Source organism: Rattus rattus, chromosome 14, assembly GCF_011064425.1.
Source record: "Rattus rattus isolate New Zealand chromosome 14, Rrattus_CSIRO_v1, whole genome shotgun sequence".
NCBI lineage: Eukaryota > Metazoa > Chordata > Mammalia > Rodentia > Muridae > Rattus > Rattus rattus.
The window spans coordinates 54919472-54991560 of NC_046167.1; positions in this window are offsets into that span (position 1 = coordinate 54919472).

A 72089-nucleotide genomic window follows, 5' to 3' on the forward strand; every position below is an offset into this window, starting at 1 on the left:
CTGGAGGGGAAACCGTCAAAGGAATTACATTTGAAATGTAAATTAAAAAATATCCCATAAAAATGTCAAAAAAATGAGAAGTAAGTGTAAATGATTGCTTTTAATAAGCTTTATTTTATACAGTTTTGGATTCCCAGAAAAAACTGAAGAGAAAGTAGAGCATATACATACTCCCTATCTCTTTTCCTGTAGCTTCCCCTGTTATCACATTACATATTACAACTGCCCAGCTTTTATTGGCACACGGTAATCAAGTTCTTAGCGTATATTTGGATTCACTTCTGGTGTTTATCTAAGGGTTTCGAAGAATAAAGAAATTTATAGTACCATAATTTTATTATCTGGAAAAAAATCCTCCACGTCCCCCATTTATATTCCTCTATCCCAAATCTCCTCCCTACCTACCATCTCTATGGCCTTGACTTTGGCCGACTAACGCACAATGGAATGTCATATGACTGGAATCAGAGACTCCACAACCTCTTAGTCCTTTTGTCGCTTGATAGTTCATTTACTTGTAGTGCTGAATAATACCTCCTGGTCTGGAATACATCATAGTTTTTATTTATTTATTTTTTACATCATAGTTTTTAAATTCGCATACTAAAGGGTATCTTAGTTGCTTCCAGGTTTGGGTAATTATACATGAAGTTGCTATAAACATCCATGTGTGGTGTTCTCAATGGATATGAGCTTTCAACTCCTTTGAGTAACTGCTCAAAGGAGTAACTGCTCGATTGCTGGACTGTATGGTAAGAATATATTTAGTTTTATGAGCAGACAAAGGAGTCTGATTGTTTTCCAAAGTGAAAGTACCATTTCATATTCCCACCAGCAGTTCTTGTTACCCTACATGTTTGTCAGCATTTGATGCTAGGTTTTGGATTTTGGCCACCTAGCAGGGCTAGTATCTTTTTGTTGTAGTTTATAATAGTCTAAATATCTCTTTCAATCATCTTCTTTGGTGAGGTCTCTGTTCAGAACATCGGCCAATTTACTAACTAGTTTATTTTCTTGTGAGTTTTCAGAGTTCTTTCTGTAATTTGGAGAACATTTGTGCACTAAATTCATCTCTTTTAAATATCTTTACCCAGCCTGTGTCTTCTCTTCTTGTTCTCCTAAGAGGGTGAAGGACACAGTCTTCTTGTATCTCACATTATCCCTCAGAGAAGTTATTCCTGTTAGTTCTTTACCTGAGTCCGAGTAATCTCTACCCTCCTCAAGATGAGAACTTTAAGTTTTGCCTTTGACTTAAATAAGAAGTGAGTTTTCTCCTTCCTTCCCTCTTTCTCTCCCTTCCTTCTCTTTCTTTCCCTCCCTCCTTCCCCTTCTTCCCTCTCTTCCTTCCCACTCTTCCTTCTTTCTTTTCCTTCCTTCCCACTCTTCCTTTCTTCCTTCCCTTTCTTCCTTCTCTCCCTTCTCTCTCTCTTTTCCCTCCTTCTTTCCTTTGTCCTCCTTCGCTTTCCTGTCCACTCCTTTTTTTTTACTTTAAGTGGTGTGTAGTGTGTTACTTGAGGACATTCCCATACATATACGTAATGTACTTTGCGCATACCCCATGCTGCCTCCACCTTCACACTCCTCTTAGTCTGTTTTGCTTCTTTATACAGATCTGTTTCCATTTCCATGCCACATATAAATAAATGCATGGTTTTACCCTTCATTATAAAATCCAAGAACTGCAAATGAAAGAACACACGCAGATCGAGGGCTGGTGGGAATATAAAGTAGCCCATTCACCCCATTGAAGAAAGTGTCAAAGAGTCTTCCAAAAACAAAAATAGTTCTTCGAATATATCCCAGCTGAACCAGCACGTGGGCATTTACCAGAGGACTCCAGGTGAGCGCATCACAGAGATAATTGCACTACTCACAATAGCTAAACTATAAAACCAATCGACGTGTCTAAGTTCAGAAGAATGGATAAAGCAGTGTGATATCAGCATGTGATGGGATTGTTCAGTCAAGAAAAGGAAGTGTCTTTCATGTCTGAGTCACAAAGGTCAGGATTTCAAAGGAAGCAACTGAAGATAAATAACAGTGATGTCAGAGCCCAAATCAAAACGGTTTTATGTGTCCATACAAGCTCTGGCTTCTTTATTGGAAGCAGCCATTCCCACAAGTTCTAGCCTCACAGATGTCCTGCTCCAGCCAGGCCTCATGTTTCCTGGTCCCCTTATGATGTCAGACTCTGAATTCTGGTTTTCCCTCTTACTTCCTTAACCTCCACCTCCAAGTCAACAAGAAATGACAGGGATCTTAAGATTGTCTCTGTTCTAAAACAAATGCCAGCTTGCTGCAAGCAAGTTGAAAACAAAATAGAAGCCTCTCTCCTGAGCCTCCCCAGGAGAGAAAAGACTATTCTGTCCTTTCAGAGTCTTTTGGAAAAATAAAAGATGGATGAATGGTGCTGCCATCTTAAGTGGCACAGGAAGGGACTAAGGCAATGTTGAATGGGCAAATTTCCATAGATTTGGGTGAAGGTTTTTGTGATTTAATTGTTCTGCTTGAGGTGAACTACCAGAAGTGATTGTATCCTTGTAACCATTTATAAATATGAACTTAATACTGGGTCAAATGTTATTGTATATTTCTGTAATAGCCCATGCTACTCCTTCCGATATTAAAACAACAAAATGGAATTTCCTGAGGGGAAGTACTATTGATAACTTCACAATGCATATTAATAACCCCACGTTACTCGATAAATGTAATAAATCATCCATAACAAGACCTTGTAGGATAATAATTACCTTTATGTTTTTAGCTCTTAACTTACTTTTTTATTGGATAGTTTATGTATTTACATTTCAAATGTTATACCCTTTCCAGGTTCCCCCTTTCCCATCCCCCTCCCCCTGATTCACTAAGGATGCTCCCCCTCCCACCCATCCACTCCCACCTCAACAACCCTGGTATTCCCCTACACTGGGGAAAAGAAACTTCACAGGACCAAGAGCTTCTCCTCCTATTGATGCCAGACAATGTCATTCTCTACTACCTATGTGGTTGGAGCCATGGGTCCCCTCATGCATACTCTTTGGTTGGTGGTTTAGTCCCTAGGAGCTGTAGGGAGGTCTGGTTAGTTGATATTGTTGCTCTTCTTATGTGGTTGCAAACCCCTTTCAGCTCCTTTAGTCCTTTCTCTAATCCTCCATTGGGATTCCTGTGCTCAGTGTGATGGTTAGCTGCGAGCATCTTACTCTGTATCAGTAAGGCTCTGGCAGATTACCCTCTAAATAACCAATCCCTTCTCATTCCCTCCTCACTCCCTTCATTCTTTCTATTGTTCTTTTTGCCTAGAACATTGACTAGTCGCATCCTCAGATGAAGAGTTTCTTTCAAATAAGAGAAGTACATTTTAAAGTAGCCCCTGCAGAAATTTAAAGCATGAAGAAAAAAAAGGCAAAAATCAAAAGGCAGAGAGACCTGAGGCAGTCAGTGGGAACAAGCCTGAGTCAAGCAAGTCTGAGGTGCTTGTCGCTATCAGCTGTGAATAATTCTGCTGCTAAGGCTGCTGATTTGTGGTGTCTTGTTTTCTATGGAGTAATTATTTAGTCAAGACCTCATTTTGTGAAGATATAGGATAATAATTTTTTCTCAAATATTGTCCTCTGAACATAGGTGTTTTTATCTTCCTTGCAAACACTCTTCATCAAAGGTCTATGGTGAGGCCAGTGCCTGACTTCCCACCCATTTCAGTTCCAAGGGTGAGGTATCGCTATAGGAGCAACCCTAATATGTCATGACTTGAAGCAGTAAAGTTAGCTTCCTGCTTATAGTCCATCCACACTGTGTGCCACAAAGGTGACTGATGGTCACAGACCCTGAGGACTAGGCTGACAGAAGTTGCATTTTAACTTACTTGCATGATATTGAAGCTAACTAGGGAATGCCATGCCATCTACCATCTACTGGTCAAAGCAAAAGGGAGGAGAACTTATATTATTTCAGGCACTTATAAACACCTCCTAGCCACAAAAAAAAATATGTTAAGAATCATACGATCATGACACCTTACAGATCAGGGACCTGAAGCTCAGAAAGACTAGCTCACTGCTTCATGAGCACATGCTAGGGAGAGCATCCTCTGACTCTCATGCTCATAACTATACTGGCTGAATCTCTCACCTTTCTGAAAGATACAAGGGATGGCATCACTTAAGGTGAGAGGCATTAATGCTCCATTTAAGAGCCATTGCTTTGGCTTAAAGCACCACAGTTGGTGAGGAATTAGCAGCTCTTCTTTCTCGCTACTCAACCTTTATTTTTGACCCTGAAAGAGACAAGGGATGGCATTACCTAGCCCTTTGGGTATCATAGTGATCCAATGGAATATCAAACTCTTTGATTTTAGTGTGAAAACCTTGGATTTTCTTGGACTTTACAGAGCATAGGGGTCATGCGGTTATTTGGCTTAAATGGTGACGTAAGTGGGATTCTGGGTTATGTAACTGAGTAGGCAGCTGTCTCATCTAATTTCAGAGAGCTGAAAAGACTCCATGAGTACACCCCCACTCTTCTCCATGCATGAAGCTCCCCTAGCAGCTACTATTTTTAATAGCGCTCATTAATTAGCTTATATGTCAGGAACTGTGCTAAGTACTTTCCTTTTACACTCACTTAAGGTGAGAGGCATTAATACTCCATTTAAGAGCCATTGCTTTGACTTAAAGCACCACAGTTGGTGAGAAATTAGCAGCTCTTCTTTCTTGCTACCCAACCTATCTTTTTGACCCTTGTGTTTTACTGCTCGTCCTAAACCACGGACCAGACAATGTTCTACACTGCACAACTGTGTGCAAGAGCTTCATCCATGTATCCCAGGAGAGGACTAAGCCTCTGCAAAATAAGAATAAAGTGGTCTATGAATAGACTACTTTTAGTAGGGTGTATTGGGGGTGAGGTTCGATTTAGGCTTATTCAGAGGAAGCCTAGGGTGGGAATGGTATGGGATGAGGGTAGGAAAAGGGATAATCTTTGCTTTAATTCCTGAAGAAAATACTGTCATTGTATACTGGGAGGGACATATAGCAGGAATTTATTGTCTCATAGCATGGGGGCTAGAACTTCAAGGTCAAATTCTCAACCATTGGTTGTATCTAAGTGTTAAGAGGGAAAACTTATTCCAGTTTGCTTCTCGCCCCCTGTGTCTGATAGCCCTGGGCATTCTCTGGCACTTAGGCAGTGATCTCTGTCTCTTAACATTTTATGCCTCTATGTATGGCTGTGTTTAAATTCCTCCCTTTTACAAAGACCTTAGCGGTAATGGATTGGTGACATATACTTGTATGATCACACCACTCTTAGCAGTGGACCTGGCTGCTGTTACTGCTTCTTCTAAGTCTACCCGGAGTGGAGGTGACCCAGTCCCAGGAGAAAGGGGCAGCTGATGAACTCTAAGGAACAGGGGCAGATTCAGACCAGTGGAAGGCAGCCATGGAACTGGAGGTTGGTCTCTGGCTCTCCATATTTGGAAGCAAAACAAGTCACTGCCAATCACACAACCCTGACGGTCTGGTAAGTGTGCACCTTTTAAGCAAAAGGACTTTCTCACTGCCCCCCAACCCCCATCCTGCTCCTGTTTCTGTCCTAGTTAGGGCTACAATTGCTGTGATTAAACAACATGACCAAAAACAACTTAAGGGAGAAAGGGTTTATTTGGCTTAAACTTCTATATTGCTGTTCATCAGCAGGAAAAGGAAGTCAGGAAAGAAACTCAAACAGGGAAGGAACCTGTAGGCAGGAACTGATACAGGGGCCATGGAAGGATGCTGTTTCCTGGGATGCTCTCGTGGCTTATTCAACCTGCTTTCTTATCAAGCCCAGGACTGCCAGTCAAGGGATGACACCACCCACAATGGGTCTTAATCACTAATTAAGAAAATACTCTGTAGGCTTTCCTATAGCTCAACATTATTGAGACATTCTCTTAATTGAGGTTTCCTTCTCTCGCATGACTTTAGTCTGTGTCAAGTTAACATAAAACTAGCCAGATCATCCACTCCTCTCTTTCTCTTTCCTTTGCTCTCAAGGTCACTCCGAAGGACAAAGCTATAACTGGTGAACTCAGGATGCACTGTCTGCAATGCAGAACTCAAGGTACACTGTCTGCAATGCAGAACTCGAGATACACTGTCTGCAATGCAGAACTCGAGATACACTGTCTGCAATGCAGAACTCAAGATACACTGTCTGCAATGCAGAACTCGAGATACACTGTCTGCAATGCAGAACTCAAGATACACTGTCTATAATGCAGAACTCAAGATACACTGTCTGCAATGCAGAACTCAAGGTACACTGTCTGCAATGCAGAACTCGAGATACACTGTCTGCAATGCAGAATTCGAGATACACTGTCTACAATGCAGAACTCAAGATACACTGTCTGCAATGCAGAACTCAAGATACACTGTCTGCAATGCAGAACTCAAGATACACTGTCTGCAATGCAGAACTCAAGATACACTGTCTGCAATGCAGCAGACACTCAAGGTACACTGTCTGCAATGCAGAACTCAAGATACACTGTCTGCAATGCAGAACTCAAGATACACTGTCTGCAATGCAGAACTCGAGATACACTGTCTGCAATGCAGAACTCAAGATACACTGTCTGCAATGCAGAACTCAAGGTACCCTGTCTGCAATGCAGAACTCAAGATACACTGTCTGCAATGCAGAACTCAAGGTACACTGTCTGCAATGCAGAACTCGAGATACACTGTCTGCAATGCAGAACTCAAGGTACACTGTCTGCAGTGCAGAACTCAAGGTACACCGTCTGCAGTGCAGAACTCAAGATACACCGTCTGCAATGCAGAACTCGAGATACACTGTCTGCAATGCAGAACTCAAGGTATACTGTCTGCAATGCAGAACTCAAGGTACACTGTCTGCAATGCAGAACTCAAGGTATACTTCTGCAATGCAGAACTCAAGATCCACTGTCTGCATTGCAGAAGAGAACTCAGGATGCATTGTCTCAGTGCAGAAGAGAACTCAGGATGCACTGTCTGCACTGCAGCAGAGAACTCAGGATGCATTGTCTCAGTGCAGAAGAGAAGACATTTCTAGTCTAGAACACTTTCTTTTGCCTTTTAAAAGCCCTCCTGAGTCTTTTATAAGATCCCTTCCCTACCTTAGGGATAGTATGTCACCCCTCCAACAATTGTTTTCACATTTTATTTTATATAATTCACTGTTGGAAAATTGAAAAATAGGCAATAGATTAGTATTCATGGAGGAACTTTTTTTATTACTGAATACATTTTTCTGCTCAAACCCATCACTCTTACTGCTGTTGGAGTTACTCTGTAACTATAGTTAGCAGTAAACTAAAGAAAACTTTAAAAAATTCCTATGCTAGCTTGCATACTTTCATTTACTTCCCAACATTTGTCTTACATATTTTAAAAGAAGAAACTTACAAAAAATGGCTTAAAAACAAGTGTAGTCTTTCTTCTTGGGCTCAAAGGATTTTGCAGAATATTGATGTGTATCCAAGCCATTGCAGTAATTTTCTGTAACAGGCTCCTTTTGTAAAAGTGTGATGTGTGCCCCTAAACTGAGACTAATCCTCCATTGTTCCAGCTTATTTTACGGGTTTGTGGTTGGTGAGCAGGGTCCTATGGCAGACTTAAACACTGGGCCTCTGGGCCCATCCTGAAAGGTAGTGAGCTGGGTGTGAGTGGACTCAGGCATGGTGGGTGTTAAGAGACTTAAAGGCACTTTGCAACGCTTGATTCTTAACAACTATAAATTTAGCCGAGTTGTTGGTCTATGGAATGAGGATAGACAAGCATTCCTACTTCATGTATAAATAGACTTCCTAGTCACAGCTTTGTGGAGATGAGAAGAGTAAAGCCATCAGGACCATTCTGATCATCTAATTTGGTGTCAGAAGCCAGCTTAACCAGAGGGAGTTCTCATCATAGGGATGAAGTGTCCCTGAATGCAGACTATAGAACTGGCTGCTTGGATTAATGACAAATGAGAGGCACAAGGCAGACCTCAGAGGAGTTATGACTCTGAGGGAGCCTTTTAAGCCTAAAAGCTTTGCCAGGAACACCAGGAGCTGAAAGAAAAGACCTCAAGTTACCACAGCATAGGAGGGCACAAGGGTGCCCCACACCAGACAGTCAAGGGGGGCGGGTCTCTGACAAAACATAGTTTCTGAAAAATAACATCTAACTGTTTAGACCAACAAAGCTTTTGCCCTTTGTGATGTCTACCTAGATTTCTTTTCTCATCTCCCTATTGGATCAGCTCTCTTAATAAAGACCCCATCATCTACTTATTAAATAAACTAAATTCACCACATGAATTGAAGTGTGGTATAAATTTTGTGAACATTAAATAAAATTAATCTTGGCATGGACAGATCATGGATATAATGATAATGAAGGTAGAGAGATATAGACAAATAATCCATAGATGTGCAGATAGATATAAACAGATGACTGATATAAACATGACCAATAGACACATTGTTTGATTGATATAGATGGATAATATAAATGGATGATAGATATATGATATAAATAGAGCATATGTAGGTATACAAAAACACACATAGATGGATAGATGATAGATATAGATAGAAAAACAGGTAGCTAGATAATTAGATGACAGATGATTGATAATAGACAAAAATATAGAAGATGCTCTGCAAAAATGGAAGTGAATCCTGTGACATCCCTCTCGCCACCCCAGTTTACCCTCTCAGCACTTCTGAAAGGATGATTTTAAAATACTTGTATTAGAGCTTCATAGCTATGTGGCTCCTGTTTGGGGTTCTCGCCTACTCCCTCTCCTAGCTGTGCAGCTGCAGGCTTGTCTCTCAGCTTCCTTAAGAGTTATCATGAGGTTTAAACTAGAAAATGAACGTATGTACAGAACAAAGAGATAGGCGTGCTCACAGAGGTGATCCCTAAATGAGGTGGGATGGCAGCATTACTCTGAGAATCATGGGAAGTGTGGTCAGCACTTCCACAGTCGCTAAGCGGGGGGACTTGACTACCTCCTGATAGAGCCAATTAGCTCACACTACAGGCAAACAACTTACTAGCCTTTAAGGGTCATGGTATTTCGTTCTCAAAGAATAGTTTTTATTTTAAAAAACAAACACAAGCATCACCACCACCCAAAACCACTTGAGTTCTACTCTATTGAATTGCAATTAGCAGATGTTCCTGTGTAAACCAAACGAATGGCAAGGTTGGAAAGTGATTTCTTTGCCACATTGCTTCCTGTTCCATTGCCTCGAAGTGGTGGGTGGAAGGATCATCTTGATCCACCTCTAACACTGAATTCTCACCGTGGCGGAACTGTTTTCACACCTCCATTCACAAAATTTCCCAGTAGATACTCAGACTGCCAGCAAACCACTGGGGCTCTCTAGGGAAGTACTTTCCTTGGGCGTCTCAGCTGCATTTTAAATTAGTACTCAAGAGAGTCCCCCACCACCTGGATCATAAATGGCCTGCCCCTCCCACCAACAGACCGGCCAATTTATTAAAATCTATCGCTCATCTGTACAGAATGGTTTATAATAGCAAGGTTTTCAGTGAAAAAGGTTGCATTAGAGAAAGTAAAATTTTGTTAATTGTTATTACTCAGATTGTATTGAAAGTCATTGACCATGCACAATTCTTTCAAACCATTGCTAGGTAGTATCCACAATGGACCTCGGGGTAAATCCTTAGATTTCAGGGACTTTTTCAGTTTAAGTATAATTTATTAAGACAGTTTGGCAACCAGTTTCCTTCCTTGACTCTTATGTACTTTCCTGGATCTACCATAAGTGCAGCAGTGTGAAATCTAGAACACATGAGGAACACTGGAGATCTCTTGTCCACTGATGCTCCAGGGACATTGAGAATGTGGAAGGCTGGCAGACCAACAGGAATGCTTGAGGATACATGGACCAGTGTGAGGGATGAGGGATGACAGGAAGTATGAGGCTTAAAGATTGACTTTGCTAGAGGCTTTAAAAACTTGTTTCATAGTATATCTGTCATCATTAACTCCTAGAAATCAAGGGACGGTGACAGTAGCAGGGTTGGCTGCCTGGGGAAAGAAGGAGTCATATTATAATTTTGAAAGAAAGTGTGATCCCCACTCTGAAGCCAAGGTTTAGGATGCAGACCTTGTGCCTGGTGATCCCGTCCCTGCTTTTGCTGTTTTCTAAAATCTTGAATTAAGCAGCATCCATCCAGGGGTCCTAGAAAAGCACTTAGAGGAAATGTGGCTTCCTTGATAACTTTGGATTTTGGGTTCCTGGATTTCAGTAGTTCTCAACCTTCCTGATGCTGTGCTCCTTTAATACATTTCTTCCTGTTGTGGTGACTGCCCCAACCATAAAATTATTTTAATTTACACCATAACTAATTTTACTACTGTTATGAATTGTAATGTAAATATCTGTGTATTCCCATGGACTTAGGTGACCCCTGTAAGGGGATAATTTAATCCCAATGATGTCATGCCATGTCAGAAGGGTCCAACTGATTTGGATGATGTCACTATTCATAACTGATGAAGGAGACTTTGAAAGCCTCCACGATAAGCAGATATTTGTGAAGTCACTGAATGGCTACTGGACAGTCTAAAAACCAAAGAAGAGAGAATGACAGGCCAAGGTAAATTTAAATAGCTCCTAACCACAGATTCTTGGCCTATCTGCTGACTCCCTTTTTCCAGTAGAAGTTCCCTCTTCCTACAAGTTGTGACCACTTCCTTTAGAATATTAAATTTCAAAGGATAAGGACCTGGCCTGACAGTGTGCCCAGAAGATGCCTCCACTACTTTGAGCACCAAACCAAATTCTCAGCACTAAGGGGTTTGTTTTACCCATGACAGCAACCCCAGGGTTAAATAATATAGAACAATGTTCAACAAGTATTTACCAACAAATTCACGGGTATTATGATAGAGTACCTAGTGTATTTGAGACTTACAACGAAGATTAAGCTGAACCTGGAGACAATTCACACTCCTGCAGGACGTGCCCTCCAGGTCACAACTCTAGAGAAGGCGGTTGATTAATGAAGGGGCAGAGATGCTGGGGCTCTGATGAACAGATCAACGTGAAGCTGGGTTGAGGCTCCTATGCTGTCATTATTTGAAGCTCTACTTCAACTCCACTAGAAACGCTTTTCACATCACTCGTCAAATTAGTTAGACATGGCCACCAGCTGCTTTTAAATCAATTTCCCTTTCCACTCTCTCTTATGTAATAAGGAGTGAGGAAGACAGAACACAAACACCCCATTTCTCTCTGCTCTTCAAACAGAAACAACATCCATCACAATACAATAACAAGCCCTAGGTCAGTTCGTGCTGCTCTCTCTGAAATATAGAGTATAGAACAAAAGCAGAATGGGCGGTGTCAGAGGCAAGGGCGCCACAAATTCTCCTATGGTTTAGACATGCAATGTCCCCAAAGGCTGAGAAGAGGGAGTGTTTGGATACTATTTCAATGACACTTACATTTGTCCCTGGTACCTGTCCAAAGTCTGGTCCAGTTCATGATAAGGAATAAGTTATGGCCAGGAGCATATTCAGACATGGTCACAATATATCTACTTGCTTTCTTTTATCTGTAATTTGAAAAAAATCAGATTGAAAAATTACTGAAGCCAGAGGGAATTTTAGCACCAGTCTGTTTTGGAATCTAAATTGCTATTTATCTAATCCATAAAGCTTTCTTTCCATAGGGAAAAATGTCAATTTTCAAGCAGCTGGAGTGTGTACCTAACCTGATTCTGGTTAGGAATTAATAAATGACTTCCTTTACATATAAATATGTAACAGTGTCCTAACTTATTTTTATGAAGATATATATGTGTGTGTGTGTGCTTACTTATATATACACATACATAAAAGTATATGTATATACACACATATCAACACATGTATATCCATACATATACATATTTATTTACACACACACACACACACACGCACACACACACAGGTGCGCAAAGGTTTTGCCAGCAGAGGAGTTGCTGTAGAGTTGAGAGAAAGTAATTAGAGAACAGTTTTTAACAACAACAACAACAAGAATGGAACAAAATTAGAGATTATGAATCAGTAATGTAAATTTTCTAGTAAGTGAGAATAAGATTAGGTTTTGTCTTCCTCTGCAGACATTTTTGTTGAATTAGGAAATGGCTGGCTGAATGCTCAAGGAGGCTATTGTAGGCAGTGTTACACTAGAATAGCCCAGAACTCTCTATTCCCAGTCTTTGTCTAAACCATAGGAGAATTTGGGGTGGCCTTACCTCTGACACCGCCTATTCTGCTTCTGTTCTATACTATGTATTTAAGCAAAGCAGCACGAACTGATCTAGTGCTTGTTATTTTTTTGTGATGGATGTTTCTGTTTGAGGAGCACAGAGAAATTCTCTGTGTGTGTATATATATATGTATATGCGTATATAAATACATATACACATGTATATATACACACACATATACATACGCACATGCACATACATAGATACACACACATATATACATATATATACATACATATACATATATATATATATATACATATATATTCATTTCCCAAAAACATTTCCCAGAAGAGATACATGTATATTCCAGTGGACATGCAACAAAATAATAAATAATGATTTTGTTGTTTCCTAAATGGTCAAAAAATGTTCAACTCTTCAAATAAAAAATGCATTACTTCTTCATAACAGAACTAACATTTATTTTGCCTTTGAAGAAGGCCTTAAGAAAACTCTTGTTCCATGGAGTCTGGCAGGATTCCAGGATTTGTTCATAAATTCCTCACAAGTTGGCTATAGTTGCATGTGTATGCCTTGTTCATCACTATATCCCCAACCCCTAGGATGCTAGCACGTGGGTTGAGTACCAACAATCACATGACTGACTTCCTATATCTTTGGCCATGCTCTTCTCCTGGATAACCCCTAGACCACCTAGTCAATGCAAATGTCTGAAAAGTCATTCAAGGCTTAATCTCACCCCTACTTAGGAGGCATTTATGTTCTTAACTAATTAATTAATATTGGATTCATAAGCTCTAATTTAGATCCACTTCTTGACAAAAACTGTTCTCTAATTACCCTCTTTCAAGTCTACTATAAGCTCTCTGTTGACAAAACCATTGTGAACCTATCAGCCCTAACAGTGCCAAGTGCTTAGCAGGTCCATCACACACAGGGACAATTTAGAATATAAATGACATAAAACCTTAAACGAGAACACACCAGCAGAGGAATCTGGTGATATCTGGGGCCATAACCTCCTGAAATCCCCTCTCATCCGATTCCTAAATTATTTTTTTTTCTCACACAGTCTATGTTCTGATGTTTCTATAATTAAAAGGTAATCAGTATCAATGCCCTCTGCTTTGGTGTAATATTGACGTGATTAACAAGTATTATGAGTTAGAGTTGAAAAACCTCCGAGGTTCATGTGTAGAAAGCCTAGGTTCTAGAGCAGAATTCAGAGGTGACTACATCATGCATGCTCCACATATGTTCACCTATGCAGTAACTCACCAGCAGATAATTAAATGGACCATTGGGAGGTGGTGCCTGACTGGAAGGTGTAGGTCTTTGAGGCATGCCTCTGATAGGACAGAAGTTGTCCCTAGACTTAACCTCCTTCCATCCTCCTTACTCTATATCTTTTTGTGGTCAGAGGTGAGTCACTGTATCTCCTCGACTGCAGTGTTCAGCTTGATGGTGTCACAATTGAAACCTGAAATCGAGAGCCAAAATAAACCTTTTGTTTTCAATTGGTGGATTTCAAGCATTTTGCCACTGTGACAAAAAATGACTAACACAGTGGGAGACTTCATCTGTCTGATGTGTCTACCAGGGTGCTACAGATTGTAGAAAAGGACTGTGTTGAGTTTATTAAACACAAGAATCCAACTTTGTGTGTTTAAGGGGACAGCCAAACTCAAAAAATAAATTGCCATCTATGGGAAAGTACTGTTTTCTGGGTATAATTGCAAGCGTTTGATTATCTGCAAGAAAATAGAATGATCCTAATCGTCCTTGAAATCTGTCTTAGGTCCCTACTGAGAAATCGAAGCAAGATGGGTAGGCTTATTTTAGGTAACCATCCAGGGGAGTTGATTCAGCCTGTGGTGTCCCCAAGGCAGCCTGGAAGAGGTTTGTGTTGAGTCAGAGAGTAGTTCCAAGTGTCAGGAGTGAAAACAAGGAAAGATAGAAAAAAGAACAATGTTGAATTAGACACACCATCCTCTGTCCCACATGACCTTCTGAGAAACCAGCAATTGCCCAGGGAAGAGAAAAGAGATGTCAGTTGCCAACCATTCCTTTTTTAAAATTTCTTTTTCTTGGATACTTTATGCATTTACATTTCAAATGTTATCCCCCTTTCCCCCTCTCCCATATCGACTCTCCCCGTCCCCTACTTTTAAGAGGATGCTCCATTCCCATCCACCCACTTCAACCTCAACAGCCCGTCATTCCCCTACATTGGGGAAATGAGCCTTCACAGGATATCTCCCCATACCTCCAGAGGGGTTCTCTGGGCATGCAGCAAGGAGGAGAGGGTCCAAGTTGCTATCAGGTGGAGCTCACACGCAATCCATTTAGAAGTGGTTTCACATCAGAATAAAAGCACAGGGAGGTTGAGGCAAACTGAAGCCATGCACAAAGACACCCATACTTGGGAACATTCTCCTTGCTTCTAATACACCCAGTAGCTGAGAACGTCCCTGGTGGTGCAGAGAGACCTGGCTTTTGACATCCAAGAGTCACAGTATGTTATGAAAGGCTTCTAGTCCGAGATGACTCACACACAGACCCCAATATTTTATAAATTCAGTTTTCTATACCAAGTCTTTCTTACCTTGGCTTAGGAATAAGCCCAGCTTAGAAACAGGGTGACTCAGCATTGCTCACTAAATACCTGGCTTCTGTGAGACACTGACAGAGGCTGCTATAACATCTCCTTGGAAACCATGCCTGTTTGAGTAACAGAGCATCAGAGACTAGTACTAACACGGGTAACATAGGACACAAATCAAAGTGCTCACTTTAGGTGGCACTAAACCTAAGGTGCTTATTAGAAGTTTGGTTTTTATTGATTTTTCTCTGCAATATTCATCCTGCTGCCTACATGATTACATCCTTCATCTACTCAAAATGGCTTTTTAAAAAGCCATGTTGTGTCTTGACACCAGGGAACCTCATGATGATTTTATAGTCAATAAGATCAAACAAAAAGCAAATCCATCTTCCTGACCAGTACCTATAGAAAATTAACACTGCCCTATAATATTGAGAGTTCTAGTACTCTTTTAAAATTTGATTTTAATTGAAATAAAATTATGTCACTTTCCTCTAATCTCTTTCCTACCTCCAGCCCCTCCCACCTAGCCTCAATAGAACTCTTCCCACATGTACTTATCAAGTTAATTGCTTCTTTTTCTTTATTGTTGCTACATATATATGCATATACATGTGTGTTAGTATGTATTTACATAAATACACATGTACAGTTTGCTGAGTCTGTTTTTGTTGGTGGTGTATGGTCTAAAGGCTGACTACTCTGTTTTGGACAGTCAGTAATAGAAAAAAAGGCTTCTTCCAGTAAGCATTAGTTGCCTGTAATTCTTTGTCTAGCAGTAGGACCCTGTGGTGTGTTTTCTGTTGTTGTTGTTTGGTTGTTTGTTTTACACTTTGATGTAAAATGTCAGCTGATGGCCACAGTTCTCCTTGCTTATGCAGCTCCTAAAAAATGAGTGTCTACAGCAGCCATCCTGGTATCCTGGCTCTTAACGATCTTCTCTGATGCTGTCTGATCCACAGACACAGGAGCAGTGATGTAGATGTATCTGCTGCCTCTGTCAACTGCTGTTCTCTGCATTGTGTCCAGTTGTGGTTTTCTGTGATGGTCTCCATATGCTAAAAAAGGAAAGCTTATTTGATGAGGGGTGGTAGCTACACTTATCTGTGGATATAAGGACACAATTTAGATTGTAGTAAAAAATTATGCTGCTTTGGCAAAGTGGTAGTAGTAGATTCTTTCTAAGGATGATGAAATCACTAGTCCTGGGAAGGTGGTTAGTTCTCCAGGACCAGACATGATTTCCCTACTGTTGAGTGGACCTTAAGTCAGCTATTGGTTGCCACTGACATGTGAGAGGCACCTATTGCATGATTATGCATAGCCTGCCATGCTGGGAATTGAAATGGTTCATAGGTGCTGCAGCTGGGTAGGGATGTTTAATTGCTTCCTTCCCCTGGCTGCTTGCATAGCACTTTGTGGAACCATGGACATTAGGGTAAAGAAAGGAGGTTTTCAGTTCTAATCCAGGAATAAACCAAGTCTTACATCCTAAGTGTACCATTAACAGTAGTGGCCAATCCTCAACCACTGAAGGGAAAGCAAGGGCTATACCAATTGTCTAAATTGTTAGGAAAAGTATTTGAACTACACAGAATAGCAACTATTCAAAAGGAGATTTCTTCTTTCCTTGTATCTGGTACTCCGGTACTGGGGGATTTGTTATGGTTGTCTATGGTTCTTATGGGGACATTGTTAGCCCAACCGGCTTAACTTTTAACTTCCTATATATATGTATATACGCACATATTTTAGATGTTATATAATAATTTATATTTCTAATATTTGGCAAAATATATATAATGTATATACCTTATACATGTACATATATATGTATATAATATGTATATATACATACATGTGTGTATGCATGTATATAGTAGATTAGATATATATGCATATATATCTATATAGGTATAAATATGTACATGTACATATAGATCTAGGTATATAAATTATAAGTAAAATTTTAGGTATGTATAAGATAATATGGTTTCTTGAAATTTTATCAAACAAATTTGCTGTTAACTGTCCCTCATCCCTCCTTCTCCTTCTGTATATAAGTCTAACCTATGGCCCAGAAATACCACTCTTTGGCATATGCCCAAAGGACTTACAGATACTTGCCCAGCAATGTTGACTGCCACCCTATGCACAATACCCAGGAAACAGAAGCCACCTAACTGTTCTTCAACAGATACATGCATAATTCAATGTGATGCCTATGCATGATGGTTCCTAAGGAGTTGTAAAGTGAAATCATGGACTTTTCCGGTGAATGAATAGACCTAGGAAAAACTATACTGGGTGAGGTAACCCAGACCCTGCAAGGCAAACACCATAGGTCCTCTCCCACCTATGGTTCCTTGCTCCAGATCCTCAGAAGTGAGTACACAGCATGGAGTTAGTACATACGAGCTCTTATATTCTTAACCACTAAACAGAAGCCAGCTATGCTCTGAGTACAGAATATTCAAATCTTATGGACAGCAACACCTTCAGCCGCTTACATGCCCCAAATTTAAGGCAATCATACTTTGACAAAAAATAATGATGGTTGTTACTCAAAGCCATTTCTAGTCAAAAGAAGGATAATTGCTTTCTCAATAACCATCCTGTGAAAACACTCATTTCCAGAAGAGTTTTCAAGCTTCCCAGATGCCCAGCCCCATACTCTTCATTCAGGGCAGAAACTTCCTGGTCCCCGCCATAAGAGCTGATTGATTCTTTGTTAAACTCTGATTCTCCAACTCCCTCTTTGATTTTCTATGTTGCCCAATTTTCCAAGACATGTTGTTTTAACATGATTTCTCTTGGTGGCATCCTTGGGAATAAACAAGTCCTATTTACTTAATAATTCATCTTTAATTCTTTAAGCGAAGTCCAAAGAAAATATTCATTGCATGGTCAGCAGCTTGCTAGGAGTTCACTTGACTCTTAAAACAGTGGGTTGACTGTTTTAAGATGGATCAGAGGTTAAGAACAGGTTCAACTCTTGAAGAGGATAGGATTCAAATGCAGGATTCCCAGCACCTAGGTCATGTGGCCCTCAACCACCCATGACTCTAACTCCAGGAGATCTACTGCCCTCTTCTGAGGTCTGTGGTCATCTGCACTCATGCACACATACACACATATGCACATACTTAAAAATAAAAGAATAAATCTTAAAAATATAAATGGCATATAACATTAAAAAATCATTGACATGAAACTTATTTTGATTTTTAAATAATATGTGTGGGGAATGTGCTATGTGTGGAGGGTACGGTTTTGTATGTTGGTGTGGTGTATGTATGTGTGCATGTGTGCGTGTGTATGCATGTGTGCACACGCATGTGTGTGTGTGTGTGTGTGTTACATGTGGGTGGTATAGTTTTTGTTTTGTATGGGGTGTACTTTGTGGGGGGATGTAGAGGTGGAGTGGTTTTTGTGTATGGGTGTGGTGTGTATGTTTGATTGGTATGTGGGGGATATGGGAAACATGAGTGTGGTGTGTTGAAAAAAATTGCTTCTTTGCAGAAATGCTGTAATGTGTACTGCTGCATAGTCTTCAGGCACTGGGCTAAATACTGTGAGAAGCAAACTTAGTTCTCAAAATAACTACCAGTTTAACAATGGACACACCCAGGCTGACAATCTTAAGTGACTTCACTAATAGCTTTTGTTTTCTTTTGCTAGTTTTGCTGATTGTTTGACTCTAGGTCTCTCACATTCCAAAGTGTTCATATTCTTTACACACACACACACACACACACACACACACACACACACACACACAAACACAAACAGAGAGAGAGAGAGAGAGAGAGACAGAGACAGAGAGACAGAGACAGAGACAGAGAGACACAGAGAGAGAGACACACACACACACACAGAGAAATTTAAATAGAGACAAGAGGGAAAAGCAGCTGCTTTCCGAATAGCCAGTTTTTACATCTCTCTACAGTTTTGGTTTAACTAAATGAAAAACACATTTCTCCTGGAATCTTTACCCTTTAATTGTAAGAATCGACATAATGCATGAGGAATGCGGATTTCTAAGCTGTTTACCTTAACATCAAAATATCACATGCTAGAAACTGCTTGGGATCTGAGATGCCTCTGTCTTTAAAAATCTCAGTTTATCCCCCAACTCCAAATTACTTTCCACTAAAGAGTGATATCAACATGTCAAACGTAAATTTGATTAAAAACATTCACCTGATTAGCAAGAAACAGTTGTAAAATTTGTGATCTGTTACCCTTCACATGTATGCATCTGGAACACCAGTCTCCAATGAGCTAGGCTGGGGTTGGCTCCTTCCTTGGCCTTCTTCCCAAATATCCCTGCTCCTTCCCATTGGTAATAATGTTATGGAATCAAATCCATTTCTGAAAAGCATTTCAAAAGAACTTAACATCTTTCAAATTTAAAAGCATAATTGTTTACTTCATATTAAAAGGTACCCAGAGTTCTGAGGATTCCCTGGCTGTCAGTAAAGACGCCCTGGCTACCCCCGCACCTTTTCTAAGGAGGTGCTGAGACACAGTGAGTACACACTGCAGACGTGCACACACAGGACAGGACGATGGTTTTGAGAAGCCAGAAGTTTACTATCCATGATTTCCTGGTGGAGATGGGAGAGGTAAGTCTTCCTGGAGGAGGTGACACTTCTAACCTAAGAATTAAAGGGCAAATGGCATTGTAATAGGTAAGGAAAGCAAGGGATAGGAGAGATTTGGAAGAAAGCATTTTAAGAGGAGAGGATATTAATAAAGACCAAGAAAGAAGAGAGAGTGAAATGGGTTCTAGGACCAAGGTACAGAAATTTAACACAGAGGGCAAAGGTCTTCTTCATTCTCAAACATGGATGCAAGGAACATGAACACCAGGTTACAAAGCATCCAGCACTACCTGTGTCTGTCTGTCTGTCTGTCTGTCTGTCTGACTGAAATTCACTATTATTTGACAGACTCCCTCACACTGGTACAGGTGTCCCAGAACACTTTCTGCAAGGTTTAGAATCTTCACAGTCAATGGGGCCATAACAGCCCAACCGGTGTCAGCTATAACTGATCAAGAACCATCTTGAGGCCTGCTGATTAGTCATAGATTGTCCTCTGGTGTCACACTCGACACACTGGAACATGTCTTTAGGTGGACAAGGTAAACTTAAATTATACTTTTAGCATTACTGGTGTGTCTAAATTAGGATTATGTGAAGTAGCAGAAAAGGAACGTGTTGGCACTCTTGTTTTTCTGGATGAAGTATGCGTTTGGGGTACAGGAACAAAAATGTCCTGCCTCTCAGACCCTCAAGGGATGGGATGGGAAGAGAAATCCTTTCTGAAGGAGGGCTGCAAGGCAATGCGAAGTCCTGACAATAGCAGGTATGGGGAGCAGCTCCAGGGGTTTTGTGCCTTTCTCTGACACTGTGTGATGGGCTGGCTGCCTTTCAGAATTAGCCACACTGACAAGTCATCATTGTGGCAGCAAACAGCGGCTGGGGCATCTCCTGTGGACAGAGCACCTCACAGTGCCCACTCAAGCTCCAGCACAAACCAAACAACCCATTACACTAACAGAAGGTGCTTTCAGATTAAAATGCCAAAGCAAACATTTGGTCTTTCATATAAAAAGAATTTCGAACATTAGCCAAATGGCCCAGAGGACCCTTTAATGCAGTGGTTCTTAACCTGTGGGTTGCAATCCTTTGGGAAGGAGAGGTTATTGAACAACCCTTCTCAGGGTTTGCATATTAAATATCCTGCATATTAGATGTTTACAATGTGATTCAGCAAAATTACAGTTATGAAATAGCAATGGAATAATTTTGTGGTTGGGGTCACCACAGCATGAGGAACTGTATTAAAGGGTTGTAGCATTAGGGAGGTTGAAAACCACTGAGTTAACGGAACTTGACTTCACTCTGACATGTTTTCTCTCTAGGGTCACATAACGCAGGACAAGCAAGCAGATGAATTGTAAGATAATATCGTTGAGCATCTGATACGTGCCAGGCTCAGGCACTTGTATCTTTGCTGGCTTATTTAACCGTTATCCTAACACCATGGGGTTACTATCTCCCCATTTTGCAGAAGCAGCATCCAAGGGACAGGCAATGAATCATTTGGTCTGCATGGCTGCTGGAAAGAGGCAGAAGCATGTTGTCTAGAACAGTAGCCTTCTAGAGCCGAAGCACATCTATCATGCTATACCATGAACAGAGGGTGCAAAGATGTTTTGGGGGATCACATGCAACATCACACTTGAGGAATATTGGGGAGACTTAGTATTGGCCTCTAATAAAAACTGCTGGATATTTCTAAGAAGTATTTTTAAAAAGGAAAAATAAAACCATTCAACTCATAGTTTACAATACATTCCTTTAAAAAAATTTTAAACTGTACCACATCCTAGAATAGTTCCAAACAATGACCTCTTTATTTCAAGAAATTTTTGATGTTATAACACAAGTCAACAATTGTTAGAGTTTAAAAAAAATAAGGCCATAATCATGTGCTTCAATGAGGCTGAACCCTTCACATCAACCAGTGGGCAAGGCTGCAAGGGCTGTAGGGCAGACATCTTCTTCTGGAAAACAGGCCTGGGCCTATATCTACCCTGAGAGGATGTACTGGGTCAGGCTGGGTGATACGAGGAATAGAACCTAGGTCAAAACACTTGGGGTATTTGTTCTACTTAAGGACAAAGGTGGCTTGCTTTTGAAACACCCTGAGCAATCAATTCATTAAAGAGCAGGTTAGAGGAGGACAGTATGGGCAGGAATAACTAACACTAAAGACATTTGAAAAGGCCTTAGGGTAACCTACTGTTTTAGGGTTTTACTGCTGTAAACAGACACTATGACCAAGGCAAATCTTATAAAGTACAACATTCAATTGGGGCTGGCTTACAGGTTCAGAAGTTCAGTCCACCCATTATCATCAAGGCAGAAACATGGCAGCATCCAGGCAGGCACGGTGCAGTAGGAGCTGAGAGTTCCACATCTTTATCTGAAGGCTGTTAGCAGAATATTAACTTCCAGGCAGCTAGGGTGAGGGTCTTAGGCCCATGCCCACAGTGACAAACCTATTCCAACAAGGCCACACCTCCTAATAGTGCAACTCCCTTGGCCAAGCATATGCAAACCATCACATTTCACTCCCTGGCCCCCATAGGCTTCTTCAAACATATGAGTCTATGGGAGCCATACCTAAACTATAGCATAATGCTAAATACATTTAGTCCAACTTCAAAAGTCCCCATAGTCTATAGCAGTCTCAACAATGTTAAAAGTCCAAAGTTCAAAGTTTCTTCTGAGATTTATCCAATCACGGGACAGCCAGCTGGTGATAATGTAATAGAACCAGGTGGCCATGTTCCAGTCCCAGTAAGCAGCAGAACTCAGCATCTTTGGCCATGTGGCCCTGGCTTTAGAGTCCAGAATAGAAGGGACTACTGGGACAATTGATGCTAGTGAGCTGTGGAACTAAAAATTAGTGCCAATTAAGAAGAGACCAGCATCACTGGGATGAAATCTTCTGAGACATGTTTTCTGAGAACACAAAGAAGTGGTGTTCCACAGAGAGCCAAGGTTGTACCTCGTGCTGCAGCTGTACTTGGTAATGTGTGAGAGTCACGCAGGTGGTACTGGTTTTGAAGGCATGAAGGGATCATGAAGAGCATTTGAGACTTGTCACTTTGAGAGGCCGCGGAAGGGCATTGGTGAGGTGTAGCCTCAGTTGCCGTGGATGGCCCTAAAGGCATACAAAGGGTTTGAGGCTTGGCATCATGAAAAGCACCTATGAGAGGCTATTGGTGAAGCCTAGTTGCAGCAGAAGACCCCAGTGTATTGGTGATGCCAGTACCATGCAATGATCACCAAGAACAGCAGCAGCAGTGAAGTGGATCAACCTGACCTTAGAGTTCTACAGAGGGCAGAGCTGGAGAAGTGATGCCAGCCCTTTTGAAGAGCGCAGAAGATAACGTGTGGATCCCAGACATTGAAACAGGAAGCTATAATATTGAAGCTGCCTTGAAGACCCCAAGTTTTTTTGAGATGCCAGAGCCATAGGAATGCTGGTAAAAGGGCAAGGAATCAGTCCAAGAAAAGAAATCTGTGGCAGTCAACAAAGGGTGGAATCTGCTATCTCCTAGAACTCAGGATTCAGCTCTATTTCACTTCCTGATGCCCCTTTAATACTCAATCGGTATATCTTATATTTTAACCTTTTCAGCTTGCTACACTTGTTTAAAATGTTTCTCATGAGACTTAACCAGAGAATACAGTCTATAATGGGTGTTTCTGAGACTTCCTTTGTTGACGCAATTAATACAAATCTCTTTACCTTAGCCTCAGGTAGCCTCTTCAGACAGTGGCAAAAAGCAGCCACATTTTTTCACCAAAACATCACAAACACAGTCTCTTGGCCACATATTAAAGTTCTTCTCCACTGAAAACTCTTGGACTAGCAGGACTACATAGTTCAAATGATCTTCAGCCCCACTGTCTTCCATATTCCTACTAGGTTGGCTCATGAAGTCCCACTTACAGCATCCCATGGCTTTCTAAATCCAAAGTTACAAAATCCACAGTCTTCCAAACAAAAGCATGGTAAGGCCTAGCACAGCAATGCCCCAGTCCATGGTACCATCTTCTGTATTAGGCAGGGTTCTCTAGAGTCACAGAACTTATGGGTAGTCTCTATAGAGTAAGGGAACTTGATGACTTACAGACTTACAATGGTCAGCAGCAGCTGTGAAGAGAAGTCCAAGGATCTAGCAGTTGCTCAGTCCCTCAAGGCAAGCAGGCAAAGAAGAATCTTCCTCCTTCCAATGTCCTTAGGTAGCTCTCCAGCAGAAGGTGTGGCTAGGATTAAAGGTGTATACCACCATGCCTGGATCTGGGATTTGGTTTGTCCCAGATAACCTTGAACTCTGAGATCTCCTTGCCTTAGTCTCCTGGGATTCATAGCCACTTTGCCTCAAGATCTCCATGCCAAGATCCAGGTCAGAAACTTGTATCTCCCAGCCTCAAGATCTGGATCACAAGTGAGCCTTCCAATTCTGGATTGTAGTTCATTCCAGATATAGTCAAGTTGACAACCAGAAATAGCCATTACATTTACCATTCTAGAAGTTTTCTAAAATATATAAAGATATAAAAAGTTTAAAACAAGCTACCATACATTGAGGGAATAATGCCTCTCCCAGATATCACAGGCTATCAGATAAAAAAGTCCAATGTGTGTCAGGAGGATCCTACAGAGCCCTGAAATATTGCAGGCCATTTTGACTGCTCTGTTCTAGAACTTTCTGGTAAGACCTGATTGTTAAATACAATACATATTGCATCGCCATTTTCAGTAGCCAGGACACAGGAACTACCAAAATGTCCATTAGGAATGAGTGGATACACTGATAAGTGGATATTAGCCTAAATGCTAAATTACCCTAGATGCACAGAACACATGAAACTCAAGAAGGATGACCAAAATCTGCTTCACTCCTTCTTTAAAAGGAACAAGAATACCTTGGCAGGGAACAGAGAGGCAAAAGTTTAGAACAGAGGCAGAAGGAACACCCATTCAGAGCCTGCCCCACATGTGGCCCATACATATACAGCCACCAAACTAGATAAGATGGATGAAGCAAAGAAGTGCAGGCTGACAGGAACCGGATGTAGATCTCTCTGAGAGACACAGCCAGAATACGGGCAAATACAGAGGCGAATGCCAGCAGCAAACCACTGAACTGAGAACGGGACCCCCGTTGAAGGAATCAGAGAAAGGACTGAAAGAGCTTGAAGGGGCTTGAGAACCCATATGAACAACAATGCCAACCAACCAGAGCTTCCAGGGACTAAGTCACTACCCAAAGACTATACATGGATTGACCCTGGGCTCCAACTGCATAGGTAGCAATGAATAGCCTAGTAAGAGCACCAGTGGAAGGGGAAGCCCTTGATCCTGCCAAGGCTGAACTCCCAGTGAACAGGATTGTTGGGGGAAGGACGGTAATGGGGGGAGGATGGGGAGGGGAACACCCATATAGAAGGGGAGGGAGAGGGGTTAGGGAGATATTGGCCTGGAAACCAGGAAAGGGAATAACAACTGAAATGGAAATAAGAAATACCCAAATTAATAAAGATGGAGGGAAAAAAAGGAATGAGTGGATAAAGAAATTATGATAAATAAATTTGGAGGATAATGCAGCCTTTAAAAAGGGGGTGGGGGATTGGGCCATCTGCTACAAAATAGGTAAAACAAGAAGGCATTATGATAAATAAAATTAGCCAGACATAGAAAAGGCAAATATTTCAGAATCCCATGCATAGAATCTAAACTCGCAGAATTAAAGAATTGAAGGCAAATGCCAAGAGTTGTGGTTGGTGAAATGGGAATGTTGCTCAATGGGTATAAACTTGAAGTTATGACTTGACTAATTTCTGAAATCCTAAGGTATAGCACAACAACTATAGTCAATATCAACACACTATGCTAAGTGAATAAACATTAAAACATCATTTGCTGCACTCCTCCTGCTCCTCTGACTCTTAAGCCTTATCTGTCTCCATTACCATGACACTCCCTGTGCCTTGGGTGTAAGGATGGTGTTCAAGATTCCCATTTAGAATTGGGCATTCCACACACACTTGTTTTCTGTACCTTAGACCAGCTGTAGTTCTCTGCATTATGCAAAAAGAAGCTTTATGAATAAAGGGTAAGGCATGCACTTACCTATGGGTAAAATAGGAATGTAGAAGAGTGTGATAGTATATCAACTTAGCAAAATGGTAGCAGTAGGTTCTCCTCTAAGGTCTAAACCATCTCCAGCAATGGTTTTTTGCAAGGTTTACAGAACCAATATGACTGCTTTCCTTTTCCTTTACCTTAAGTTCATTAATCAGGTCTTGGTTACATCCAAGATATTAATGCCATTGTTGCCCATTTAGGCATATCCTGTAGGGCTAGTTATTATTGCAGCTGAGTAGAAGTAGTGCTAACTTTTCTTCTCTGGAAGCCTACATAGTACCTTCTGACACTTTGAATGCTGGTTGTCATGGAGGAAACTTCTGTGTTAGTACCAGCAAGATTTGCCCAAGTCCTTTACCAGAGTCTGTGGTGTCTTTCACAATGGGGTCCCACCTTCTGATTCTTGCAGACAGCTAAGAGCAAGGGAAATAGCCTGTATTATTTTGGGAATCTCTCCAACCCCTCTAATCAACAATACAAAAAGTTATCCTATAATTGACATTGGGCTTTTGTTTAATAGTCTTTAGCTTCTGGGCAGAACATTTCCCATGTGAGGTAGTTCCAATTAAATATACACATATATACTTAAGAAAACTTATAAAATAAGCTTCTGTATGGCTTTTCAAGCATCCATGGTGTTATTTACATGCTCACTATGCTTCATCCTCTCATTCTTCCCTAGAGAAGTCCCCTCATGTTTTGTCTTACCCCTTCATAGCACTTACATTCTCCTATCTCCTCCTTTCTCCCCCGTCTCCAACGGTTCCCTTTTCTTCTCTTGTTCTATAGTTAACTCCAAGTTAAGCCTAAATTATCCAGTCACATTTCAGTTCTTTGCTTTCTTTTGCATGCATAATTAATTAGCCCTCAAGCTTATTAAAAATCAGGAAGACATACATACAGCTACCATTCCCCTGCAGCGTGCAGTGCCTAAAAAAGCCATCATTAGTAAGCAATATTCCTGGTATCTGGATCCCAGCCCACACTTACTACTTCCAGTAATAATTTGTTTGGGGTAATTTTCCTATTGAAGTGTGTTGTGTGATAGGTGCCCTGACACCTCTGAAGGCAAATCCCAAACTCTTCTGGAAACTATTTTATAAAAAAGAACTAGTCTTCAGGAAGGATTACCAAGGGGAATTTTGGAAGCTAGCCACCCAATTAGGCAGCTTTTCTTCTCCAAGGACCTGTAACTTGCGCTCTCAGTTTCAGTATTTATATGGACACAGCCCTCGCACTCTGACATTTTTAGAAGAAATTTAGCTCTACCAGAGATCTGGGCTCAGTGACAACCACATTGGTCTCCTTGGAAAGCAAGGATACTCCCAGGAAAAGAGAAGGGTCCCTCCCTTAATCACACCGCCCGTCACTTCTCATAAGTAAGATTGCTAAATGGACAGAAAAACACAATCTCTGTTCTAAATGTAGAAGATGAAGGAAAAGAGGGAGAGGAGAGAGGAAGAGGGCTATAGGGGGAGGAGGCTAGAGAGATGGTTTTTGGCTGAGAATTTAGGTAACGATGAGAGAGATGAAGGGAAATGAGCTAATACAGAGAGGTCAGGGAAAGGACTCAGCCTGTGGAGCATCTGCCAGTAACCAGGGGGTAGACAGGGAGACAAGGGCTCTTGTCCACATTTCCCTTTGACCACATGAAAAACACAGAGACCTTTGAAGCAGAAAGAGTTGAGTTCAATTTCTGCCTCTATGGCTTTCAAGCCCAGAGGTCCTGGTCATTTGACTTTGTTTCTATGAAGTTTGTTTTTTTCTGTAAAATCAAGTTAACAATCCTTACCTCACAGAGCTGTTATCATATCCTAGCTGGTCCATTCTCCTGGAGGGGATATGTTGATCTTAAGATAGATTGCCCTGGGATGTCTGGGGCTGAACTCTGATTCTCCTATAATTTAGTTGTCGTGATGAAAGCCAGAGAGTTAAGGCACACCCCTGAGGGTCAGGGTGGAGCTTCCCAGAAGGAATGTGCCTCATGGTTGAGATTTATTATTGGACCAAGCCAAAGTCAGTCCTGAGACAGGGCATGAAGACAGAGGAGGTAGGTGGGTGAGAAAGTCTCCTTAAGGGGCATATCTTCCTGTGCAGAGGAGGAAGAAGCCGTAAGACACTCAGGCTTGGGGGCTTTGCCAGAAGGTATATTATAGGGTGCTTTTGCTGGTCAGAAGCAAGATGATCCCTTCAAGATGGTGCCACAGAGCAGTAAGGCAGGGTAGTCTGTTTTGAGCCTTGTTAGGCCTAGCATGAAGCCACTCTGATTAACACTAGGGTTTATGCGACTGTTTCAAAGTAGGACTATGCTCCTTTTAACTGATACCTTTTTTTTTTTTTTGTAAATTAAAAATATCTTTATTCTTTTTTCTTCTTTCTTTTTTTTTAAATGATTGCAAAATAATTTATCTTTGCTTTTGAGAATTTTATGCATGTTTACAATAAAGTATGATCAAACCTACCCCATTTCCCCTCTCTAATTTTCCCCATAAACAATGCATTTTATTTTTTTATTTTTTTTATTTTTTTTATTTTTTTTTAGTATTTTACCTGTAATTTTATATTTTTGCTTTTTTTTTTTTTATTAACTTGAATATTTCTTATATACATTTAAGTGTTATTCCTTTCCGGTTCCGGGCAAAACATCCCCTCCCCCTCCCCTTCCATATGGGTGTTCCCCTCCCCACCTCCCCCATTGCCGCCTCCCCCAACAGTCTAGTTCACTGGGGTTCAGTCTTAGGGACCCAGGGCTTCCCCTTCCACTGGTGCTCTTACTAGGATATTCATTGCTACCTATGAGGTCAGAGTCCAGGGTCAGTCCATGTATAGTCTTTAGGTAGTGGCTTAGTCCCTGGAAGCTCTGGTTGCTTGGCATTGTTGTACATATGGGGTCTCGAGCCCCTTCAAGCTCTTCAGTTCTTTCTCTGATTCCTTCAACAGGGTCCTATTCTCAGTTCAGTGGTTTGCTGCTGGCATTCGCCTCTGTATTTGCTGTATTCTGGCTGTGTCTCTCAGGGCGATCTACACTTCTGCACTTCTTTGCTTCATCCATCTTGTCTAATTGGGTGGCTGTATATATATGGGCCACATGTGGGGCAGGCTCTGAATGGGTGTCCCTTCAGTCTCTGTTTTAATTTTTGCCTCTCTCTTCCCTGCCAAGGGTATTCTTGTTCCCCTTTAAAAGAAGGAGTAAAGCATTCACATTTTGATCATCCGTCTTGAGTTTCATTTGTTCTAGGCATCTAGGGTAATTCAAGCATTTGGGCTATAGCCACTTATCAATGAGTGCATACCATGTATGTCTTTCTGTGATTGGGTTAGCTCACTCAGGATGATATTTTCCAGTTCCAACCATTTGCCTACAAATTTCATAAAGTCGTTGTTTTTGATAGCTGAGTAATATTCCATTGTGTAGATGTACCACATTTTCTGTATCCATTCCTCTGTTGAAGGGCATCTGGGTTCTTTCCAGCTTCTGGCTATTATAAATAAGGCTGCAATGAACATAGTGGAGCACGTGTCTTTTTTATATGTTGGGGCATCTTTTGGGTATATGCCCAAGAGAGGTATAGATACCTTTTCTAGTTACTGTTTACTCCAGTCTAGAATAAAAAGCTTCTGGCAGAAGACTTAAAACATTTAAATTTACCCTTTGTGTTTGAATGAGAAATGTTCTCCATAGATTCATACGTTTAAACGTCTAGTCCCCAGGCGGGGCAGGCTTTGATGTGGGCTTGGCTGAGGAAGTAGGTCAGTGGAGGTGGGCCTTGAGGTTTCTTAGCCAAAGCCCATTTCCTGTCTCCTTCTCTTCCTCCTCTCCTTTTCTTCCTCCTTCTATTACCACAGTTGTCCAACTAGGCTCTCTATAGGTGAATAACAGTTCTCCTTAATGGAACGCACAGCTGCAGACACAGAGAAAGGCAATGTTTAGGCAGGAAGGTGGTCACTGGCCCTAGGCGGAGCTAAGAAAAACTTCAGAGGTTAAGATAATAAAACAAATTAAGATATATGTAGCATATGGGTACATTAGATTAAAACCAATTAATATATGCCAAACAACTGCCATGTTCAGGGTCCAATATACAATTGATTAATACTATGTAATGAGAACTGATTCAATTAAAATAACTCTAGCCTTTAATTGTTGCATACCTGATCACACTGTGAACCTCGGAGATTCTGTAATGATATGGCTCAGTCCTTGGCACACACCTTTAATCCCTCTGGCTAGGACTGAGACACCCTTGCAAAAGAAAGTACCCATGTCTTAAAGCGATGTCTAATTGAGTGTCAAAGTGATGAATCAGAAAATGATTTGAGAGAACGGGATATGCCAAACTCATGAGAAGAGAGAGGGAAGAGAAGCTACTTAAGAGAGAGTGGTGCAGAAGTAGGAGACAGTTTTACTGGAAGTGTTTTACAAAGACAAGTAGCAGAGAGAACAAGCTCGATACAGGTGAAGCCAGAAGGAGCCAGAAGATCAGAACATATTGCTAGACTTAGTACGAGGCCAAGCAGAGCAATTCAGGAAAAGCAGAGAGAAGCCAGATTGAATCGGTTAGTGTGGAGATGAATTTTAAGCCAGAAGCAAACATGAACCAGTCAACCAGAGTTCAGAAAGAACTAGAAAGGGTGAGCTTATTCAGCAGCAAGTCTCGGAGGCCTTAAACATTCTAGGCCTAGGTAAGATTGTACAGAGGCTAGATCTTTCCAGTACTAGTCCAGGTTAGCAGACCTTTCCTTCAAATCCACTGTGGTCATTTGTGGCCCCCTCTCACTAGCACATGATTGGAGGAACTGATCCCTCTGTCCATCAGGAGCACCCATGCCTGCACTCCGCAGTCCCACTGCACCTGGCTACACTTCCTGCAATAGTCCCCAGCGTGAGCTTCTGTTTAGTTCTGGACCCACTCACTTGATTCTCTTAGACACAGAAAAGAACTCAGTGTCTAGAGTGGTTCCTCCCCTAGATACCTTTTACAAAGTCTTAATGGCCCAAACTCTCTTCTTTCTTCACATAGCGCTCTCTCATTATACTGCTTCCCACCAGCACCATCTGGCCTTCTGACAGGAAGGTGGGAAATGTCCACACATACCAGCAAGGCTCTCAAATTGACAAAGACCTGTATTTCCTTTGTGAAATTGCAATATCAACTTTTGGTGAGCTAGGCTTTCCACGATGCTTGAGGGAGGATACGTGGTTTAATCACTTCTAAAGGGGATCTGCTAAACCATCAGACACCCTTCAAAGGTCCACATCCTCAGCCAGAGATTTTACCAAGAGCAGCTTTCTTGTGATTCACACAAAATGTAAACTAAAGAGTCACTCAACCTTACTAGTAATAAAAGAAAGGCAGAGAGGATGAGCCTAACCCTGGAGAGACCTGAGGCTTCAGGGAGTGGGGAGGCCTGGGGGTGGAGATGCTGTCTTGGAGACTGGGGGTGTGGGGGTAGTGTGGAGGATGAATGGGATGAGGAACTGTGGGAGGGTGGACCAGAATGGGGGTACAGAATGACTGGACTGTAAAAAATTAATAAACGTAATAAAAAAGAAAAGTCAAATTAAAACACCATGGTTTCCTATTTTCATTCTTCCATGGCCTCGACTTCAGCTCCTGCCTCCATGGTCTTGCTTTGAGTTCCTGGCCTGACTTCCAAGTAGTAGAGATGGCAAATTGCAGCAAAACTCACAGACATCCAACAACTGCTATACAAATAAAGGATAGTCTTAGAATAGAATAGAATAAAATTTAAAACCATATCTTTGTGGTTTTTGTGAATTGAGATAACAATGTAATTTTGTAGCAAGCTCATATCTGCTTACTGTAATTTCTACTTCCATAACCCATGTAGCTGTGTTGGTGTATAGAAAAAAGCAACGAGAAGAGATATCCAGAATAGGACAGGTCTTCTGAAATCTGTTACTTCTGGTGTTTTCCAAATGGCGGTCAATAAACGATCCCTGTGTAAATGTGGCTCTGTGCTCGGCCCTGAGCATAGATAATGGGGGTGAACAGACTGCCCATCTCTGGATAAGGAGGAGAAGACCAGGGATGGAGCTCTGCTAAGTTGGGAAGGAAGTAGACTGAATGACCAGCAGAGGCTAGCCCATGCTAGAAAAATGACACTTACTGCCTATGCACTAGGAGGTGAACCTTCTACCTCAGGAATCAGAACTTTACAAGGTCATGGGAGATTCCAAGATTGATCATCAACATAAACGCTTCTCCATGTGAGATCTGCGGACCAGCCTGGAGCTGGTTAGAGATTCGGAATCTCTGGGCTCACCTCAGATCTACTAAGGCAACTTCAGAAACAAATGGCAGCTCTATGATTTAAAAAAGAGAATAGGAATTGAAAATATTAAGCAGACACCTCATGGTAGAGCAGGACCACTGGCTTAATGATTTCTTACTACGTCTTCCAGCCCTTCACCACACCAGCAATCTGGTTACCCAGACATAACTCTGTGGTAGTGCCATTCCTTTCCTTTCCTGGTCTATTAATACTTACACACGCACACGCATTTCTCTAGGATTTTTATTGCACCCTAATTATTCTTGCTAGGAATAACTGAAGGGCAATGAAAAGGTTCACAATCATCTCCCTCCCCCACCCACAACCTCACTGAAGTGACCTTTCCTAACCCCTTAGAAGCTTCCTACATGTCCACTGAAATTCGTCTTTTGTTTTGGTATAAATTTGCTCTTCCTCGTCAGAGGCAGTAGACATCATAGTCCAAAGGAGAACTAAAAGGCTCAGCTGCCTGTCCAGAGGCCCCACAGAAACATCTTTCTTGTCTGTTCTTCTTCCCTCTGATCTGGGCTCTCCTTGGTTTTGGTCCCATGCTCATTCATTTTCATCAAAGGTTTTAATTACGTTCCAGGATTCCGATCACTGCTTTATTAAATGTTGAAGACCATAAATGCAGAATGGTGATTTCTCAGTAATGAGCTTCATTCAGAAGGCGAGGAGAGGCTCAAGCCTGGGAGTACTCTCCAGGAGTTCAGCATCAGCCGTTTCATCTCTGGCAGGCTTAACCGTGGTTTTGGCTTCTCAAGCGCTCGACCTACTGGATTGTCTAAGGTCAAAAGGGATGCCCCGAATTAATTTTAAAGTCACGTGGCTGCTGGTAGCATACAGTGTTTGCTCACAATATTAAAAACAGCTCTTTTGATTTATCCTCAGATTATGAGCCAAAATAAGTTCACTCGAAATGATAGGAGCGACATCCTAGTGTAAGAGAAAAACAAACGGGCACTGCTCTGTTTATGAGATGAAGCAAATCTTGGAGAAAACCTGCATGAAAACCAAACAGAATAGACAGCCAAGGTTGTGGGGGAGGGGAGAGTTATCTAGAGGGAGTTGGGCAAAGGGAAAAATATGACCAAATATATATTATGTAATTTAAAAATAAATAAAAAAGGAAGAAAATAAAAACATTTCTCAACTAAAGTGAAAACTCCCCCACAAATACAAAGACTGAATGAGTACAAAATGACTCATATTCTATGGATTTATTCAGTGTCTTCTATGTATAAAACATAATGGTAGATATTATGAGGAGTCAAACATTGGTTTCCTGGTGGGGATTCCAGAATAAGGCAAGAGATAAGAGAAACTGTTAACACTATCGGTGTAGGATATCAGAATTGATGATCAGTAGGATGACAGAGGCCTACCGTCTTTGAGAGAGGGGCTGGTCGCATGTGGACATCGGGAAAGCACTGAAGTGGTATTCTGTATTAGCATTTAAATGCAGATTTTACACAAGCAAAAACCCACAGCTATAACAAATAGATTTTCTAATAAGCTGAAACATTCAGAGATAGATTTAAAAAAACACAACAGCATTGAGTACACCAATTGGCTATCAAAACCAAGTGGTCAGGGCTAAATGCATACATACAACTAATGGTACACAAACTGAGCAGGTTGTATTTATTACTTAGGAAGACATATGCATAAACAGATACATCTATGAATATAATAACACTCAATGAGGGGAGAGGAGGAGAGGGAAGTAACAAGAAGGGAAAGGAAGGGGAAGGGAGGGGAGGGAAGGGAAGGAGAGGCTCTTTCTTTTCTTTTTGTGACTCTTCAACATCTGGTTCTAACCTCAAGTAAAGCCTGACTCCCGCTTGACCTTGACTCTGTAAGAATGTCTTAGTTGGGGTTTTATTTGTAAGGGACACCATGAGCCTGGCAACTCTTAGAAGTGGAAATATTGAATCGGGGCTGGCTTGCAGCTTCAGGAGTTTTGGGCATTATCATTATGGCTGAAAGCGTGGCAGTGCACAGGTGGCAGATGTGGTGCGGGAGAAACCGAGAGTTCTGTATCTTGATCTGCAGACAGCAGACAGAGACTGTGTCACACTGGGCATAACTTGAGCATAATGAACAGCAAAGCTCACCCCCACAATGACACACTTCCTCCAATAAGACCATAGCAAGTCCAACAAGGCCATCTCTCCTAACAGTGCCACTCCCTATGGGCCAAATATTCAAACACATGAATCTAAAGAGGTCATACCTATTCAAATCACCATGACTTCCTTCTGATACATTTATTTTGTCTAATCAAATTTCAATACAGATTTTGTTTGTTTGTTTTGTGTCTAATACCATGCTACCAAGTGATACTTGATTGAAAACCTGTCAGGAGAAAAGCCGAAAGTCATGCTTCCCACCAAATTTAAGCTGAAAGAGATATAACATAGTTATTTTAGTCAGAAGTATGCTGGCTTATTGTATCCTGTGTCAACAGCAAGATGATTATCACTATTGGATATATCTTTCAAGTATGAAGATCAGGAATTGTCTGTTTTCAATAAAGTATTTTCCACTAGACAGAAAAGAAAGAGCAAATGAAAGAATGAAAGAAAGAACAAAAGAATGAAAGAAATAAAGGAAAGAGAAGAAAAGATAAAAACCCACCCACCTAACCACTCCCCTGCAGCATTACTTCTAGAGTGAAGGAAGACATCAGCAAATGAAGCAGTGAAGGAAGACAAACTTCATGTCGGGTATCATGGAAAGAGAGTGGACTTTAGAATGAGACTGGACATCATAGGTCCTTCCATGTCTCTGCTGTGAAGCCTTGGAAACTGAAGCCTCATTTTGAATTATGTAGGCTAAAATCAACTGGGTTACTGAGGTGACCAAAGGAAATGATGTAATGCATGCACGTGGTAAATATAGACAAAGGCATTGATTCCTCCCCCAAACTCCTAGCTCTTTGCTTGTCCTTGGTTCAGGAATCAGGTATCTCTGATTCCCATATTTTCTAAGATTGGAGCTGTTTTTTCTTTTCTTTTCTTTTTTTTTTCTTTCTAATGCCGCAGAGTCCAGACAGGGGACTCTATGGAGTCTAGATAGAAAAAGTACCAGGAGAAAATGACACAGCCCTGGAGTGGCAGAGGGTACAGAAGAATCCTTAGCATATAAAAGCTATCACAGACTGAAATTTAAGATCAATCATTGAGATCTTTTCTGACTATAAATACCAACTCTGCGAATTACCATGTTAGTGTGATGTTTGGAGACATAGCCCTCACTAATGTATGCAGTAGGTCCCTGAACTGTTTGTGCATTAGCTAATGGTTTTTACAAGTATAGTTCTCTAAGCTGACAATACAGTCATTTACAAAGTAATGTTGATTAAACATGACCATATTGGTTATGAATTGTACAATTACAAAAGCTGACCAGTCCTCTCTCTGAAGAACTTGTGATCCAGTGTGAATTGATTAAGAGATACATTGACACATACACTTGACAGACAATAAAGGAAAGCAATCAAAAACTTAACTATCAATAAAATCACAAATTACTACAAAGCAATCATGATGTTCTTATATAGAGTAAATGGAAATTTTTTATCTTTAATTTTAAGATTAAACTCATTTTAAGATTATAATCCATTCATTATAAAAAGAGCAAGAGACTTCTGGAAGGATTAATACTGGGTTCAGAAGTAGAAAGTGGGACTACATTTGAGGTTGTCATTATTATTATTGTTGTTGTTGTTTGGGTTGGAAGCCAAGTCTTTAATAGCTGAGTCATCTTTCCAACTCCCCCCATGCTTTTATTAAATAATACATTTATATCTTTGGAATTGAGTCACGCCTTAATAATAGATTTGGTTGATTTATTGATTCATTGGTTAGTCTACCAATTGATTTATAAAACAAGAGGTATTTCATACTATATTCCTAGCAATAGAAATACACAGAGGAAGAAGCAAGAAGCTTTGCACACATAGCAGTTTGTAGATATGACAGACTTAAGTGTTGGTTAACAGCAGAGAGAGAAGGTTGATGTTGAGCCTAGCTTAGGCTTTGAAACTTCCAAGGCCACCACCCTTACTTCCAGTGATGTTTGGAGGACAAAGGTCCTTGTTTTTTCTTTATTTTTCCAAGGGAGGAATTCAGATGTACTATAAAATCATGTTGATTTTTGTACACACATTACTGTTTCATCATAGTACAAAAGAGACCCTATCATGACCATGGAAAGAATGTTATTTTCCTGATAAATGAGACCCATTAAACCAGAGAATTTAGACCCTGTTCTTTTTATAACATGAACTATAGCCACAGTTCTCTCTTGCTCTTTGATTGGGAAGAGCTGAGTCACAGGGGAGGCCATTTTACTAGAAACTATCAAGCTAGGAGGCTACCATGGGGAAGGCAGAAGAGTCTGCGCTCCCTTGAGCTTTCAAGTCTTTCTCAGTGACATCCCAAACATGCTGAGGTTCATCTGTGGTGAAAGCCTGTAACCAATGAAAATCCTGTCTAAAATGTGCACTTCAGCTCAGAACTCAGCTACAGTGATTTGAAATCTCTATCAAAATAGACTCTATGAGCCAATGTGTGCTAAGCACAGTGGAGCATGCATAGCATGCCTGTAGGGTGTGGACTAATGTACATATACTTTACATAGGAACATGGCAAAAATCCACAATATAAGGAGGTCACATGAACAGATCAGCACACAACAGCACTAAAACAGAGCTTTCTACTCTGAACCCTGAAAAACAATTCTGTGTTGTTTTACCTTGAATTGGTCATTTTTACACTGCAGAATGGATACCCACAAGTTATAGAAAGACCCTTCTGGTGCTAAGGGTCTTTGGTAAGTATATGTGGTGACCTGTGCAAAATTTCAAATGTATAACTAGTTTTATTCTCATTCTTTAAACTGTATCTGAACGCAATTGTTATGCAGAAGCTTTTTTTTTTTTTTTTTTTTTGTAATCTCACTTTTCTATCAGATCTTTCTTCTATGTCCTGAACGATTGGACATTTTTGGAAAGTCCTTGCCCATGCCTCTATCTTGAGATGTCTCCTACAACATTTTCAGAGTTTCAGGTTTTGCATTAAAGCCTTTGATTCCCTTGAACTGATTTTGGACTAGGTGAGAGACAGGGATCTGGTTTTACTCTTTTACAAGTGGACATCCAATTTTGTAGCACTATTTGTATGCTGGAGTCTTTTCTCTGGTGTCTTTTTCAATTTCTTTCTTTGCTGTTTTTGTTGTTCTTGATTAGTTTGTTGTTTCCATTTTCAGTTTTTGAGAATTTTATCAGTCCACACACTCTTCCCACTCTCTCGTCCCCTTGAACTCCTTCCAAGTTCCCCCACTACCCCCTCTCAAATTCCTGACCTCTTCTTGTATAATTATTACTGTTATATACATCCTACTTACTTATTTACACACACGCACACACACACACACACACACATCCAATTGATTTTGCTCATATATACCTATGTTTAGGGATGACCATGTAGGATTGGGAAATCTATCAGAGTCCTCGTTTTTGAAGAAAAGTGATTCTAATTCTCTTAATAATCATTGATAGTCTGTAGCTGTTCATTTAAGGATGATGCATTGAGACATTTCCTCCCATCTTCTCTGGCATGCAGTCTTGTGCAGGTCTTGGATAGGCAACCACATGGTTGATATTTCATGAGTGTAGCAACTATGTCATGTCTAGAAGACACTTTCTCACAATCACTGTTCTGTCCTCTGCCTCTTACAATAGTTCTGGTACTACCTCCATCCTGTTCCCTGATCCTAAAATGGAAGAGTTGTCTGTAGATGTATCAGTCGGGGCTGGAATTTTGGAGCTACAAATGCCCACATGAAAAAATTAGAGTTGGTGCTAGCGATATGACTCAGTGGTTAAGAATAACCAGAGAACTTGTGTTCAATTCCCAGCACCCACATGGTGACTCATAACTATTTGTAATTCCAGTTCTAGGAGACCTAATGTCCTTTTCTGGATTCTGTGCATGTCCAGCACGCCCTTGATATATAAACATACATGTGGACAAAACATTCATATATATTAAATAAGTAAATAAATAAATATTGATTGATTGATCTTAAATAAATAACTTACTAATACACCTCAAGGATTTAGAAAACCAAGAAAAAGCCAAGCCCAAATCAGCAGACAGAAATAAACAATAAAGATCAGAGTATAAATCAATGCAGAAATATTACAAAGAATCAATGAAACAGAGTTGGTTCTTTGAAAAAACAAACAAGATTGCTAAACACTTAGTTAAACTAATCAAAAGAAAAAGAAAAAAGACCCAGTATAATATTAGAGGAGAAAAAGAGAACCTATAACAGATACTAATGAAATTCTAAGAATCATTAAGGCATTCTTTGAAAGACTCAATTCCAATAAAGTAGAAAATCTAAAAGAAACAGGTTAGTTTCTAAGCACATATGTCCAGCCAAAATTAAACTCAGAGGATACAAACTATTTAAACAGGTATAGAACTAGCAATGAAATGCAAGTAATGATGGTTATAAATCTCTCAACTAATAATATATGCCAAGGCTCAGTATTACTCTGACACAAAACTAGATTAAAGACAATATAAAAGGAAGAAATTATAGTAGCATCTTCATGATGAACATAGATACAAACAGGTCAGGAACACACTTGGAAACCAACTTTAATAAGACATTAGAAAGTTCATTCACCAGGCTCAAGTTCGGAGAGCTCTGTGTTATCCTTCCTTTGTTGTGGTCCAATTGGCCTGAATGTTGCCATCATGGCATACTGTTTACATATCATGCAAGACTACCATGGCTTCACTAGTAAATAAATGCTACTCTGATTGTTGTATGTGTCCTCTCGCTAATCTGAGAGCACTGCTCGCAGCACCTAGAGTAGTGTGTAGAGACACAATGTTCAGCTGCTGCAGCATTTATATGGCCACTGTCCAGGCTTGGATGGGAGAGGAGGCAAATACTGACAGCTTCTTCTCTTTCTCTTTGCGTCATTGGGTCTAAACGAAATGTAGTTATTCTTTTTTCCCCAAATCTGCATATTCTTTGTTTAGAAAAGCACTGGAAATGAACAGTCTCTGAATCCTGCCTCTAAATGCCCTGGAGAGAGGTGGGAAGAGAGGGAGTGAGGAGGGAGAAAGAGAATTTCTTTCACCTGCTTAGATCATATGACTGTATTTGCTCAATAAACTTTGACTAGGGCAGAAGGCTTGTGCAAGACATTTTATTTGCCAGGCTCAGTCTATAAAGAAGCAAAGCCTTCAGAAAATGAGTGGTATGTATTTTGGGCATAGTTTGTACAGGGACATGTTAGTGATCCCAACAATAAAGTTAATGCTTTGCCCAGCTTTTATGCTTCACAGACTCAAACCATTCCCATGATCACTTTTTTACCCCTGAAATCTATCAATGAAATGGACAGTGCTCACGTTCATTTAAAAGTGAGAAAGGTGAGGTTTAGAGGAACTAGATTTTTTTCTGTGCCTATAATACCTTAGAGTCTAGTGCTGAGACCAAAATAAGGTTCCCAGCAAATATCAGAGTAAGACAGTTTCCCCCACATTCTAGTGTGCAGTATGGAGAGATCAATGAGAATTCGTTCAAGGTGAGATAGCCAGTAATGGCACAGCAGCTCTCTACTCATTTATCTTATTCCAAACCCAGTAGAGACGCAGTCACAGACAGTAGAGTGCAGGCCAGGGGCTACTATTCAGGGGATGGAACTGTTTTTCACCTTGAAGGGGAGAGGACTGATAGGAAAGGCAAGGTGGAGGGCTCTCCAGCCTTGGATGGGAAAGGAGGCAAACACTGACAGCTTCTTCTCTTTCTCTTTGCTTCATCGGGTCTAAACCAAATGCAGTTATTCCTTTCCCCCAAATCTGTAAGATTCTGTACAAACGTAGGATGCTTGGACAATTTTGATAATCCATGGGCACCTTTCCAAGGACAGGAAACCCATGGATCGGTGGGGTATGGAGTAGAGCCAAGCTATAGAGTCATGTCATGTCATCTGTGTGACCTCTCTTCCCACAATCCTCTCCTTACACAGAGAGTTAAGTGATGGCCTTACTTAGATAGAACAGAAGCCTGACTGAGCCTTCCTGCTCTGTGATCTCTGGTTTTAACAAGCTGTGCAGTTGTCTCTGCTGTTGTACTCTCACCTATTAGCAAGGGTGGCAGCAACTGTGAATTAAACCATTTTGTAGATTTCATTCTCAGTAGGCCATGTTCGTGGGAAATACCCAAATAGCACAGCATGTCTTGCAGAGTGGGACACTGGTTATGATGGATGTCCTGGTGGCTCTCTGCTCATCACTGACACTCTAACTAGATGCAGGCTTGGCTAAGGTCTGATCTTACTCTCAGTAGATGGCCCGAGGAGCAATACACTGATTAGGCATCGCTCCTATACTCAGCCCCAGAACATTCCCAAGTGCACCTAAGTATCTGGGAGGACCATGGCATAAGAAGCTAACAGTAGCCCGTAAAAAGAAGGTTAAGCTTAACAATTTTCAGGACATTTTCTTTTCTTTTGATGTTTCCATTTAAAGTGTTTTTAAGGAGACAATTCATTAATTTCTGGCTCTTCACCCGGGAGTTAGAGTTGATTTTAAAGGAGGAACACACCTATCAGCTCAGCTCTGCCCTTGAGTGGGATCACATATGTCTGTGGCTATGGAGAGGTGAGCTTCTAGCTTGATGGGTAGGAGAGGCAGACTGAAGTCCTCATGTAACACTACCTGTCTTGGGTGAGTTTGGGGGTAGGAATGTTCTCTTAGGTCTTTAATTGTGAAGGCAAGGAAGCCTCTTCCCAACAGACTACTGTCTGTGAATCACAACCCACCACGCATTGCAAGGCTTATCAAGGGATGGGTAGTTCCACTTGAACAAGGCACCTTCCTGCCCATGCTGTTGCTACCCTCAAAGTCTAAACATGTCGACTTTGTTTCTAATACCCCTCCCTTTGGTGACTATTTTGCTGTGAAATTACCTAATCCCGGTGCAGCTCTTCATCCTCTGCTTGCTGTGACATGTAATTCAGTCCCATTCATAGAGCCAGCATTGTTGATCTCTCCCTGTTACTTTCATCCATTCTCTGCAGCAATCTGAATGAAGCCACTTAAGTCCCATAGAGGGATTATAAAAAAAAGTGTCAGACTCTGTTCTGGAAGTACAGTCATAGTTTGGTAGCCAGGGCATTGCTCTGGTGACCTTGAGTCTGACCCTTGAAGGCACTGTCCCTTTCCTTGTTCTGCTGTGACTCCATGCTTTGTAATCTATTCAATTTGTCCCCTCCCCTACCATGAGTCCCTAAGCTCAGTCCCTATATTGGAGGTCAAAAGCTATTTACCGTGATGCTGGCAGCATTTACCCCTACATCACTGCTTTTGATGTCAACCAACATTCACCTTTCATCTCAGCAACAATGACATTTACCCTACAGAGTACCTATCAGGTCTCTACCCAGCTTCTTTCTACCCTGGGCTCTCAACTGGCAAACACATCTACTTTGCTGCAGATCTTTGCCTCACCAGATGCTCACCAGGCTAGACTGTGGATGGGTACCTACACTCACAATGACTAATGGAAGAATTGTATTTATTTCTGGAATCCTTTCCCACAGTCCTCAGAAGAGCTGATTCCTAAATAGAACTGCATTTCCTGCCTCGGAAGACGTTGAAATAAAATGTCTGTTCCCTAGTGTAAGACTTACTGCCTCGTGGCTGTAACAATAGCGATGGAAGCTACTATTGCTTTCCCCATCCCCGTGGGACTGTGGAAACATTTGCCTGACAACTTTTCTTTCTAAAATATAAAATAAAACATACCTGTTTCCATCGACATTTTAGGTTTTAGGTTTCTGTGGGATTACAAATAATAGGTTACAGCTTATACAAAGGATAGGTTTAGAGATAAAGGTGTGTGTGCATGTGTGTGTGTACACGCGCATGCTCGAGCATCCCTATTCTCTTGCCATAAAATTTACCCTTAGAACATAAACGTAAAGGCTAGGTCCATTCTGTCCAGTGATCCTGACGAGGATTGGAGCAGAGAGTGAAGGAGCTGAGTGACGCTGTTCCAGAAGGCAGCAGAGAGGATGCTGCTGTCTACCCAGTAGCCAATTCTGCTGCCCACACAATGAGTGGTTTTACTAATCTCTAACGCTGGGATCACTCCCTCCCTGGGCATTGCTTTCACAGACCTCACATTTGTAAAGATGGTGAGTTCTCAAACATACCAACTTAGTGCTGGATCTATGACATGTTAGAGGGTAGAAATGATTTCGACTTTCAGGCTAGGAATGTGTCTGGTATGATCCACTCTCAGCCAGATCAGTTTCACACTCCTATTCTCTAAACTCACCACCTAAGGTTTCACCTCAATGCTACAGGGCTATATTACAAGCTTTGTTAAATGCCATGCCTTCTATGCTTGGAGATACTAATTTTTCCTTAACATTCTTGAGAAGGTAAGGACGTTTAAGCATAAAATATGAAATCTATGATGGCAGAGATGGCTCAGAGCCTGCATCAGTGAAGCACGGAGGAGACGTGGAGCTGAAATATCCCACACTTCATCGGCACCGTACCCTAGGGACTGAACTCAGAAAACTCATACCTTGAAAAAGCCACCATAAATATTTAGTGAGCTGATAATCGAGGCAGAGCTGATGTAGAGCAGAGGCAGTAAATTCTCCTCTTAAGACATAGGAGAAATATTTTTCTTGGTTGGAATAATTTATGAGTACTGTGGGGGTAGAAGAGATGAGGAGTGAAGAACTGAACTCATGATTTGTTATGATTCTTATTTCCAGGACTTGAATTTATTCCAGAGTGCTTTCTGTTCACTGTAGCGCTCTCTCTCTCTCTCTCTCTCTCTCTCTCTCTCTCTCTCTCTCTCTCTCTCTCTCTGTGTGTGTGTGTGTGTGTGTGTGTTTAGTGTCTGTGTGTGTGTGTGTGCTTACACACAAATCATCTGCCATATTCTTAAACAATAGAAAAAAATACAGTGCAATTTCATGGAAACCCCACTCTGGGTTATACTTCAAGGTTTGATTATTTCTGTTTCCATGTCGCTTTGAATAATCAGTGCAGAGATTATCCACTGCAGCCTTTCAAAGCCTTCATGCTATACATTTCTGTCTCTGGTTCTAAAATCTCTGAGAAGGTAAGTTGGTGACAAATGAAGAAACTGAGCCCAAACCAGCACAAATCCAATTACCAGAGGCCACAGGCTAGAATAAAGCTAAGTCTCACAAGGTGCTGCCCAAACATAGCCACTGGGGAAGAATCAGCTGAACCTACTATTACTTAACAGCTAGGCATGAGCTTCTAGAAAAGGCAGGGCTATCCATAACTTGGCCTATTAAAATGATCTTGATGCTCCTGGTACACACTGATAGTGGTCAGAGCCTATCTGAATAGCCCAACGTTTCTCCAGTGCATTTTAAGTATTAGTTTCCTACAAAATACCCATCAAAGGATCTAGGTCTATGGCATGAGGCTGGGCAATGTAACTCTTCTGCGAGACTCATAATACAGGAGAACATTCCAAAGACTATGAGATACTCTGCAGAAAAAACAGTTGGTTTGCATCTGGTCCAAAAGAAACCAGGGACAACTGGCTAACTATGGTGCCTATTAGCATACACAAGTGCATGATGGCCCCCGGGCTCTCTCAGCATTGCAAGTGCCTGTTAAAGAGTCCATACTGGCATCCTGACTCATCTTAGCTCTTTTCAACATGCCTTCTCCCCAGCTTTTCATTTCTATATAACCTCGCCATTTTGGCCATATGTACTCTCTCCTGGCCCCCTCTCTCTCCTTTCTTCCCTCACTCTGCCCAACCCCCTTCCATAGCCCTGTTCAGTCTATGACCTTCTCTCCCTGCTCTGGACTCTTCCAGATGCTTCTGGCTATATCCATTCAGACTTTTTCTTATTTAAACCAGAATTTCTCAAGCTAATTGGACTTATAACATTTGTCAATCCTCTTCTTTCAATCTCTGGGAAGAAGGCTTGTGCCAACCATTCCTAAGTTGTCATCTCTCAACATTCCAGGCCACTGTTTGCCATGTCCCCTGCTTCCTTGCTCTCCTCTTGGTTCATCTTTCCAATTCCATGATTTCTTCGAGATGCCCCAGGATGGTCACCTGCTATAGGAAGTTTGATCGAAACTATTCTGTGTTTTTTAAACATATTTGTGTTTTACTGTAAGCACAGAGGAGCCTGAATTGGAATATAAATCCAAAATTATATAACTCCCACAAAAGACTGTTGAGCAGGGAACATACTTTACTTCTCTTTGATCTCAGCATAGTACACTGCTGAGGCCAAGTAATCCAACTGTGGTGTGCATAAAGGAGAAGTAATTGGACAGTGCGTACAAAATGATAGTGCTGACCCTCCTATGCTTCTCCTGCTATGGAAGGCAGTGGTTGTACCCTCCCTGGGGTGTCATAAGTTTTCTGTGAACCTTTGCTCTCTTGGTGCCCTGCTTCTAGGATGCTTACAGAGGAGGTCACTAAAATAAAACTCTTGTTAACTGAAGCTTTGTACATTAGCCAACTAAGCAGGTCCATGGGAACCTGTCTTCTCTAACAGAAATGATACATGATTTGTGTACAATTAAAGATGGAGAAATGCGGCTATTGGCAGAATGGGGTAGGGTGCACTCCCAAAGAGTTCAGTAAAAAGACTAGACCAGTTGAAGACTAGTTCTACAGGGAATAAAGTGAGTCTGAAGGTGTAGAAATAATTTAATTGTGTTTTTTTTTACATCTGCCAGAATTGTTCTAATTTTTGAATTTTTTTGTTGGATAGATTTGCACATAGCATGTAGGAAGGAGGGATCTTGAATACCTAATTCTCTTCCCTGTACCTGTCAGGGCTGGGATTACAATCGCGTGCTCCTGTTTCTAATTGACTCCAGTAATTTTACATGAATTTACTAATTCACTTCTTCCTCAAGTCCACCAAATAGAAACAAAAGAATGTACAAAAGCCTCCTTATTTGATGCTTGACCCACTAAACATAACTAATTTTGAGATAAACATAGACTCAGAAAGCCACCAAACTGGTTCCTTTGTATTTTTCCAAAGACATCATTTTACATAGCAAATAGAGAAATTGATATTGATACTATTTTTCAACATTATGCAGAGTTCATTGGTGTGTGTGTGTGTGTGTGTGTGTGTGTGTGTGTGTGTGTGTGTTGTAGCTCACTTTAGTTTTCTCACATGTATAGATTTGTGGTACCAAAATACACACACACACACACACAGAGAGAGAGAGAGACAGGGAGACACAGAGACACAGAGACACAGAGACAGATTGGGAAGAGGCAGAGACTGAGAGAGGCAGAGAGAACACTCATCACCACACAGATCTCTTTATGGAACTGGTGCTTTACCACCAACACTCACAGCATCACCTGGCTATCATCTGCAGTGCAGCACACACTCTCACCAGAGCCCCAGGCCACTACCACCCAGGAGAGATCAGCCCCTGCAGCACACCCCTAACCAAGACTAGAACTTGCCAGGCTTCAGCAGTGTTAACTCAGAAGACCAGGATAGCGCCTCCAGCAGATCAGGAAAGAACCAGACCTCCCTTACCTCTTTTAAGCTGCTCTTATGCTCCTACAGCCTGCGATTCTAAGAAAAGGAACTCTATTTTCGTGAAAGGTTTCTCTAAGCAAGCAACATAGAGGAAAATGCATAGTATCCAGTGATCCAATCCAGTCCTGGGGTCTCTCATTCACTGTTGCCATTCTCGTTTCTCAGATAGGTGATGTCCAGCTTGTTCCCCTCAACCAAGGAATGAAGGGGAGGAACTGTTCCTACTCTCAGCATTTAGAGGCTGAGAACTGGGAGATGCCTCTGCCAGCACTGTGCCTGGCCCAGGGGTAAGCAAACAGTAAGAACAGTAAGAGATTCTAGTCATTGATCACTGTCCACATAGCAGGAAGCATCTAAACTTAAAATCTCATTCAGTCCTCAGACCCAAGTTCTCTCTATCTCATGCCATATTCCTTAGTCACTTTCCTTCCTGCCAGGCATGTAATAACTGAGAAGCCTTTACCATCACGTTTATCACATACATCATCAGCCTGTGCTACTCCATCAGAGTCCAAATACAGTGATTCGGGACATAGAGATCTTCTGCTTTAGAATGGAACACCTCCTTCCTGTAGGTTCAGAACCCATCCCTCAGGACCCGATGAAATAGGAACCAAGTCCCAACCAAACTACCTTTTTTAATGTCCAGTAGGATCTCTAGACCTTCCATTACCTTTCCATTTGGGTACTGCATTCTGAATTTATGGGAAACTGAATCATTTGGCAGTACCTGGGAGGGCTCAGTAAATGTTCCTTCAACCCATGTAAGCAATCTTAGGTGGAGGGCAATAGACTGCCATTAGAGAGGCAAACAGAGAGACTCAGGAAAACATACTAACCTCTGAGTCAGGGTGGAGCTATATTTGAATGTAAATCCATGTAACTCCTCATGCTTTTTATCAGCTTACAGGGGAAAACACATGCAGCCCTTTCTGTCAGAGTTCAAGGCAGAAGTGGACAACTCTGTCCCCTGACAACAGCATTTTCTCATTTGCCTCTCATTCTAATCCAAGAGGTCCCTCACTATGTTCTAGAAGTCCTAAGAGGTAGGCAGAGAATTTTGGTGCTCCTGTGTCTGCACCTTCTGACTCCACACATTTATTTCCACCTGCCTGGTGCCCAGAGTTCTTTTCAAAGTCACACCCTGGCTGCAGAGCCACTCCAGCTCAGATGTGATATGATAAGCTCGCAGCTCTTGGTATCAACCTCCATTCTCTTAAACAGCTATGTTTAAGAGAATAAACAGTTTAATAAAGCTGTTCTTCCTCAGGAGCTAAAAATCCATGTGGTATCAACATAATGGTAGGAAGTACAGGTCCTGGGGTAGAGGAAGAAAAGAATCACGATAGATAAATCACCTTTGAAAACATACTGCATGTTAGCCACACTCCTGACCTCTCATGTCACATAGACAGACAGACAGACAGACAGACAGACAGACAGACACACACACACACACACACACACACACACAATCTTCTCTCTCCACTAGGATCTGTGTCCTCTCCCTTCTTCTTCCCCACCCCTACCCCAGCCAGCAGCATGTTCTCAGAGTTCTTGTTCTATAACCATCGAAGACCCAGGAGATTGTGGGAGGGGGAGTAAGGTGAGTTTAAAAATAGGAGCAAGTTCTGCAAACATCCAGCTCTCTAGAGCAGTGACTTGGAGACAAGCAATATCAATTCAAGGTGGAACACGTCGGCAGGAAGGAGATTCCCTGCAAGTGGGACTGATCTGACATATGTCCCTTGACCTGATACTAAAAAGGAGCCACCACTTCCTATCCACAGTATTCCAGGAGCTTTGGTGTAGCTATACTCTTCCTAAGTGAGGCTGAGGTGTGCTGTTAGCATAGCCACGTGGTAAAGGAGCAAACTAAACTCCAGAAAAGTCAAATATCCCCTGAGAGCAAGTAACCAATCTATGACCTAGGACATATCACCACCCGGAGTCTGTCTGGCTACCCATCCCCCTTCGGGCACACCACTTTGCTCTTTTTATTAATATTGCTACTTGATGTTATCTTGGAGAATATGTGTTTACCACTCCATCTCCTCCCTTCCCTTCTCAGTCCACCGAATGCTGTAAATTTAGACACAGCAGAGCTCCTGTCTGCCCACACATCTCTCTACATCCATGTGCATATTGTAGACCTCAGGAAAGATTTACATATGTGAAACGGCAGAGATGGGACTGAGAATAAGACTGTGTCATCGTGGTTCTTAGCCATGATTCTGTTCTACTTCCCAAACAGACAAATGAGAACAATGGTGTTACCTGGGCTATTGAAAATAGAGGCTACGGTTAGTGTCCCTTATTTTCTTAATCATTTTTTCTATTCAGCAATGTCACTTCTCTGGGCAGACCAGACCTGTCACTGGTCAAGTGTGTTTTCTCTATGTTATTCTGACAGTTTTTTTTTCTGATATGGTCTTTATAGTTTTCATTATTTAATTTTATGATATAGATTCTCATTTTGTAGACAACACTAGAAATTACTAAGTACCCCAGGCTGACCTGAAGCCTATAAATGATCTCCTCCATCAGCCACTCAAGTGCTCCAATGACAGGCATAAACCAGCAGACTGACAAGGAATTTTCATAAGAAATGAAAAAAAATGGGTTTCTATCAAGCACTGGGAACACCCACAGTTTTATGAACTCATTAGAGATCTGGCCAAGTGTGTGGTCTGGGTCTTGGCAGAGGAGAGCTGCTTGTTCTCATCCAAGACACTGTGAAAATGCCCTCATAGTCCCTGGGGATAGCTTCATCCCACAGGCTTCATTTAGTACACATCGGTTTTCATAATGACTGACAGCACACCCCCACTTGGGGCTGCCCCTATATTGTTTTTTCCCAGCTTGGATCCTATCTGTCACCAGCTGTATTGGTAGCAGATTCTAGAAGGTCAGGATTAGCAGTGCCCCAGTCTCAATTTGTCTCTATCTAGAGCACCAACTCACCCCAAGGGTGCAGTGCTGTAATCCAAGAACTTGGGAGGCTGAGACAAGAGGATCAGGAATTCAAGGCCAGTATTGCTTACATAGCTAGCCTAGGCAACATGAGTGAGACTCCTTGTCAAGAAAAAAATATTTGAAGATGTTGGTGTTATAAATATGACTGAGATTACTTCATGAGAAAACAGATTGGTTTAGCTACGCATGGTGGCGATGTACATTTAGATATAACGCTAGTGTCTAGGAGGTGGAAGTCATAGAAACAATGATTCAAATACTAACCTATACTATATGAACAAGGACAGCCTGGGCTACATGAGACAGTATGAAAGAAAGAAGGGAAGGGAAGGATAGAAGGGAAGAAAAGAAGGAAAGGAGGAAGAAAAGAAGGTAGGTAGCAGGAAGACAGGCTCTTTTGTCTATCAATATCCTGTCTTTGCCTGCTCTCCAGTGTCTTCTTCCTTTGGACATTATGGTGAACCTCTGCAAACCTTAGGTTTGGGTGAGTTACCTATATGTAAACCAGGTCCTATAAATCCTGCTTAAACTCTTTCAGGTCACATGAGGCCATTCCGTGTTCAGTAGCCATCCTGCTCATCCTGACAACACCAGCCTGTACAGGCCAAGGTTGGCATTCTGCTCCCAGGCCAGCCTGAAGCCTACAGAGGAAACAGGAAGAATGCATTGGGTAAGCCTATGCACATCCTCTCCAGGTAACAGATGTCAACCCGAGTGTCTCAGGCACAGCACCTTTCACAAAGGAGCAGCAGTCGAGCCAGCAAGTCACCATAAGAACTAACAAGGAAACAATCCACAGGCATTGGAGGACAGCCGTGTCATCATGAACTGGAATGACTGAGGAAGACTATGGAGAAGGGATCTTGGGCAAAGTGCTGGACAGCAAATGGACTGTGGGTAAATAAAGCCTGGAGAATATTAAATAAGGCAAAGGCTCCAGGACGGAAATGTGGAGGTGGAAGAGGAGGAAAACAGAGTAATTCAGGAGGGTGGAGTGACTTGGCAAAAGCCAAAGCTTCGTGCAGAATGCTGGTGAGGAACAGGACCGGAGAAGGACACAGCTGTTTGGCATATGACTCAATAACATTTACTTAACCCAGTTGAAGGAGAGATGGAATGTTCTGCATCTTGAAATCCTAGTGATTCAGGTCACAGGGAGAGAGTTTGGAACAATACCTATGGTCAAGGAAAAACCCATATTCTCCTTTGCTGGGTGAATATTCTTTTGTCTACTCTTTAGATACCAATGTATCTCCAGAACCGATCTTTCCCTGATTTATTGGTCTCGAATCCTCTCAAGGCAACCTTAGCCACTGCCATGCTTTTAACTACGAAGCATGTGCTGAATCTGCCAAGCGGGTAACTTTACCTACTTTGGGCATTTATTGCCTAAATCTAATTGTTTGCCAACCATCTCAATATATCTTAAATTGAACAATATAATTGTGTCAAGACTTAAATATGTCTTACATTTTCCTGCTACTCTTAAAGAGGTTATATTTCCTCTCTCTTTCCTTCCTTCCTTTCTTCCTTTATTCTTCCTCCCTCCCTTCCTTTCCTTCCTCCATGCCTTCCTTTATCCTCCCTACCACATTAATAAAATATCTGCTAGATTTTACACAACAAATAAAATGGTCGTTCATCTTTAAAGAATTCGTAATATAGTTAAACAGCTATTTTTTACTATTTAAAAACAATTTATATAGTTACTTATAAAATAAATGCCTAAAACATACCAAGATAAAATAGAGATACACAGTTTTTGAGGAATCCAATCACTTTTATCCAGAACAATGTATTAAAAAAAACTGTATCTTTCTCAAATAAAATCTGAGGAGAACCTTCAATCTTGATGTTAATTAGACAAAGGACAAAAGGAAGTAGAACTAGTTTGATGAGACAGGAGGCCATAATAACTATGGTAACAACCCTTATTGTTTACCCACTACTAGCAGGAGCAGACCTCATGCCTTTGTATGACCTCCAAATCATCACAGAAATGCAGAGTTCTGTCAGGAAGCGTAGAAATTGAGACAGAATCCCATGTTTTCCTGACCTCTGAACCTGGACAATGGAGAAGGGTGAAGACAGATCTGGGGCAGTGAGAAGAAACAAGAACTCACACATTCTGAGAAGAAATGAGCCACTATGCTGGACTTCTACAAGCTGAGACATTACCTGGGGTAGACATTTCTTAATCAAGGTCACTTTTGGAGGGAGTCCAGGATTAGCTTAAGGGTAAGAGGCCTCATGAATCAGATGGCATGAGAGAGCTGCTGTCATGGGACAGGTGACTTCTGTAGGATGGAGCGGAACAGAATGACCTCATCGTGGTGTGAATACTGGGGAGTGGCTGGGCTGAGAACATCTTGAGATTTGAAGAACCTTGCTTTTTAAATACTATTATGTACTTGGTAATTCAGCTACATATTACAGAGGTCTGCATTCCAAGTCTTTTCAAATATGGTAGATAAAAATAATCAATAAGACATAACCCCTGGCCTCAGGGGTTCCTTGATGTGATGAGGGAGATATTGAAATATTATCATAGAGAATAACTGTGAATGGTACCTATGGATAGCACCATGAGCCACATCACAGGCAGGCTTCTTGTGGGAGGGTCAGTCTTCATCCTTCTCCCTCCTAATCTATAAACATACACAGCTGATGGTAAGCTTTTGCTATATAGTCCAGGTTGGTCCTCCAAACTCAAGAATCTCCTATTTCTGCTTCCCAAGGGTTGGCATTACATATGCCACAAGGCAGGCTAAATGAGGATTCACATTTCTTTTTTTTTTTTTTTTGGTTCTTTTTTTCGGAGCTGGGGAGCGAACCCAGGGCCTTGCGCTTCCTAGGTAAGCGCTCTACCGCTGAGCTAAATCCCCAGCCCTCACATTTCTAATAGCTGATTTTCTACGCTTCCTGACCCTCAGATATTTCTAATGGTGTTCATAACTTTAATTTAACTCTGACATGTGTTTCTGTTATGATGTAGCATATTTAATGTTCTAATGTATTTATTCATACAATCAATGTATTCTCTATGTACCCATCAAATGTGAGGTGTTGTAGCAAGCATAATTCTTAGAGAATTCTTGAAGCCAGCTAATAGTTTGACTTTGGTTTAAAAATGATAACACAGAGGGAGAGTTTCTGAATAATACTCTGAAACAATACAATACTTAGCATAGTAGTGTTAAGAATAAAAGCTTTACAGTTTCTGCATTTTGCAATATCCATCAATAGTGTGGTTCAGTTCATGTTCATGGGTTGCAAGAATCAATATTGTGAAAATGGTTATCTAACCAAAATGATCTACAGATTTAATACAATCTTCACCAAAGGGCTAATTTAATTTTCCACAGAAATCATGCATGTAAAAATGAAGAAACAAAAATGACTAGGGGATCAAAGAGGACTCATAGGAATGAGGAGAAAGGGGGATATCCTTAGATGAAGCATTCTTCTTATTATTATAATATTCTTATTCTTCTTATCATTATTATAATAAGAATTATTATTATAATGAATATATACAATGAAAATCTCAAACCAACTGTGGTCTACCCTGGGACCAAATGGACAAACGAGAGACTGAGGCAGGTTTTCCGTTGTGAGGAAGAAGCACCACTCTCCTGCTCTAGCAAAGGCTGCTTTGAGGGGAGAATGACATTGTTCACCCTTCCCCAAGACCTAACCCCAGAAGGACACAGGCAGGGGGCATCAGACAGGCCCCACACCACTGCTACCACTCAATGTGTCTGAAGTACAGATGATGAGAACAGCTTGCAATGTTCTTGTGATAACGATTGAGAGCTCTAATGGACCATTTCTAGGGAGCACAGCTTGAGATCTTTCACAGGCTTCTAACCTCCTCTGGGGGGCCGCCTTACTGATTCTCAGCATAAGCTTTGTGACTAATCCAGCAAAGGGAGAAGGGTGTTGTGAGAAAGACTCAAGGGAAAAATCAGAAGTCCCAGTAAGGGGCATCTCCCAAGGAACAACAAAGGCTTATGCCCAATATGCAACCCAGCAGTGCACACCTAATGAATGGAAGAGAGATTGTATACAGAGAGACTGACAGGAAGGTGAGTTCCCTAGGGAGTTCAGAGGCTGCAGTTCCATTAACTTTCACAAAGGTGTTTCAATGCCACACCTCTGGCCTTGAGTCCCTGCTGATCCCTTCAGGCCTGAAGATTCTGTGAGAGAAGAACAGAGACAGCCATGATATAATTGGCTCTATTAGATCCCCAAATCAAGCCTCCGGAGAACTATTGCCAAGGTTTCACTCTCATGGCACCATTACAGCTCTGAGCAGTCACAGATGTCTACTTGGAGGGTCTGTCAGTAGCTATTTCCAGTTAAGGCAGAGAAGGGACATAAAGGGGCCAATTTCCAAACCTGAGACCCCTACAGTTGTTCCCCAAAGCTGTCCCCATCACAAGACCCCCAAGTCCCAACTCAGCTTTCCACAATGTACATGAAATTCAGTGCCAGCATACTAACGGCTTATCCTTAAGTACAAAGGATAAAGGGAAGGCATTCCTGCATCCACTGAGCTATCTGATATCTATCAACTTATCCAAGCATTGAATCAAGCCCAACTGGAACCCTTTGCTGTGCTCCCAGCCTAGAAAGAATTTGAAGCTTCTCTTCATTCCTCTGATGCTGTCTACAGCCAAAAGTCAAAGCACAGACTTCCCCTTAGAAAGCAGAGCCTTGACTCTTAGGCTCCGTCTCAACGAGAAAGGCCTTTTCTCATGAGCAAGCGTGTCCTTACAAGTTAGATAACTGCGATAAATCTCTGGGGGCTGGAAACATTTGGAGAACTGTCTATAGGCCAGGGCTGTTGAACAAACTGAACCCTTTAACTTTGAAGAATTTGCACAGTTCTCACCACATGTCTATGCAGAAGATGGGAGTTGTATCTCCATAGATGCACAGGTATGGGGAGGTAGGCCAAGTGCCCAGCCACGATAGCAGGAGTGGTCAATGTAAGAAGCTCTAAGGTATGATCAGGGCCTAGAAAACACTGCAGCTGGAAAGACCCAAGTGATGACAGGGAGGTCACAAATAAGTTTACAATGGAAACAGAAAGGGGAGACAGACCCGTCTGAAATCTCACAAGGACTTTAGGCCATTGGTTTTTAGTTATTATTGTGGTTCTTGAGTTGAAGTACATGGCCAGTATCTCCTCCTGGCCTGTCCTACTGGACCCCAGCTGCACAGTAGCTCATCTTTTCCAAGGTGGTCTATCCGCTGTTTCTGTTTAACACGCAAAGCTGGGCAAAGGCCAAGAAGGTTAGAACAGCTCCCGGGTCACTGGGTCCATAGGAAGGAGGAAGGGTCAAAAGCTCAGGACCCAGGTTCACAGTCAGTTCAGCCTCTATGAATGGTATGGTATGTTTTCTCTTCATTTTTTCTTTTTGTGCATTTTCTAAGACAGATCTTGATTTATTTCCTTTTAGGCTAAATGTTGTTACTTAAGTGATGCTCTGTGTTCCATTATCACAGTATGATAGACTTAGTGCTGGGGCTTTTGTCTTTTAATGACTATTCTAATGCTAAGTGCGAGCCCCCAAGACCTAGAATCTGCACTAACTCCTGGGACTCTGCCCCCCAAGTTAATTGTGATTGGTAAATAAAGATGCCAACAGCCAAGAGCTGGGAAGAAGTGATATAGATGGGGTTGAGGTTTTGCGGGCTCAGGTCAGAGAAGAGGAAGAAGAAGAGGAATGTGCAGGAGAGGAGAAAAGAAAAGCTACCAAGGGTTAGCTGAGCCAGAAAAAAGGGGGCCATGCAGACTGGCTGATTGGAGTTAAGAGCAGCCCAAATGGAGCCTAGTAAATAGTAAGTAATAACTCGAGGTTATCAATAGGGAGGTCGATTCTAAGAGCATGGAGGGTAGGCAGCTGCACAGCTACTGTCCTGCTTAAAGCTTATTAAAATATAAAGGCTGTGAATATTTTTTATCCAGGAACTCAATTACCGAACGCAGGGTAGAAACCCTAGGCTGGGTTTTAAATATTTATTGATAACAACTTAGAATCTCCAACACAGAATTTTTAGAACACTGATAGTTTCGACGTAACCTCTGTGGATATATTTGTTACACCTTACTGTTGGGGAAACTGGATAGTGTGAGTGCTTCATCTTGACCCACGTCCTGGACATTACCATAGACTTGGGTAGCAGACTAGGCTACTCAGATCAGTATGGTCCCTGGTGGCAGCACAGCTCAGGATCATCAACATGGCTTCAGGCTGCAGCACAGAGCACACACATCATATGACCTTAGTGTCCTGAAGTTTTTGGGAGCATTTGAAGACTGGTACTAATTCTTTTAGAGTGCTTGGTAGAATTCAGCAGTAAGGTCATCATTTTCTAGGTTTATCTTTGTCTTTAATTAGAGATCCTTCTTTAGAAAAAGTCCTGTTGGACAGGGCTTCATGTAGCTCTGGATGGCATCAAACACAGGAGTGCCTGAGAGCGATTTGAGCTCCTGACTCTCCTGTTCTAGCCTATGGCGTGCTGAGATTTCAACTATGTGCAGGCATGCCTTGATGGAGATTTTTCATTACTGATTTAACCTCTCTACCCATTACTGGTATGTTTGGATTTCCTCTTTTCTCAGGACTGAGGCTTGGTAGGCTGTCTGTCACAAGGAACTTGTTCATTTCTATCAGGTACCCCAGTTCGCATACAAGTCTTCACACGTGTCTCTCTGGTCTCCTTTGTATCGCTGTGGCATCTGTTGTAATTCCTGTTCCTCTATGTTCCAGTTTCTGACTCTCTGTGAGCTTCCTACCTTAGCTAAAGATGCGCTGAGCCATTGATCTCAGCACTAGCTTCTCTAGCAAGGTTTCTGTGTCTCTTCTGGTTCTTGCATAAATTTTTTTCTATCTGACACCCAGTATTTTCTGCTTCCTACTGATTTTATGCTTTTTCTTTCTTTCTTTTATTTGAGATTTAATATTGAGTTGTGTATTTGGGACCCTCCATCCCAATGCAGACACATATTGCTACAAACTTCCCTCTCAGAACAGGTCTTGATGCCTTCATACTTCCATACATTATGGCTTCTTCTGTTTAAACCTATTTACACTTTTTGTCTCGAGATTTTTCTTATGTTTTTCATTTCTTTTCTGACATATCTTGCCCTAGATTATGTTTAATTTTTAACATATTTATGAGTTTTCTGAACTTTACTCTTACTGACACCTACTTCCCTGAAACTATGTTCTCCAGACTCTAAGTTTGTTATGACTTGTTTTGCGACCAACCCTAGAGAATGTTCCTTGTGTGCTTTGAGAAGAATGCACTTTCTGCTACTGCCGGATGTGTATAAAGTCCATTTGGTAAGGCATAAAGGATGAGGATGTGGGAGAGTGGGGTGACGTTAGCACAGCGCAAGGAATTCTAGGCCAGGCTAATTGAATTTGATTCTCAATGTGATTGAGTTCTATTTAAGGGACTGAAGAAAATGTACATTTCATGAGATTCTTTGCCTTGATTGGGAGACTAGCCAGGAAAAGGTAGGGCAAAGAATACCTAGGAAGGTGATGCTGTAACCCAGATGAGAGAGAACAGTCATTAAGCAAGGCACATCTTCAGAGATAGTTTACAGGAAAGGGTGAACCCCTGAAACACTTAATCTATAAGAATAGGCGCATTTCAGATGTAATTGGTGAAACTCCATGGGATTTAGTAAGGCATCAAAATGGTTCCTGTTTTTCTATGCATGGAAATAAATGTCTGAGACACTGAGAGTGGGTACTTATGAGGATGAGGGGCAAACCTTGTGAGGGGAGTAGATAAACTATATTCTGAATATCATTAACATAATAAGATTTGGATTTTATATACCTTGTTACTTTAAAGCTATGCTTACCCTATGTAGCCCAGTCTGAATTCTGTGTCTGTAATGAGTTTCATACCACCCACTTGTGACCCAGATCTGGCCTCTCAGCTCTAGATCTTGATATACTAGTGACAGAAAACTAATTAGGTAGTTCAAATTTCTGAGATGTTTTACCCCCATTCAGAGAACTTTTGCAACGATATTCTTTTGCATTATGGTGCTTTGTAAGTTCCACTGAAACACATTGCCTGTGCAGACCCATATATCCACTCCACAGTTAAGGTATACAGGGAGTTGTGCTTTTAAAAAGGAACTTGGGAAGGATGAGAATATTATCTGTGTTCCCTGATTTTACAGGAAAACCATGGCACGCCTTCTGCTTAATCGAGTGCTGGTAATCATGACTAGAACTAGGATTCAGCCACAGACATGATACACATGCCCTGGATCATCTCACAGGTTAGTAGGAGTAAGAGCAAAGGAAGTTAACTTATAGATATAACCTTTTTGCCTTTCCTCATTCCTTTCAGAGTTTGTTCTGAGTTTTGGGGACATTAGATATCATGACAAAGGCCATCTTTGTTGATAGACTCGATGGGAAGAATACTCTGCCTAAGAATTCATTCTAACTAAAGATTGCAAACACTGTAGTTTTGGATTTCCTATTCCTCCCTCATGCTTCTGCATCTAATGACAATCAAGTTGGAGGGGGTATCATTGCTTCATTGGACTGTGTATTGGGATGGTAGGGTATATTGTAGATGGAGAGGAGACATGCCCATTGCGTCATTGGACTGTGTGTTGGGATGGCAGACTACTGGAGATGGAGAGAAGATACTCAGTGCTATTCCCCAGAACTGTCTTTCAGAGAAACAGCATAGGAGTTCAGATGCCCCAGGTAATTTTGTGTTTGAAGTTTGCAGATTACTATCCTTTTAAAATTATCATATGTGAAAGGGCATGAGTCTCATGGTTGCTGTCAATACCTGTTCAATTACTCCAAAGATACCCAAGAAGTTCAGAATGGTTAGGGAGGAGAGAACACTTCTTCTTTCTAAGGTATTGGAGAGGTTATGTGAAACGCAATTCCACTGAAGCCTGTAGTCCCCAACTCGATGACTTTACACTGAAAATTCCCACAGGGTTTAGCAACTATACCACATAGACTACAGCATGTATTGCTGACAGCATTGGCCAAAGACTGACCCATGCATGGGAAAGGATGGATTCTCTCCCAAGCTGTGCTCAACTAAGTAACTTCAGAGAAAGAGAAAAAGTGTCATGGGATACTTCTGAACGTCCATTACCATCCTCTCTGACAGTGAAGTATAAGAAACTTCAGAGAAAGAGAAAAAGTGTCATGGGATACTTCTGAACATCCATTACCATCCTCTCTGACAAAGCCATTGCCAGCTTCTTTCTCTTCTGAGGCCACAGTCCAAACACTTGTTTGTCCTAGGAAAGGCTTTCTAGTGACATTTGCCTGTATGACAGTCATGTAAGAGCAGTCATCAACGAAAAATTTATTTTAAGGGAAAGATAGGAGGAGGAAAGGAAGAAAGTGATGATAATCAAACCCAGACCTGAGCGGGCTGATAGGACAGGCAGACTTATGTAGTAATGATATTCGTGGGGATTTCGGGAAGTTGCCTTCGTCTCCTCTCTAAGCTGGGTCAGGGTGCCATTCCCTTCAGAGGTTTTAAGGATCTGTGAGATTGAGCAGCTGATGACAGCTGTGGATCTCAGGCAGACAGCTTAACCACATGACAGTTACCCTGCCATACATGGGGATAAGAAAAAGACCTATTCATTAAATTCACTTTTACAATTATTTACTATCAGATGGATTTGGTGGTGCAAGCCTGAAATCTCCATATTTGGGAGGGTAATCATAAGTTTGAGGTTACCCTGGACTACACAGTGACTTCAGCCAGCCTGAGCTACATATTCTCTCTCAAAAACAAAGCCAATCACAGAAAAGATTAAATGTCTCAAAATTACTAGAACCAACAAAGATTAACAAACAGAATGCTGCAACAATGTTTGTTCAAAGGAGTCTCATTAAATAGCTAATCCTACTCTTGTGTTAAGTCCAGCGCTGCAATAGGGAACTGAATTAGGTACTGAGGACCCACAGACAGGACGGGCCAGTGCTCCTCTGATGCACTAGGCCATAGGATATATGTGAAGAGAAAGACGGTGCCTGGCTAAATAAAAGTCACAAAATAAGCCCATTCCCAGTTGTTCCTTTGTACTGTTTCGTTATAAGGCATGAGGTACATGAGGAGTTAGAGAGCTGGGCTTCTTACCGCTCTGCAAGCACGAGACCTTGAGGAGTTCTACAAGCTCAGGCAGGTGCGTCCCTGCAGTCCTCAGGCCATGCTTGGGTTCTGAACTAATCTCAGAGAGAAGTACTCCCCTATGTCATGACAGCACCTGTATCTGTCTGTGCTCCTTACTCTTCCTGTTTCACAGTCACTTTCCTTGTCCACTACATAGGTGCTCAGTAAACACTGGCTGAATTCTGCTGCTAGACTCCTCGTCCCCTGTCATCAGCTTTCTATGGTGTTTGGCCTGTTGTTTAGATGTCATCATATGGGGTTTCTATTTTAGTTCCTTTTCCCACCTTTCTACAGGACTTCATCTTTCCCTAAAGTGCGTTCTCCTTTCCTTTTTCCTTTCCTCCTCTGTCTCCTTTCCTCCCTCTCATTCGTTGAATTCCACATGCTTTGTAGCAAGAATATCCAGCACTGGCTTCTGTAGCTCATTGCTTTCATCTTTCAATACCTCTAATAGTGCTGCTCTCTCCTGAATGACAAAGCCTCTGTAACCTTACTCATCAAAGCCACTTGACTATTCACTACACTGCTTCTCTAGATTACATTTCCCTAATTCTCAACCTTATCAATCTATCCAATATTTGATTCTGCATCTATACCTACTGATAATTGAACAGTGACTGTCATTGATATCTTTCACAAATTTTAAGGAAACAGTCATCAAAGAGTCACATTTTAACCAAAACAAAAAACAGGCGCCCATTTCCAATCTGGATATATAGCACAGAGGACTCATAGAAGCTCATATTGAATAAATGATGGGCTATGTCGATTTTTCATTCTCAAATTCTTATTGGGAAGTATGGTTATTCTGGTAGCCAGGCTCCTTCTGCTCTGGAATTTAAAAATAAAAAGGGAATTCAATTAAAGGTGTACACTCAATCTACCCAGAGCTGTGCCAGATCATCCGAGAATACCCTACATTCCAGCCAATCAGAAATTGCAGTGTGCATATGCTAATTTGGGAAGTCAAATTACTTTAATTAAATAAGAGATTCATTGGTATATATGCAAGACAGCAAGGATAGCTTTTTAAAGCAGCTTATCTTGCCTCCAAATTTCTTGCTCTTATATTTTTTCTTATTATTTGAAGATCTCAAAAGGACGGAACAAACTTGGCAATGTAACATCTTCTACTCCGTTTGTGTCCTTAAGGAAGGACATGGTCAGTATCTGGGGCACAGCGTCACTTACCTTTCTATATGTAGTCCTCATACTATATAACTCAGGAACCCAGACTTACTGCAGAGCTCTTTGCAAACTTCGACTTCTTAGTTTACTTAGGAAAATCTCTAATAGATATGAATAAATTTCAGTCTTATTCCTATTTTGCTAAGACCTCTAAAGAATTATTTCCCTTAAAGACAGACTACTTTTGAAACCAGGACTAACTCACTGCTATATAAGCATGAACAAAGCCCTGAGTTTGATCCAAGCATTTTATAGATAGTGGTATATGTCTAGAATCACAGCACTTGGGAGATAGAGGCAGATACAATAGGAGTTCAAGGCTAGCCTGGGCTACATAAAACCATATCTAAATGAAATCTAAAACATTAACAGATAGCATTCCTATTGCTTCATTGATGAATTTTTGTTTTTGTGATAAGGTTTCATATAGCCTCGGCTGACCTTGAACTCACTGTGTTGCCAGGAATGACCTTGAGTTTCTGATGGTTCCTGGATGATGGGAGTTCAAACATATCCTTCCATGCCCCTTCTGTCTGGTTCTAGGGATCAAAAGCTTTGTGCAAGCTGGACAAGCACTTTACCATCTGTGCTACAGCCCTAGTTCACTGTCAGTGTTTTTAAGATGTACATTTAGTTTTGTTCAATGTCTGTGACTGAAAGAATCCATTGGTTGAGATTGTGCATTAATCCCAAAGCTTTGTTGTTTTGTATTCTTAACATTTGATATCCAAGAAATGATTCTATAAATGAGATGATGACAACTTTTTAGGAATGATATCAGTGAACTTGACAGTGTCAACTACATGGTTCTGGTTTCACCATGATGAAAGACACAAGAGGACAGGGGTTGTGAAATCTTCCTCCATGGTTTCAGAGAGCCACTGAGGCCATTTGTATAGCAGCAGGGTCCCTACATGGAGGCGACAGTATAGCTTCATGACAGACTTTCAGATGTAAGCTGAACTAAAAGCCTTCCCTCCCAAGTTGTGTTTGAGCCATAGCCCTTTTCACAGCAACAGAAACCTAACTAGGACACAAGGAAGGGAAGAGGTAATCCAACCAAGTTACCCCCTTGAGTGTTTTGGGTAGTCAGGGGTAAAGGAGAATATACTAAGATAAATTCCAGTCATGCTGAGAGAAGCTGTTTGATGGTCTTTAAGTTTAATTCCCATCCTGAACCTCTGAGAGAGTGTGGTGTCATTCATTCAACAGTAGTTTGTACAACATCTGCTTCATGCCAGGAAATATTCTGGGACGTAGATACTAAAGTTGTATTAATTCTTCTTTACTCATTGCCTTTTCCTTACTCTATGGTTTAGGTATGGCTTGAGTGTCCCTCTAAGATACATTGTGATCCATGGTTTGGTCTTTGGGGTATTGGTACTTGGAAGCAGCCTTGGGAGGAGGTAGATCTTTCGATGTCCAAGGGTTGTTGGTAGTGTACTTTTGGGATGGAGCTGTCATGAAATCTTTTAAGTTTTATGGAGCAGGATAAAGGGGACAGGAAGAGCCTCTCTATCCGCTTTGCTCCTGTTTGATTTGGGACTACTTGTTCCTACATGCTCCTCCCATCATATGCCACCATCTCCTGTCCTAACCAGAGAGCCAAGTAAATGAAGACACATGATCTTAGACCCCAAGTGAAGCTAAATAGACTCCTTGAGTTCTTGAGTAGCTGGGTAAGGTATGTAATTGTCACAATACAAAGCTGACTTACACTTTCTGTATTCTCAACTCAGTCCCAGTGCCTCCATTTGGGTCTTTATTGTTTTCTACTAGAGTTTCTGCCACAGTCTCCCAAATGGTCCACAGATATCTACTATTTGATCCATCTACTCAAATCTTAATCTGTACCTGAGTGTTCTCTTTGATGCTCTAATCTGACCTACCTTCACTTAAAATCCTTCACTGTTCAACATAAAATCAGGACACTTGACACAGTCTAGAGAGCCCTTTCAACGCACCCATTTAAAGCTGACTTCATAGCCCATTCCTCCCTACAAAGGCTTCATGTCTCCTATCTCGGCCATATGAATCTCACTGCAGAGTTAACGATGTGTGTTCTGCAGCCAAACATTCTGAGTGGCTCCCAGATCTGTTTCCTCATGGTTGGGTGGCCCAGAATGCTGTATGACACAACTGGGAATGGCCTTCTCTGGAACTATGCAACAAGACTCGCTGCCTTGTTTTTTCCTTTAAAAATATTCAAAATCTACATTGAGCTATCCTCATGGGGGCATCAGTCAGTTAACGTACAAAATAGTTCAGTCAGCCATTAGCTCCACAGAAAAGTCTTCTCTGAGTCCCCCTCCCTCCATCAGATTAGCTTGAGATTTGTAAGCCTCACTCTCCACAGCCAACCCAGATGATACAGCACGGTGCCTTGAGGTTATTCAGGAGTGCTTTGTAAAGAGATTTCTTTTTCAAATACAGATGAAAACTGAAAGACAACTGAGATGGGTACCACCTGGATTAAGTGACACCTTGCTAACATATCCTTCTGTCTGTGCATGTATGTACATCTGTAAGTGTGAGTGTATGCATAAGAAATAAAGCCATGCAAATATATAGCTATATATGTGTGTGTGGAGACACAATATATATGTATATGTGCATGTATGTATGTACGTATGTGTACGTATACACACACACATCCTGAGTGGCTCCCAGATCTGTTTCCTCATAACCAAAATGTGTGTGTGTGTGTCCATGTGTATCTGTGTGTGTGTATGTGTGTGTGTGTGTGTGTGTGTGTGTGTGTGTATAAATACATATATGTGGGTCTCTATTATATGTACACAATATGGGTCTCTATTATCTGACATACACCTATGCTTTTAAATAGAAACATTTGGGTACAGCTATCAAGATATAGCACTTTACTTTTCTACAAAAAAAAACCTAGAATGCTTTTAAATATTAAGATAATTTCTATTGTATTTAGTTTTTTTTTTACCCTTTTCAGTAGTAAATTCTATTATATTCATTTAAAGGAGGACATAACTAAGAATTATTTAATAATAATCTCTCAATAAGAACAGAGCACTCAGAAGCTTTGCTCAACATGATGGGATTCCTCAGCTCCAACATGCCAGCTTCACCCTTACTCTTCCCCAGAAAACATTTTCTGGACATATGCTCCATTATGTTCATAGCAGCCTTATTTATAATAGCCAGACGCTGGAAAGAACCCAGATGTCCCTGAACAGAGGAATGAATACAGAAAATGTGGTACATTTACATAATGGAGTACTACTCAGCTATTAAAAACAATGACTTCGTGAAATTCATAGGCAAATGGATGGAACTAGAAAATGTCATCCTGAGTGAAGTAACTCAATCACAAAAACAAACAAACAAACAAACAAACAAACAAACCCACATGGTATGCACTCACTGATAAGTGGAGATTAGCCCCAAAGTTCAGATTATCCAAGATACAATTCACAGACCAGATGAAGCTCAAGAAGAAGAAAGATCAAAGTGTGGATGTTTCAGACCTTCTTAGAAGGGAGAAAAATATTCATAGGAGGAGATACAGAGACAAAGTTTGGAGCAGAGACTGAAGGAAAGGCCATGCAGAGACTGCCCCACCTGGGGATCCAGCCCATAAACATACACCCACCAAACCCAGACAATGTTGCTGATGCCAAGAAGTACATGCTGACAGAAGCCTGATATAGCTGTCTCCTTAGAGGCTCTGCCAGAGCCTGACCAATAAAGAGGCAGATGCTTGTAGTCAACCATTGAACTGAGAATGGGGTCCCCATTGGAGGAATTAGAGAAAGGATTGAAGGAGCTAAGAACAAGAATACCAACCAACCAGAGCTCCCAGGAACTAAACCACCATCCAAAGAGTACACATGGATAGACCCATGGCTCCAACAGCATATATAGCAGAGGATGGCCTTGTTGGGCACTGATGGCAGGGAGAAGCCCTTGCCAAGGCTCAACCCCCCAGTGTAGGGGAATGTCAAGGTGGTAAGCCGGGAAGGGGTGGGTGGATGAGTGGGGGAACACCCTCATAAAGGAAGGGGCAGGGGATAGGGGGTTTTATGAACCGGAAACCAGGAAAGGGGATAACATTTGAAATGTAAATAAATTTTTAAAAAATCCAATAAAAAAAGAAAGAGGAAAAAATAAAATTAAGATAAAGCTAAAAAAATAAAGTAAACATTTTCTGTCTTGGAGAAGTTGCCTCCTAAGCAGGCTGTCAGTAGTTCTGTGGTTAAACAAGTATATAGTTTGGCTGGACATTCCCCCAGATATTATATAAGCACCGATAAAAAACATCTTGCCTTCTTTCATAATTTCTTCTCTTGGATTTTCTGAAGAATTCTGTCTTCTAAGTAGAGTTCATGTCTGGTACAAGCTGGATGGCACCACCTGAGGTAAATTAGGTGAATGGTGTCCATTTTTAATACTTAATAAAATACAGCACAGCATTTGATTCAAATCAGACAGAAAAGCAGCCCCTCCCCCCATTGTCTCCCAGTCTAGACTCTAGGTCTAGAACATCTCAGTGACCCTGACAGAAACGAGCATGTCACACTGGCTGCTGCTGTGCAGCTTGTAGAACAGAGGATAAGCCAGTCACCATTATTTGTCAACAAAGCAGAATGGATTTCCTAATCCTAAAATAACCTCTTTGTCATGAAAGACAGTATACCTATGCCAGTCATTGAATACTGTTATGGACTATGGCTTCAGGTCTTGGCAAAGATTCCCCAAGTTACCCCAAACCATGCTGCTTTGACATAATTATTTTGTGTAGAAAGTATCTGAGCTTGTTTTCTTCCTCTTCCCTCTTCTCTCTCTCCTCTTCCTTCTTCTTTTCTTCTCTGGTTTCTCCTCTTTCCTTTTTGAGACAGGATCTCAGTATACACTTAAGGTTGGCCTAGAACTCATGTTACCCTGTCATCATGTCCTGAGTGCAGGGATGTGCCGCATGTTAGTGAAGTATTTGGGTCCTTGAAATTTATCTGACTAAAAACAGAGCCTCCTACAAAACCTCGGTCGTCATAAACACCTTCCCTGGGAACAATTCTAATCTCCCCTCTTAGCTTTCTCCCACATGCACATAGCATACTAAGTCAGAAACTATCATACTTCCTGTTTATTTTTTTTAGGGCCCAATTCATGTTCCTCAAAGCCACATGCCATTATTTCACTGATATGCTCTGCTTCTCGAAACACTAACCACTCTCCACTAAGTTGTGTATCCATGTTCCAAATTTTAACCAACACTCCATGTTACCTATCAGAGTCTCATGTGTGAGTGTGAGTGTGAGTGTGTATGTGTGTATGTGTATGTGTATGTATGTGTGTGTATGTGTGTGTATGTGTGCATGTGTGTGTATGTGTGTATGTGAGTGTGTGTGTGAGTGTATGTATATGTGTGTGTATGTATGTGTATGTATGTGTGCATGTATGTGTAAGTGTGTGTGAGTGTGTGTGTGAGTGTGTGTATATGTGTGTGTGTGTATGTGTGTGTGTGTTGTGTGTGTGGTGTGTGTTGGGCATGCTGATGAACTTTTTTATCTTTTGTCAACTTTATTTTACCGGCTATAACCACAGGATATGATAGGAGAAAAAGACAAAGAATTACCACTGTAATTAACTATAGTACAGAAAGACAATAACAGCAAAGCAGAGAATGGAGCCAGAACCCCAGTCCTACAATTCTGATTATCTCCAGTAAATATTATAAAGTGTGAATTAAAATTCAAAAAACAAGACAAAACCCAGAAATATTAACCAGAAACTAAATAACTACTAAAGAAAATGAAACCCACCTCAGTCATCCAATTTCTTCTGCTTTAAGTACTGTTGCCCAGGGATCAAAGACCTAAGGGCACACAGAGTAGCACACACTTTGCATTTAATGGAAAGGGACTCAGCACAACACCCAGAGGGGTCTGTTTGGTTGGTTCAGAATTTCCTTTGATTTTTGAGTAGGACGTTGTAAATTCTAATGATTATAGCTGCAGAAAACATTCAATATAGCATCTTATGAAATTTCCCCTTAACAATAATTCAATAATCTTAGGGAAAAAATCAGTTATATAAGTTGAAAACTTCTAAAGCAGATAAGAAATTGAGTGTAAGGCAAGATTTCCCAGAATCCCAGTGTTGAATACGGAGCTCACTCAAAATACACAGGATACAGGGAGACATCAAGAAGTAGATACATAGTGCCACCATGCTGAGAGGGGACATAGCCTGGCACAGAGGCTGGCGTGTGTGTGTGTGTGTGTGTGTGTGTGTGTGTGTGTGTGTGTGTGTGTGTTCCTATATGACCATTACAGCTATCTAAAGTGTTAAAGATAACGTGATAAAAACTCTTTGTAAAAAAACTTACTGTAAACAACACGGGAGGGATTGAATAACAATAGCAAAATAGCAAACAGAAATAAAACCTCCTGTGGTCATAGGACACACTTTTCTTATGTACTCTGGTCCTGAATTTCTCCTCACTCCAGTCAAACTTCATTCAGTCCTAAGCATTCACAGGCACTCTCTCGTCTGCAGTGAACACGGGTTTCCACTTTAGCCAGCCTAATCACCTAAACATTCTAAACTTCTCTTCAGGCTTCAAACCAAACAGTATTCCTTAAGGAGACCTCCAGTCTCTCTAAGAATAACTGATTCCCTATGTGGTGTTCTCATGGCTACTTACAGTTTTCATTGAAATCTTGAGTTTAGGTTTCTTGCTGAAAGTATTTTCTAAGATACTCAATTTTGTGAGATAGTGACTCTTCCAATATCCCTACTTACAACACATTGTTTGGCATGGAAATATTCAGTAAATTAATTACTATCAAATGAAGTGGCATCCCACAATTATTTTTGGTAAACAGAACACCTTTACTTCACAGGGAAGGAAGTATAATCTAGTAGGCCCTGGAATCACATGTCACATACAATTCTCATTTCTCTCAAATGGTACAGATAATTGAAAGTTCACTCTTAAAATGAATGGCTACATAATGTTAAAATGTATTAATCCTATTTCACCATGAATTCTTTCATGTCATCAAATCCATTACTTTTTTTGAGATTAAGGTCTCTCTATGTAGCCCAAGACAGCTTCATACTCAATTTACACCTATGTAGGCCTCCCAAGTTCTCTGGTATTACAAGTATGAGCCACCATACCTGAACATATTAAGATTTTAAAAAGCAGTAGAAAAGGTTCACTGACATAAATATCATTGGATATCTCCTCACCAGTCTGTCACAGACATAGGAAAGTGCTGGGCATTCTTTGCCACTCTCTATCTCAGTGATCTCTGTTGGAATAGTTGAAGGTACAAGGACGTCTGAACAGAAAGACAGACTGTGCAGCAGACACATACCACATATTTGGTTTATTGATTACAAGGTTCTCCATACAACCTGTTCCAAGGCTGGTCTTATTCAGGACTGGTGGGCTCAGCGTGGCTTTAAGTCAAGCCTTGGGTCCATCAGGCTATACAGAAATCCACAGAGAGGCTGCACCTTCCAAGAGTCACCTCTGTCTGGAATCTTAGAGGAAGCTTGTGGATGCATATATAGATAAATGGTTGCTTGGTTGATTGACTTAGGAAAAATTAGAGGTTTTGTTTTTGGATCTCTATTTTCTAATCTGTATTAGTATGATAATATCTTACTAGTCTTGTAGTTAAGGAAAACTGAAATCTCCAGGGACGCTTCACAGTCAGTGCCTCAGGCCTCCTAAAGCTCTTCAATACTTTGCCAATTTGTTACTACTAGCCATGGATGGAGAGAGAGTATATTGATTTCTTGCACTGTTGTGGCCAGATACTTCACCCAAACAAAAGGGAATTAAAGGGAACTATTTATTTTGGTCCCCGGTTTCTTTTTTTTTTTCAAAGCAGATATTTTGTTCAGCCACAATGAGATACATTGATTTTCTCGCCATATATGGCATCAACAAACCATCTTTCTCTCCCTGACATAATTGTTTCCTAGCATTTATTTATTTATTTACATGTATTTTTTGTGATTTAAACATGTTTAAATTTAAATATATTTTGATTATATTTCCCCTCCCCCAAGTCCTTTCAGATCCTCACTTCTTCCTTATCCACCCAACTTTAAGTTCTTTCTCTAAACAAACAAACAAACAAGCAAACAGGCAGCAACCATCCAAAATCAAGACAACGAAATAAAACCACACCCCAAAACAAATAAACAAAATACCAAAAATAATGTATTCATTCACAGTTCCTAAAGGCTCTATCGTTGTTTTGCCCTATACACATTATGATGGGAATATGTGGTAGGGGAAACCCCCATTTCATAGTATCTAGGAATATGAGGGAGGGGGAGGGGGAGAGGGAAAGAGAAACAGAAAAAGTGATGGACTGGCCTGGGCTGGGATAAGACACACATGAATACCACGATCACTATGCTACCTCCCCTTGTGAAGTCCAGACTCCTAAATATTTTTACAACCTCCCCCAAATTGTCTAGGATAACACAGGAATTTCTCTTAAGGAAATAAGTGTCTCCTCTAGTTTTGAGAATTAGAATGTCCTTTGGATAAAAGGGGACACTTCTGTATTCCTCAATATACAGTATTGTTTCCTCAATATACAGTATTGTTTTTGGTTAATTCTGTGTCTCTACCATTCACCTGAATTGATGAGACTATCCATCCCTGCTTATAAATAGCCCACCTGTTGATAATATAGAATATAAACCATGTCTAAGAAGGACCTGCTCTGCCAGAAGCATAGCTTCATCCAAGATTAGTACTCATCCTATAAATGTGAACCACCAAGAGCTCGTTGGGGAGGTACAGGTAAATAGTAAGAGGAAATACCACTGCTTCATTAATGCAGGACAATGAACTCTTAAGTAGAAAACTGGGTAAGGACCATGAAGTCATTGATATCAACAATATGATAAAAAAAGAGTGATTATGTGCATATTTTGATTAAATTCCCCTCACCCAAGTCCTTTCAGACCCTCACTTCTTCCTTATCCACCCAACTTTAAGTTCTTTCTCAAAACAAACAGACAGACAGACAGACAGCAACCATCCAAAATAAAAAAAAACAAAATAAAACCACACCCTTTTCCTGAATATGGGCATTCAGGAAAGGTTATGTGTAGAAGAAATGTTAGTGATGTATTTATACACTTGGGTGCTAAGACAGATTGACTATCATATCAATGACTCTAGTTCTCTATTTCCCATAACAGAATCCTATGGAATCTATTCCATCCATGTGACAAATTTTATCCAATGGGAAGCAGTACAACTAAGTCTGTACCATTCCTGAGCCTGGCTTATGTGTCAATGGCTTTGAGTCTCTCTATCTCCATTTCTCTAGTTATTCTGTCTATCATCTCTAACATCATCATCTTTAGCATCGCTACAGCACCTCTATAACCCTGTCTCTATCTGTCTCTATCTTCTCTTGATATGTTATAATAAAAAGTTTTGGTATATTACAATAAAAACTTGAGCAATGTGTTGGGACCTAAGAGGCTGTGTAAATTAGAAGTTAGTTGTCACAAATGAGACTAACCTAGGGTTAACCCTCTACCTCACTATGAGCTGATCTTAGGATCCTAACTCTTCATCTGATATCAGTCTAGACCAGTACACAGAAGAAGCAGACCCATGAGGCTCACAAAAAGAACAAAATTTATGTTTATTATTGAATTTTGTGGCTTCTTATATATTATCATATCAAAAGATAATGGATAGCTCAAAATTTTAAAGGAAAAAGCACTCATTTTCATCACTAATACTACTTTAACTTGTGATAGATAAATACTTGACCAAATAATACTAATTCTAGAAATATAAATGCATGTAGGTGGATTAAAGTGGAAACTTAAGAGTTGTGTTTTGCTGGGAACACATGTGTAAAGGAACATTTTTCTAAAGCAGACACAGGTAAAAGGCTAAGGCCGACTCATAAAGGAATGTTTCACTAAATCAGACACAGGTAAAAAGATATTCTGCTAAACTAAACATATAAAAGGACACATGATAAAGGATTCTTTGCTAATGACGCACATGTATTGGTATGCCTTACATTGTATAGTTGAGCTCCTTTTGTCAGGACTCTTGAGAAAAACACACCAAAAATCTTCTGATGGTGTGCTGTCACTTCTTGCCACTTCTGAAGACTCAGGCTAAATGCCAGAGTGGTGTCAAATGATACAGACTCACGTGGAGTTTTACCAAGTCAGACTCACATGCTGTGACAAGACATGTGGTGAGACAAGACCCGTGGAAGACATGTGATGTTTGAAGGAAGTATAAATAGGACCCAGCAGACTGTGAAAAGAGCTTGGCTTGCTCATATAGCTACACTCTTCTTGGTCTCACGTCTTAGCTGATCTTCACTTTGTAGAGAGAGGCACAGCTGAAAACTGCTGGCATTCCTGTTGGCCCTGATCCCTCCTGCTGGCTTGTGCTGTCTCTGTTAGGTTGTGCCACCACTGCTGCTATGTCAACTCTATCAAACTAGACTGCTGGTATATCTGTAGTATTTATGAGTAGATTGAGCTGCTGCTGACCTATAAACTGAACTGTCAATTTCCTGACAACACAGATAATATTTCCTCCAAAAAACAATTTCTAAACACTTCCCTGCTATCCTTTCTTTTCCACTGCCTCTGGTAGGTCGTGGTCTAAAAGAGAGGTTCAAACATTTTAAAAAATTCATTAAAAATAAACTTTAAAAAATTAATATTACAATGAATGAAATACAAATTTCAAAGACTAATTTCAAAGCCATTCTGATGACAGTGGTCTCCAACAAAGGATCATCTGATCCCAAGGTTAGTTTCAGGTTTTCAGCTCTGAGGAGACAATATCAGAAAGAAAAAGCAATGGTGGTAGTAGTGATAAGGTAAAATGAAGAATGATAGAGATGTTGTGATGATAAGGATATGGTCATGATAATAATGGTCATTGATATCTATTAAAATGTATCACAAGCCAGATATTGTACCAAGCTTTACAAAATGTAATGTAACCTTTATAAGACTCATATAAAATAGTCACAATTTTTTGACAATTTTACACTGAAGAACCTGGACTCAGAATAGTAAAGAAATTTACTTAAGGGCATATAGCTCATAAATAAAATACAGTTGGCATTTACCAGAGTCTGCACACTTCCCTTTGTATGCCAGTTCATTTTGGCTAACTGGTTACTAACAATTACCCCATCACTGCTGGTGCAGAGAGTTTGGTGTGGGGGTACCCTTAGCATCCTTACTTTGCAGTAAGTCTGGAAAAGTTCCCTGGAAAATGAGGGAGCATGTAACAGGGAACCTCCTGCCCTTGTTATGTCCATAGACTAAATTATTTCAAACCAGACATCCCCAGTTGCCTTATCAACCAACTTCCAGCTCATGTCAACCCTCCAAACCTGACTTAGATAAGAACTGCCTACCTAAGGCCAATCTGCACAACTGCGCGCTAACCAAATAATTGTTGTTTTAAGCCACTTAACTGTAGGGTGGCTCACTTCCAAGCAACACATAAGGGACAGTGTTGGCGTCCCTGGTATATGCAAGCATGTCGGTCATAGTCATCTACTGTGGGATTGTTCTTAAGGTCTAGGCAAAGGACAGGTCCCTCAGGACTGTCCTCATACATTACCCTTGGCACACAACACTGGAGACAGCTTACGAGCCTCTGCATCCTAGTTTTCCAAGTATAGAATTTGTTGTGCTGCTGTGCTATACACAAACTCTGTCCTATCAATATTTAATTCTGGCTGTTCCTCTCTCTAGTGTCCTGTGATCAAGGGACAACATTGACTCATAATTTCCTCTGCCCTATATGAGCTCAAGGTAGCCATGTGTGGCCAAGCATGAATATTTCATCAACACCAGCTTGGGTGTGTAGAATACTGAGCATCTTCAGAAAGATGTTCTAGAAATCGTTCAAGTTCTTGACTGAATGGTCCCATTAGTATATGTAAGAAATGGCATTTACATTCTCTGTAATAAAATACTAATTATTTATCAAATAGGATGCCATAATTTAAATTATCCATGAACAAATCTATCCTAATTAAATACAAATTCTTCAGACAGTCTTATTCTTCTTTGAAATCACCATTAGTGCAAAGCCTAACATATTATATTCTTAGTATAGTTTATGAAATCCAAGAGTCAGTCAGTAAACAATATG